The sequence below is a fragment of the Mustela nigripes genome, chromosome X (genome assembly GCF_022355385.1).
Source record: "Mustela nigripes isolate SB6536 chromosome X, MUSNIG.SB6536, whole genome shotgun sequence".
NCBI lineage: Eukaryota > Metazoa > Chordata > Mammalia > Carnivora > Mustelidae > Mustela > Mustela nigripes.
In genome coordinates, this window is record NC_081575.1 from 31960202 (window position 1) to 32032290 (window position 72089).

Consider the following 72089-nt stretch of genomic DNA (forward strand, 5'->3'; position numbering starts at 1 on the left):
TTACTCATCAATAAAAAGGAATGAACTTCTGATCCACACAACTTGAATGAATCTCAAAGACATTAGGCCGAGTGAAAGAAGATAGTCATAAAAAGTCATAAAAAGTCACAGAGAAACTATAGTGATGGAGTACGAATCAATGGTTGTTAAGGTTTAGGATTTAGATCATGGGGAGACAGCATGAAGGAGTTTTTTGGGGGATGATGGAACTTTTCTGTATTATGGTCAAGGTTACATTAATCTACACATGCATTATAGTTCATAGAACTAGTCACCAAAAAAAAAAAAAAAAAAAATTCAATAGGTTACACCATAGAGTTTTATAAGCTAATTTATTTCACTCAGAATTGTACCAGACCATCTTTTTCCATCACTAAATGTAAATCTCTATTATTTAAAAAATGATGGGTAAACTTTAAAAGACTCTCCAAAGAGGTCTTCCCAGCTTCTTTTTTTTTTTTTAAGATTTTATTTATTTATTTGACAGAGATCACAAGTAGGCAGAGAGATAGGCAGAGAAAGAGGGGGAAGCAGGCTCCCTGCCGAGCAGAGAGCCCAACGTGGGGCTCCATCCCAGGACCCCAAGATCACAACCTGAGCTGAAGGCAGAGGCCCAACCCACTGAGCCACCCAAGTGCCCCTCCAGCTTCTTAATTCAGGTAGCATTCTGTGTCACTTATAATCAACGACTTCAAACATTATTACACAAGCATGTCTGATCCTTTGACTAGATCATGAACCTTTTGTAAGAGCAGAGAACATGTCTTATATGATTCCTTTATGTTTCACCCTGTAGCACAATGCCATGAATATATTAGACAGTCTCTAAAGACATGATAGATTTATTGCTTATTTACTGTTTATCTCCCTAATGTGGGTATCAAGGCATGATTTTGTTACCTCATCTGTCCAAGGGAAGATTGAACCAAATCATTTGTAGGGTTTTTCTGGCTCTGATTCGCCATGATTCTATACTCAGTATACCTTCAAAACATTTATTTCTTCTGTAAAAGACTTTCTTTTGCTTCAACTATAAAAAGTTGGAAGCATTGCTCCTTAAGTCTTAACAAAAGACATTTTGTTAAATTGGTTAAAAATTAGCAACTGTCTGAGATGTCAAGCTGACTGTAATAATGAGCTGAGTTAAAAATAATTTAATGAATTCATGTATCCTTTTAACACATAGAATTTAGAATGGGCTAAAAATGACTTCCATGAAAATGGACCATGATAAAAAATCTCTACCACATAACTTAATATTTCTACCTCGTTTGATGAGATCCATACTCCATTCCAATGCCATTCAAAATACATAATTTTGATTTTCTAACTTAATCCAACCTCTCTGGTCTCAGAGTTTTGAGCCTGGCTTTACCCTCATCTTTTCAGATGCTAACCTATCATTTTATTTAAGTCTGCCCTCTTTGGTCATGCTATGTTGGTGTACTTGCACATTTTCACTCTTAATCTCACTCTCTACTTCTCTAACTCCTGGGCAACCATCAGAGCCAAAATGAGGGGTTCTGATCCTCATTTTGTAATAAGGGACCATTGTTACCAAATAAATCTATTCCAAGAGCCCCCTCCTGCTCTTTGAAGGCAGACATAGAATCATCTCTAGAACCAGCTGAATTCATTCTTCTCCACTTTGTTAGAACTAGAATTCGCCTTGTCTCTGTGGAAATGACAGTAATGGATTATATGTCAGGCCATTCATCCTTTTTGCTAAGAAATGGTAGCATCCTAGGATGCTTGTCTCAATATTTATAATAAACGTTAAATATTCTTTTTACATGCAAAACCTTATTCCACCCTTATACTAATTCCAAGAGTTATTTCCACTATAATGAATGTTATTAGTACTGTTTTACAGATGTAAAAACTGAGACTGAACAATAGATACTTACATTAACCTGTAAGTAATACACGCCGTACCCAAACCCTAATCTAACCTAACAGCAAAGCTCCTATTCTTTGTCACTAAATGGAATTACCAATTCCGAAGGAGGCCAGCACTGGAATGCATGCTGAGTGCTCCCTGGACAGATAGTTCTCAAACACTCAGTGAACACTTACAATAATTACCTTAATTACTCATACATCATTGTCATACATCAAACTAAAGACATGAACAAAGATCCCAATTGCAAGAGAGAATCTTTCCTTTGTATGGGAGCTGTTCTATATGACAAAGGTTTTTAGAGCACTGGAAAGCAACTGACAATTCTTGGAAACAAAGTGATTTGGGGTATACTTTTTTTTTCTTAAATGTGTATGAATATACACATACATATGTGTATATGTGTGTATTTGAAATGTGTGTGTGAGTGTATATACATCTAGTATATCAACACTTTAACACATATAGTGCATGGGTATGTAATTATATGCCCCAAATCACAGGTTACTAAATTATTTCACTAGATTATGGTCTAATCAAATAACATTTGATCTATTTTTTCATATATTATCCCATTTGACACTTCTATTAAGGGGAAAATAAACAGAGGCCCAATATTTCAGTAAGAAAATTGATTCCTTGCTAAAATATAGAATGTTCTTTGGAACTCTATCTGCTATGCAGCTGGCTTCTTGGGGATGTCGGGGAATAGGCACAGTAAATCTATGGTGTTCCACAAATCCCCTTTATGTATGTGTCTACATTACTGTCATCCCCCATATAAGCCCAGAGCTTCCATTATGCCCAGTTCTTCCTGTAAGGTGGTAAAATTCTTAACATCTCATAATGTAAATATTTCTAGGATGCATAACATATGGAAACAGACTAGGAAGAGAGTAAAACATTAATCTTGAATGGCAAGATTATAGACACAAGAGAGGGAAGATAATCTTATATAATCATCCCCACTCCTCCAACCCCACATGCCAACGACAACCAAACCAGTTCATTGTGACTTATCTGTATGGCCACCCCTGGTCTCTTAGTCTAGAACCCTGGGTATGAATATTGATAGCCTGAGAAAGAATTTTCCAAATTTGAGCATAACAATCTCCAGGGGAGACTTGTTAAAAATACATATACTTATACCATACTCCAAGAGAGTCCCATTTAGGTATCTGGGTGGGATCAGGAGTCTGTAACAAGCATTCTGGGTAAGTCTAATGTTAGGCCTTGGGAACACTGACCTTAAAAGACTCCAGGGAGTGACAATGGTTATAGTAAGGTTAGGGTTAGACTTAGACAAGAGATCTGAAGTAATAGTTCATTGCTGATAATGGTTGATACTATTTATGGTGAAGGTACATGCTCAAATTTTTGCCATTGCCATCTAGGATAAATGCAATCAGGTAGATAAAAGACTTACTTAGACTTTCTTCAGAGCAATTTTAAATCCTTTCCTGCCCAAGCTGAGAGTGAATCATGCTTCCAGTCTGAATTTAGCCCGTCTTTGTTGGATTGCTGTACTATATTGTCAAATATCTCCACTCATATTTTCTGGCGAGAAAGCAGTTCAATATTCCTTTGTCAATAAGAAGTTGGCATTCCTATTACCATAGCTCACTCACTATAATAGGAAATGTCCTATCATTTGTTTTTAATGGAGTTTAATATAATAAAGAATATTTAATGGTAAGCTGGACAATATTGTACTTTATAGTTATATCCTGATTTATCTGAAAGTAGTCTAAACTTTAGTTTCACAGGAAAATATTTTATTTTCTACACTAGATGCCATTGATGATGTCATCACGTAAAAGCTTGCTATTAAGTCAAAAACAGATTTTCTAAATAAAAGTAAGTTATAAACCATAGCTATCATAACCTTATGCTATTATGACACACTAAGACAGTCTTTACGCCATCCACATGTCGGGTTTTTTTTTAACCCCACCTGCAGAAATGGAAACACACATGCACACACACAAAGAACAAAGAAACTACTTATCTCCAGTAACCATAACTTCATTATATTTTTAAGAGGGACCCACTAAATAAAGTAGCTTTTGTGGTCTCTGGACAGTTTCGGACAATGTTGGGGACACAGTAGTTGCTCAACAAACAGTGATTTAATAAAGGACATACACAATTTTTATTGTTGTTTTTGTTTGGTATATTTTTGTTTGAGAAACTCAAGCAAAGCTCAGCAAAAGAGACCATTTTATTTTATCTTTTGCCACATGTATTGGACATAGATAAATCAAGTAAAATAACCACGAAAGCTTCCTTTTTCACATTGAACTTTATGTAACAAAAAGTTTCCTATGTAAACATAAATAAAAACCTTAAGGGAATGAGAAAAACACTTTTTTAAAAAAGATTTTATTTATTTATTTGACAGAGACAGAGATCACAAGTAGGCAGAGAGGCGGGCAGAGAGAAAGGAAGGGAAGCAGGCTCCCTGCTGGACAGAGAGCCCGATGCGGGGCTCAATCCCAGGACCCTAAGATCATGACCTGAGCTGAAGGCAGGGGCTTAATCTGCTGAGCCACTCGGGCGGCCCAGAGAAAAACTCTTTTTAAACATTTTTGTTTAAGATTTTATTCATCTATTTGTAAGACAGTGAGCACGAGCAGTAGGAGGGAGAAGCAGGCTCCCTGCTGAACAAGGAGACCGAGGAGGGACTCGATCCCAGGACGCTGGGATCATGACCTGAGCTGAAGGCGGGCACTTAACCAATTGAGCCACCTAAGAATCTTGGAGAAAAACATTTCCTTATACTCTTGAATACTTTAAAGAACTGATGCTAGAGTTCAGTAAACATTGATAGAACTTCTCTGGAGAAAATATTGTGCTAGATACTAGGGAAGGACAATGCATTAGTAAAGGTTCTCCAGAGAAACAATCAATAGGGTGTGGGGGTGAGCTGGGAGGTGAAGAGAGAGAGATCTATGTTTTAGGGAATTGGTTCATATGACTGTAGACCTGGCAGGTTCAGGATCTGCACAGCAAGCCAGAAGGCTAGAGACCCAGCTAAGCATTGATACCGCAGCTCAAGTCTGAAGGCTGTGTGCAGGCAGAATTTCCTCTCCCTAGGGAACCTTAGACTTTTTTTTTTTTTTCCTCTTAAGGCCTTCAACTAATGGATGAGGCCCCTCCACCTTAAGGAGGGTAATCTGCTTTACGAAGTCTACTGATTTTAATGTGAATCTCATCTAAAAAATACTATCACAGAGACATCTAGATTGGTGTGTAACCAAATATCTGGGTACCAGGGCCTAACCAAATTGACACATCAAATTAATTATCATTAAGAGTTATGGAAATACAAATATATATGTACTAATGGCCTATGAATTATTCATATTTTTGAGCTAGTAATTCTATACTTTAGTATCCATTCTAAGAAATAATCATAGAAGCGCACAAAACTTTCAAAACAAAATTCAACTAACAGCCTTATATTTTTGTATCAACAAATTAGGAACAGCCTAGCTGACTCCTAATTGTGCAGTAACCAAATACAACATATTACAGCTACACTACTGAAGAGTACACACAGATTTTTTTAGATGCGTGTTTTCACTGGAATTTAGGTTTAGGAAATCTGATAAGCAAAATTAGAATCCTAAACTCTATATACACATGATCCCAACTTTGCTTTAGACTGGTACAGAGAGAAAAGGCCTGGAAGGGGAAATACCAAAGCAAGGCCAACAGAGGTTATCTCCGGGTTGAGAGATTAAGAGTGATATTTTTGTGTTCTTTTTCCCCTCAAGTTTTTGTAAGAAAATAGTACCCTCCATCTCCCCTACCTCCAAAGACCCCATTAAAATGACAAACAATAAAAAAAAAAAATGTATACACACAGACCAGTTAACAGAATACTGGTGAATGAACCAGCATCATCAGCAAATAAGCACTACCATAAGTTCCTGGAAGCAGGAGGAGGAGTGGTAATTTAATAAAGCAGGGTTAAATAAGCCTGGGCTTGGAGAGGGGTTTTCAATTTTCGCTTTGCTTGGAATCACATGGCGAGCTTTCACAACTACTGAAGTCCACCCCCCTACCCCCAGAGAGTATACTTTAATTCGTCCAGGGTGAAGGCTGGACACGGGGAGTTTTTAGGGCTGCCTAGGTAATTCTGTAACTACCGGGGACGTTGAGAACCAGAGGCGTAGACAGAGCTGTGCTTAATCAAGGGTGGCTTCACACAGGCGAATAGCCATCTGTAACATCCGGGCATCTTGTTAAAATGCAGATTTGGCAGAGGGCGGTCTGGGGTGGGGCCCCTAAATTTGCATTTGAGCTCCCAGGTGAGGTCTGGTCCTGCTGGTTAGGCCACCTTGCTTCGGTTCTGGAGCCTGGTGGTTTTCAGGCTTGAGGGTGCATCAGAATTCCCCAGAAGGGGGCGCCTGGGTGGCTCAGTGGGCTAAAGCCTCTGCCTTAGGCTCAGGTCACGGTCCCGGGGTCCTGGGATCAATCCCCTGGCTCTCTGCTCAGCAGGGAGCCTGCTTCCCCATCCCTCTCTGCCTACTTGTGAACTCTGTCAAGTGGATAAATAAAATCTTAAAAAAAAAAAAAAAAAGAATTCCCCAGAGGGCCTATTAAAACACAGGTTGCTAGACTTCACTCCCCAACGTTTCTGATTCTGTAGGTATGGTGAGGGGGTGAGATAGGGCCCCTAACTTGATCCCAGAACTCTGGGATGATGACCTGAGCAGAAGGCAGACGCCTCACCAACTGAGCCACCCAGGAGCCCCTAGATGAAATACTTCTCTCCCGACTTGTCTCTCTCACCCAGAACTCCAGATAGCCAGGCTTCCTCTTTCCATATAAAATGCAGAGCCCCAAAGAAATCACATAGGCCCCCAGCAGTTTTCAGAAGTCTGGCATTTAGCGGTCTCCTGGTTTGGTTTGGTTCCCTTCTTGAAGTCGTGAATCAGTCCTCGTCCACCGACCCTAAAGCAGCCCCAGTTCTGCCCCCTGGGAGCACATCAGAGATCAGGCGGTGAGCTTTAAAAAACAACTCAGAAGACTCTTTAAAAAAGTGCTGGGTGGGGGCACCTGGGTGGCTCAGTGGGTTAAGCCTCTGCCTTCGGCTCAGGTCGTGATCTCAGGGTCCTGGAATCGAGCCCCGCATCGAGCTCTCTGCTCAGCAGGGAGCCTGCTTCCTCCTCTTTCTGCCTGCTTCTCTGCCTACTTGTGATCTCTGTCTGTCCAATGAATAAATAAAATATTAAAAAAAAAAGTGCTGGGTGGCTCACTGCGTTAAGGCTCTGTCTTCAGCTCAGGTCATGATCGTAGTGTCCTGGGATCCACCCCACGCTGGGCTCTCTGCTCAGCAGGGAGCCTCCTTCCTCCTTCCCCTTGGCTGCCTCCCTGCCTACCTGTGATCTGTCTCTCTGTCAAACAAATAAATAAAGATCTTTAAGAAAACAAACAAACAAAAAAGTGCCAGTGGAAAGGACTGAAACCATTTGAATACAGATCTGAGACTAAACACATGTAGGGATTATGGTGTTAGAACACAATATTGTAAACCTTGAAAAAGTAAAAACAATGAAAATGTCAAGTGTTAGGGTGTTAATTTCCTCTCTTTTCCTAGCAGATACTTAATACAGTTTAGAACTAAAATACAGTTTAGAACTAAAAGGTGAAGTTGAAAAGTACCATGACTTCCTCAACTTGCTCATTCATTTTCTAAATGACTTCAAAAAAGAAAAAAAAAAAAAACAAAAAACCCTGATTCAACTTTTAACCATCACTAAGAAACATTTTTTTTAAAGTAATCTCAACTCCCCATGTGGGGCCTGAACTCATGAGCCCGAGAATCAAGATCTGTACGCTCTACTCATTGAGTCAGCCAGGCCCCCCACTGTTTTAAATAATTTTTAATAATCTTTTGCATAACTATAGCGAGAGCTTTTGGAGATGAATACCTCCTGTGCTAAAGAAATGCATATCTGAGACCCAGCAATTACATTCATTTCATTTCAGTTTCTTTCTCTTATCTTATTCAAACTACACACTCTTGAGTTTAGGTGTCATAGTCTTCAGTGGCCAGGTCGTTCATGAATGGGGCTGAGATGCCTCTGATATATTAAGCATATGGTAGATAATAGGAAAGATTACAGCGCTGATAGCCTCCCAGGGGAGCAGGAGGAGGTTAGAGACAGCAACGGCTCTTTGCTGCGGGAGGCAGAGCCTGGGATGGAGGCGCAAGAGGCTTTGGCAACTTTGGGTCAAGTCTTACGCTTCCAACAGATGAGAAACTATACCCCTGCAGGGAATTGGAAGAAGGAGATGGAGACCCTCCATGAGGCCATCAACACACAACCCAGGCTCTATGGTAGGATACTACCCACCCACAGGGTGAGGGAAACCACCCAGGGTCGAAGAGCCAAGGCTGCCTCTGGGTAGTGTAGCCAGAATTCTGAGAGCTAGTCTCTGTAGCCAGAGATGGTCACAGACAGGCTAACTGTGGGAACCAGAGGAGCCAAAGCTGGCTGACATGGAGTATGCAAGCCACTGGAAGAAGCCAAGGACAACGGTCCATGTGCTCAGAGACTCCTCTAGAATCATATGCATTTAGACGACTTTGTCATCGTTCCCTGTGTTCACATTTGCGTTCCCCTGCCCCTGACATACATGTTTATTCTCACGTCGTAAGTACCTGATTGATGCTTACTACTGCTAAAAAAATATAACTAATGAAAACAGCCCTTGTCTTCCTGCCCAGCCTCGACTATGTTCTGATCAACTACAATTAGTGCCCTGGAATCCTTAAAAGGAATCAGTTTTGTGTCTTAACCTGGAGAGTAGATGCTTGCAAAAACTGAGAAACACTTACATTCTAGTGGTGTCTGCTTAACCCAACCTCACTCAGTTACAGGAACAGATATCTACACCTACAGGCTTATTCTGCTTCTCCCTCTTAGATTATGATCAGCAGCCTCCCCCTCCCCCGATAAATTCCCCTCTTCCCCACTTCAAACGTCTCAGAGCGCCTCACAAGTGAGTTTGTTTAGACTTCTATTTCCTTGGTGCAACTGCTACTAGAGGCTTTAAAATCTTTATTCTTTGCGATTTTTAAGTTTAAAACAATAATAAGTTATATGCAACACCATAATTATACCGCTAGATCACAGCATCCTTTTATATGTTGGCTGAAGCTTCGAGGTAAAGGAAATGTAAAAAGTCACAGGGCAGATGGTAGCTTCTTTCAAGCTGGTTAGGAAAACTAAACGAATTCCTAAGGCAATCTGTAGTCCCATGGTGTTTGTAGTCACTGCTTAGATCTGAGTTTGCAAGATTTGACTTTTAAGGGTGTTTTGTTTCTTCCTGACCTCATTGTTTGAGATTCTCAAAGGCCTGAAGGTGAAGGGTGACACCCCAAGTCATGTCCATATGGTCAAAACTGGGGTTCCCTCCAAGCATGGAAAATGAAATAAAACATGTATCCATGTAATATTTCTCCCTACAAGTCAGTTTTGTAAATCAAGCACTGTTTTAATCATACTACCTATTTTAAGAATCATAAAATTTAGAGATGGGCTAATAGAACTAGGCCTTGAGGCAAAATCCGTTTCCTTATTCAGCCTACAGTGTTTGTTCTGTTTCATCTAACCTCACTGTCTCAGTCGCCTTGGGTTGCTATAGTAAGATACCATAGACTGGGTGATGTAAAAAACAGAAACTTATTTCTCATAGTTCAGGAGGCTGGGAAGCCCAAGGTCAAGGGGTTGGCTGATTCTGTTCCTAGCCAGAGCTCTCCTCCTGGTTTGGAGAGAGCAGCCTTCTTGCGGTATCCTCATGCGGAATGGATGGGCACTCCACTCTCTTGTTATAAGGGCATATATTTCATCACAAGGATCCCTACTTCATGGCATCATCTAAACCTAATTATCTCCAGATCTCATCACATTGAGGGGTCGGGTTTCAAGATATGAGTTGGTAGAGAGTTGAGGGGGTGGGCATGGAATGGACACATTTGGTCCATAGCGCACTCGGTAGCAGGGTGCCACTGTTTTTCTTTTCTTTTCTTTTAAGATTTTTAAAAAATTTACTTGAGAGAGCTTACCAGGGAGCAGAAGCAGGAGGAGGGGCAGAGGGAGAGGGAAAAGCAGACTCCTAGCTGAACAGGGAGACTGACGTGGGGTTTGATCCCAGGAAACCAAGAGCACAACCGAGCTAAAGGCAGATACTCAACTGACTGAGTCTCCCAGACGCCCCTCCATGGCTTCCTTTTATAAAGAGAAACCCTGAACCCTTCACTGACATTGCTTCAGATAGTTAGAGACTGTGATCCTCAACAAACATGTATGGATGCCCAAGTCCCCCGCCCCAGCTCTTCAGGTTCCAATGCTGCTCTCACCCCAAGCCAAAGATCTCTCATTAAAAAATATACTCCCTCTGCAAGCCAGAGATGGGTTTCTTTCTGTCTCCCCCATCTTTTTTAAACAAATAAACACCAGTAGCAAAAGAAACATCACAAATGCAAATTTGCCCCATGATTGCACATTCCATTCATAGTTTTTGCTAGAAGACTCACTGGTTCTGTGCTTAAGGCCTAATTTTATTTAAAATTGTTATTTCTGGGGCTCCTGGGTGGTTCAGTGGGTTAAAGCCTCTGCCTTCAGCTCAGGTCATGATCCCAGGGTCCTGGGATCAAGCCCCACATTGAGCCCCGCATCGGGCTCTCTGCTCCGCAGGGAGCCTGCTTCCTCCTCTCTCTCTGCTGGCCTCTCTGCCTACTTGTGATCTCTGTCTGTCAAATAAATAAATAAATAATTCTAAAAAATTGTTATTTCCATCAAACACTTAAGGTTATTGATTTACTACTTGGAAAGGTCTCCCAGTTTCGATGTAATAGCCCTCTTTCTTGTTGTCTGAATAAGTCAAGGCAGTGTCTCCTTGCACTTAATTTTAAGATCTATAGGTAACACAGAAAGGACTCCTGGTATCAAAGTCCTCTTTGTAAATGTACATAGACAATTACATCAACCATATACTTTTTCAGTATGTCATACCACATTACACACGCACATTCATCATATGTGTAGTCTATGTGCAAGTATTCAATTAGTCAGCTGCCTATTAACTGTTAGCATTTACAATAAAGGAAATCACCATGTTTTGACCAAAGTAATAATATTCCCATTTGAGAAATCGCTCCTCTCAGGCCCGTGTGCTTAATTCTGTTGCACTACTGCATGTTACCTTTCTCTACAAATTTATCTAACTGATGTGTTTCATTTTCATCAGAAACTGTTGGCTACTTCTGCCCTCAATATATCAAAATACGTTTACCTATTACCTGATATTTGTCTCATGGTTCCATGTAGACTCCCAGAGTCTCTGAGAAATGACTCCCTCGTATTTTGACAAAAATGGCACATAACAGGGTCGCGGCGGAGGAGTAACAAGCGGAAGCGGGGGAAATTGCGGGCGGTTTGACAAAATAGGAAAAATCTCAGAGAACCGCTCAGCTTTGGTCATTTTTTTTCCCTCTTAGAAAACAACCTCTGGCCATTTCTGTGACTAGAGAAAGACATCTCTTGTCACTCATTTCCCCGCTTGTGATGGAGCACACCACGGGATAATTTTGAGGCTTTTGGAAAGAATGCAACAGAGGCGGTATGAAAGGGCAGGTGCCTGTCTTACCGCACACACGCTCTTCATCCCGTAGTTTCTAGAGAGCACGCAACTTCTTCTGCATCGCAGACTTCAGAGGCTGTATTCACTTGTCAAAACTGAGTCTCTCTCACCAGCATCCTCTATAAAACACAAGCTAAAGCACAGCAGATTTGTCCCATTTTTGCCAGCCGCATGTACTATCTCAGAAAGCCATCACTTAAGAGGTTTGTGTGCGCAGTGAGGCCAATGAGGAAGTTTTGAGCAGAGGTGAGGTGGTTTATTTACTTTTGTAAAGATTTTATTTATTTACTTGAAAGAGAGCATGCGCACAAGCAGTGGGGAGAGGCAGAGGAAGAGGGAGAAGCAGACTCCCTGAGCAGGTAGCTCCTGGCAGGACTCTATACCAGGACTCCAGATCCTGATTTGAGCCCAAGGCAAATGCCCAACTGACTGAGACACCCAGGCGCCCCAAGGGGAGGTACTTTGATGGACACTCCCCTACAGTGCCCTCCAAAGGCATCAGTGATCTCTAGCTCAACCAAGACAGTATTCATGTCTCAAAACCATCCGTACAGTAGAAAACTCAGCCTGAAGCAGTTTTGGTATCACGTCAACCATAACAGCCGAATCAGTGCCTGACTCCTCCCTTTCCCTGATGGCGGATAAGGTTAGCCTCATACATCTGGATCAGAACAACAGAGATAGAATAAATCGGTAGGTGAGTTTTTTTTTTTTAAAGAGTGTTTTATATATTAAAATTGTGGGGACCTAGGTATGCCTACCTTCGAACTAGACCAAAATGAGTTGGCAATACACTGACACAGTTCAAGATTCTGAAAGACAGAGAGACTGAGTTATCCATTCTAGACATATGCTAATCATCTTGGAACCATGCTCAGTGAGAGAGCATACCGAGCAGGTCTGGAAACAATCACAGTCTGCCTTACATCTGAGAACTCCCAGATGTTTGCCTGATGTGGGCTTCCCTGGCAGGTGTCACCATAACAAAGGGATTCCAGCCAGGGTGCTGTCATCACTGAAAAGGCATGTCATATACCTTTTCACAGTGGTGAAGAAATCAGCCGTTTGCTCCAGATTGGAAACAAGGACCATATGGCATTTATTTTTAAAGGATAGCACTAAGGTATCTTTCAAGGTTAGCGAATGATTCCCCCATCTCCTTTTTTTTTTTTTTTTTATAACAGACAGTTGCTAATTCTATCATCTGGGATGTTTGAAGGTAAAAGTTTTCTTTCTGGGTTTCATATTTTTTGAATTCCACTCCGTATAACAAAGCTCAGTGCTTACGGATCCTGCAAGTAGAATTGTTTGAGGCTTTGGTCAAGATATCAAAGATATGGAAAATGGTTTTTAAGACAAAAAAAATGAAAATGAGAAGGTTTCTTCTCTAACATTGGACTTTTCATTTTAAGTCCCCTGAATTGATAGCAAATCTTCTGGTGTTTACTTATTATATGGAGTAGTGCATATGAGCTCACGCATGCACCCGTGTACACGCACACACGCGCGCACTTACCCCCCACTTCCCCACACACATATCCCCAGTGGAGTACAAACTCAAACCCTGTGCCTGTAGAAAATTTTCAATATCCAACCCTAGGGACAAGATTAAGCTAAGGAATATATATCAGTCTAAGACAGTGTTTCTCAGTGAAGTCCTTGCACCACTTGCATTAGAATATCCAGGGGGTGCTTGTCCAAAGAGATGTAAGTTCTGATATCTGCATACTGATAACAACATTACTGATACTCTAGATCACTATGATCCAGAGCTTCCGGGGTAAGGCCTCTGGATACTAGATGATTAAAGGCCCACCTGTATTATGAGAACCACTGCCCGAGAACAACCTAAATGCTACTTCATTCAAGTGAAATTGGGACCCCAGTTTGGTCTTGAGATTCCCTTCTTATCTGCTCTATTTTACCAAAGGAATCCAAAACCTTTCTCATAAATGCACTCACTCAGGGTACCCCCAAGGATTCAAGCAGCTATAGTTCAGAAAAAAAAAAAAAAAGAAACAAAAAACATCTCCCAGACAGAGCAGTGTGCTGGTGGAATAGAACCCCGAGCTACTCTTGGGAAAATGTGAAAGTAACCACGGGGACTGAAGGGTTTGGAAGAGGTCTGCTCTCTAATTAAATGTCCCCTAAAGCATGACGTCCTCGTGCTTTTAATTGGGCTTAGCAATTTTTAGCTGGTAGAAAAAAACTTGAAGCTGAAACACTGAAGCTGAAAATCTCAGACATCTTATTTTTCTTTAAGTCTTTAGCTCTCATATTCAAGAGCCAGGAAAAAAAAATCTTCCTTATTATATTTATTTTTTAAAAGATTTTATTTACTTATTAGACAAAGAGAGAGATCACAAGTAGGCAGGCAGGCAGGCAGGCAGAGAGACAAAGTGGGAAACAGGCTCCCCGCTGAGCAGAGAACCTATCTCCCCAGGACCCTGAGATCATGACCTGAGCCAAAGACAGAGGATTAACCCACTGAGCCACCCAGGCACCCCTTCCTTACTTTATTTATTTATTTTTAAAGATTTTATCTACCCATTTGACAGAGATCACAAGTAGGCAGAGAGGCAGGCAGAGAGAGAGGAGGAAGCAGGCTCCCCATGGAGCAAAGAGCCCAATGCAGGGCTCAATCCCAGGACCCTGGGATCAAGACCTGAGCTGAAGGCAGAGGCTTTAACCCCCTGAGCCACCCCGGTGCCCCTCTTTATTTTTTAAAAATATTTCTTTCACATGTATTTCTTTTCAGCTTTACTTCTAAAGACCATAGTTTTGATGTCCATCACTTGAGGACTAGATTATTACCCTACTGCCTAACCGCCCCTCCTCTCATTGTCTTATTCTTCACCACCATTCTTAAACACTGCCAGCAGACAAATGTGCTAAAACCCAATCTGCACAAAGAGTTCCATTTTTTTTTAATTTTAAAAAATTTTATTTATTTTTTTGAGCGAGCGAGAGAGAGAGCACGCGCACCCACAGAAGAAGAGACAGAGGGAGAGAGAGAAGCAGACTTCCCCTCCCCACCCTGTGCAAGGAACCCCATGATCAGGACCTGAGCTGAAGGCAGATGTTTAACCAAATCAGCCCCTGGGATGCCCCTCGACATTGTCTTTTACAGGGCAGAAGTTTTTTTAAAGATGTAGAGTATCGATTTTTTCTTTCATGGATTGTCCTTTGCTGTTGTATCTAAAGACTCATCACCAAGACTCATCACCAGACGATCCAAGGTCGTCTGGGTTTGCTGCTATGTTTTATCTTAACTTTATTCTTCTGTATTTTTTTAAGATTTTATTTTCATTTGTGAGAGAGAGAGAGAGAGAGAGAGAGAGAGAAAACACAAGTCGGGGGGAGGGGTGAGGGAGAAGCAGGCTCCCAGCTGAGCAGGGAGCCTGATGTGGGGCTTGATCCCAGGACCCCGAGATCATGACCCGAGCCAAAGGCAGATGCCTAACCTACGGAGTCACCCCCCAGGTGCACCCCCAACTCAAAGATTTCTAATGATTCCCTATTTCCTAATAGAGCACACCTGCATCTCAGAGTCAAGAAGTAGGTCACAATTTTCCCCTTCTCCTTCCGCCACAGTAGAGTCTTCCCATCCCCTCCTTTCGCTCCAATCTCTCCATGTGAAAAAGCAAATAATCATACCAAGCAATACTTACCCTTTTTCCTTAATTAGATTCTAAACTCCCTGAGGGCTAAAAGCAAGTCTTTGCCATCCTCTCAAAACCAAACATATTATTTAAGGGTTGGGGAACTCAATCAAAGATCCATTAACACTGGATTAAGCCACCAACATCTATTCTCACCTCCTGACCTGAGGTGCCACAGGGCAGTTTCTGAATTTTCTATGTGCAGCGCAAGGGTAGAAGTTCAATGTGGTTAGTCACCTCACCAATAACTCTTCAACTGGAAGAAACTGGCCTCAGAAATTTGGGACATTTTCTTCACATATGCAGACGCCAAACAGCTCTGCAAGAAGGATTTATGTTGGGAGAACGGTACAAATTCTTTGTCTGACTGGTTCCTCTTAATAGCTCCAAATTCCAATATGTGAAAAAGATTCCAATCTTTACCACAGTGGAAAGTCTGTGATGTGAGAACTACTTGAAGAAATTCTCTGGCTCAGATCAATGACAAAGTAGACCATCCAAGGATTTTAGTGGCTGCGGATGCTACCGATTTAAGGCACTGTAATAAATCCTTCAGAGGCCGTAAGACCGGCCATGTCAAGCAATATTTTTGTATTAGTGTGAGCGAAACCAACTCAAATGCCACGTTCATGTGAGTAGCAGCATTGCACATATTATTTTAAGTTGATGCTGTATTTGAAAGGAAAAAATATTGTGTCAAATACAATTATATTTTTATGGTCAAGCCTGTCATTGCACCATCATTACTATCATCATCATCATCATATTGTAAATTGTCATCCAGAGACCTGAAAAAAGAAATAGACATCAAGTTGTGTCTGAATATGTATCATTAAAAATCAGACTTTGCCTATTAACACTTACGAGATTATCTCCAGCACATGTGCTTTTGTGCATACACACACACACACACACATACACAAACAGAATTTGGTGAGCACTTCATCTTTTTTTAAAGATTTTATAGCACTTAATCTTTTTAAAATTGAAATTAAAACTCAATTAAATTGGAATTTTTTTAATATAAAAATTGCAACTGGAGTATAAATGAGGATCGCCCCGCTAAAAATCATATATAACAAATTCAGGGAACAGATTGGGTTTTCAAATGCAATGTTTAGAAGGCTAAACCTTAAATAACATTATACATATTCTGAATTGACTGTCATACTTCCAAATTTATCTTCTGAATGTTTGTACCCAAGAAAATGATTTCTCCCATGAAGTTTTAAGCAGATTAAAATAGTATTGAAGACACAGGCAATCATTCTGAAAATATTTTCAAAACAGAATGTTTAAATTTCAAAAAGTATCCAAAAAGAATTAGAAAAAAATGTAGTATTTTAAAATAACAGTTTTTTTTTTTTTAAATCACTAATTCCTCAATTAAGCCATAATTTCCTTTAAAGCCGTTTGAGTAGCAGTGGTTAGATTTGGCAGCCAGAGCAAATGAGTATCCAGATGCTGCCATTTCCTGGATTGAATTTTACATGACAGTTCTGTTACTAAACGCATATTTAGTGTCTTGTTATCTTAACTTTAATTGGGATAAGCTCAAGGCGGGTGAGGGGAGAAGCATTTTTTAGACAGGAATTGTTTCCATTGGCTACTTCAGAAGCATGAGGAAGGTGGTTGCAATTAGGGAAACAGCATCTTTCTCGAAATGCTACGTGATGGAATAAAACATGAAAGATCAAGGACCAGAACGAACTGATGGTTGATGGTGGGAGATGGGTGGGGGATGGGCTAGATGGGCACTGAGGTTTAAGGAGGGCACTTGCGCTGGGTGTTGTACCGGAGTGAGGAGTCACTGAATTCTACTAGCGAACCTAAGATTGGACTGTATGTTAACTAACTAGAATTTAAATAGAAATTTGAAAAAAGGGACGCCTGGATGGCTCTGTCGGTTAAGCATCTGCCTTTGGCTCAGGTCATGATCTCAAGGTGGTGAGATGGAGCCCCACATCAGGCTCCTTGCTCAGACGGGAGCCTGCTTCTCCCTCTTCCTGAGCTCCCCCAGCTTGTGCTTTCTCTTTCTCTGACGAATAAATAAATAAAATCTTAAAAAATATTTTTGAAAAAAAGAAGAGTCCTTGGGGATCATTATTCCAACCCTTTTACCTTATACATGGAGAAACTAAATCCAGAGTGGTGAAATCAATCATCTAAAGTCAGCCTCCAGGGAAGAATTAAATGTCCTTTCCATTACCACCTGTTTTCTCTTAAAGTTAAATTTCAAATTTTAGGTTTGACTTGCAAGGTGAACTCAGATACTTGCTAGGCTAAACTTATAAAATCACAAAATGTTGGGGCACTTGGGTGGCCCAGTGGGTTAAGCCTCTGCCTTCAGCTCAGGTCATGATCTCAGGGTCCTGGGATTGAGCCCCACATCGGGCTCTCAGCTCAGCAGAGAGCCTGCTTTTCCCCCCCCCCCCCCCCCCCCGCCGCCACTGCCTACTTGTGATCTCTCTCTCTGTGTCAAATAAATAAATAAAATTTTTAAAAAATCACAAAATGTTAGTCTTAGGGACTATAGAGAGTCTTCTCCCAAGTATAAAATAGGGAGAACATTTTTAACTTGGTTTTGTTAAAACTATAAAGAAATTGGGAAGTCTCAGTTGGAGAGTCTAAATCTAAAATTCCCAAACCTGGCTGACTCAGTCAGTGGAGCTGGCAACTCTTAATCTCGGGATTGTGGGTTCGAGCCACATGTTGGTTATAGGGATCACTTAAAAATAAAATCTTTGGGGCACCTGGGTGCTCAGTGGGTTAAGCTTCTGCCCACATCGGGCTCTCTGCTCGGCGGGGAGCCTGCTTCCCCCTCTCTCTCTGCCTGCCTCTCTGCCTACCTGTGATCTCTGTCTGTTGAATAAATAAATAAAATGGTGCCTGGGTGGCTCAGTCGGTTAAGCGTCTGCTTTCAGGGCAGGTCATGATCCCAGGACCCTGGGATCGAACCCCACATCAGGCTCTCTGTGCAGCGAGGAGTCTACTTCTCCCTCTTTCCCTCTCCTCATGCTCTCTCTCTCTCCAACAAATAAATAAAATCTTTAAAAAGAGAAAATTCCATAAAAAGATAAAATCTTTAAAAAAAATGAAAATATTCCCAAACTTAGCTTTTTGAATTTCTTCCAGTTTTATACCAATTTCTGCAATGCACCTTTTCCCTATTACAACCACACCCCCAAATTATCAGTCCAGTTTATTTTCTATAACTATAACTTATAAAAACAATGAAAAGGATAGGTTTTGTTTTCCCAGAGGGTTCAGAGCAGATATGTTTTAAATAGTTTACAATGGTTTAATTTACAGTAATATAACTTATAAAAATTTATACACCAGATTTTAAGTGAACAATTATGAAGAAAGCACCCATGATGTCCTTGGTGCCTCTGCATTTGAGCATTGTCTCCCAGGCCTCTGCTAAGGCCACCTCTGCCTCTCCTGACTCCTTCATCCACTGACCTGCTGAAATAAAACTGTTGAAGAGTGAGAAGATATGGCTGCTTGCCCCACCGGGCACTGATAGTTTCAAAGCCTTTACACCTATGTCATGGGTAAATCCTGAAAGGGTGCATTGCTAAGAGTAAGCAAAACCATTCGGCAACCACTTGGTTGCCTGGCTGGCCAGGATAACAAGCCCAAGCCAAACAACAAGCAGGAAGCAGAATGAGTTTGCCTTTCACGTATGGGGCATACGGCAAAGATGGTTGGTTTCATCAGTTGGTGTGAGTGTGGTAACACTTACATCACATAAAATTAATCATTCTAAAACATACAGTTCAGTGGCACTTTATATATTCAAAATGTTGTGCTACCATAACCTCCATCTACCTCCAAAACAGTTCATCATTTCTATAGAAAATCCTACACCTGTTAAGCTGTCAGAACCCCTGGAAAATTTCAGTCTACTTTCTGTCTCTATGGAGCTACCGATCCTGGGCATTTTATGGAAGTGTAATCATACAATATGTGGCCTTTTGTATCTGGCTTCTTTTTTAGCCTAATATTTTTTGAGGTCTATTCATATTATAGCATGTAATCTTAGCATGTTATCTATTTTTATTACAGCATAGCATTTTTTTGTGGTTGAATAATATTCCGTTGTATGCCTATATGTATTTTGTTCATTGATCAGTAAAGGAAATCTGGGTTAGCTCCACTTTTTGGCTATGGTAAATAGTACTGCTATGAACATTCATGTACGAGTGTTTGTTTGAATACCTGATTTCAATTATTTGGGGTATTTGCCTAATAGTGGAATTGCTGAGTCACATGGTAATTCTATTATCAACTTTTTGAGGAATTGCTGATCAGTTTTATATAATAGCTGCCCATTTTACATTTCCACAGCAATGTATAAGTGTTCCAATTTCTCCACATCCTCACCAACCCTTGTTATACTCAAATTTTTGGTTGCTGTTTATTATAGCCAACCTAAAAGATATAAAGTGGTATCTCATAGGGGTTTGGATTTACATTTCTCTAAGGACTAATGATGTTGAGTGTATTTTCATGTGATTTTTGGTCATTTATAGATCTTCCTTGGAGAAATATCTGTTTAAGTATTCCACTCATTTTTAAATTGGTTTGGTTTGTCTTTTGTTGTTGTAAGAGGTCCTTATATTCTGAATAATAGGCCCTTACCAGGAATATGATTTGCAAATATTTTTCTCCCATTCTGTAGGTTGTCTTTTTACTTTTACGATACTGCTCTTTGATGTACAAATTTTTAGCTCAGAAGTCCAATTTATTTTTTGTTGTTATTGCATGTGTTTTGTTGTCGTAGCTAAGAATCCATTGTGGTATAGAAGGATATGGAGATATACCCCCTATTTGAAGAGTTTTATAGTTTTTGCTTTTGTATTTAGATCATTGATCCATATTGAGTTATTTTTTGTATATAGTGTGAAGTAGAGGTCAACACTCTTTGCGTGTGGATATCAAGGCACCCCCAAGAGTATGTGTTGAAAAGAATTTTTTTTCCATTGAATGGTTTTGGCACCTTTCTGAAAATCAATTGACAATAGATGTATGGGTTTATTTCTGGACTATTGATTCCATTCCATTGTATCTATGTGTTTATTGTTATGCCAGTACCACGCTTTTTTGATTACTGTAGCTTTTTGTCTAACTTTTGAAACCAGGAAATGGGAGTTCTTCAAATTTGCTTTTCTTTTTCAAGATTGTTTTGTCTATTCTGGGTTCCTTGCAATTCCTTATGAATTTTATGATCAGCCTCTCCATTTCTGCAAAAATTATTATTGGGATTTTGATATGGATTGTATTGAATTCATAGATCATCTTGGGCAGTGTTGCCATCATAACTATAGTAAATCTTTGAATAAATTAAAATAGAAGGAACAAATTTTTATTTGTTTAGATTCTTGAATTTCTTTCAGCAATATTTTATAGTAACCATAAGCAGGTTTTTTGGTGTGTGTGTGTGTGTGTGGTGGGAGGATTTTTAGTATCTGTCATAAGATCATTCATCTGCAAATAAAGATAATTCTAATTCTTCCTTTCCAATTTGGACGCCTTTCATTTCTTTTGAGTATCTAATTGCTCTAGCAAGCACTTCAGTACTATGTTGAATATCCTCTAGTACGTTGAATAGAAATGGTGAAAAGGGATATCATTTTTTTTTTTGTTCCTGAAATTAAAGTTAAAGCTTTCAGTTTTCACCATTGAATATGGTCTTAGCTATGGGTTTTTTTCATAAATATCCTATATCGCACTGAAAAGGTTCCCTTGTATTCCTAATTTGTTGAGTATTTCTATCATGAAAGACTGTTGGATTTTTCAAACACTTGTTCTGCATCAATTGAGATCATGTGATTGTTTCCTTCACTTTGTTAATGCAATGTATTACATTAGTTTATTTTTTTGTATGGAACCACCCTTAGATGCCTGGTATAAAATCTCATTATTTCATGCTGTATAATCCACGTAATATGCTGTTGAATTCAGTTTGTTGGTATTTTGTTAAAGATATGTACATCCATATTGACAGGAAATATTGGGCTATATTTTTCTCATGATGTTTTTATCTGGATTTGGTACAGGGTAACTCATAGATCTGATAAGGAGCTAAAATCCAAAATATATAACAAATTCATACAACTCAATATCACAATGAGATTATCACCTCATACATGTTAGGATGTCTATTATCAAAAAAACAAAAGTTTTTAAAAAATATTTTATTTATTCATTTGACAGAGAGAGAGTGATCACAAGTAGGCAGAGCAGCAGGCAGAGAGAGAGGAGGAAGCATGTTCCTACTGAGCAGACAGCCCGATGCGAGGCTCGATCCCGGGATCCTGAGATCATGACTGTTGGGCTGGCAGAAAGGGCTACTTAAGATGGCGAAAGTTCCCGCCACAAGACCTGAGAACAAAGGCCCAAGCAGGAATCTGAGACCCTGCCGCCCCGGGCTCCAGTGGACCAATGGGACCCCGACGAGCAGGCGAAATATCCAAATAAGGGAAACTTGCCAAAAGACCACTTAAAAGCCCCCTCCTCCCTGCCTTCGTTCAGCACGACTTTGCCACTCTGCTTTCCAGAGTCATGGAACCTCGCCCGAGGGTGCCCACCTCCTCCCCGCGCAACTTTCCTGGCTCCCCTTCTCCTGAGCCCTGAAACTTCACCGGAGAGCATTTTTAACAAATCTTGCCTTGCACCCACTTTGCCTGGTGTTGTGTTTATCTCGCCGGAAAAAACTTTACAATGACCTGAGCCGAAGGCAGAGCTTAACCCACTGAGCCACCCAGGCACCCCCAAAAAACAAAAGTATTGATGAGAGTATAGTTCCTCTAGTGAATTTCTTAAGTTACTGCACTTTTCAACTCTAGAATTTATATCTTCTTTCTTTATTTAATATTTTCTCTTTTTGTTAATATTACACCTTCATTAAGAAATCATTGCTTTACTTCCTTTAATTATTTAGACATGACTCATTTTAGTTCTTTGGATATATTCATAACAGATAATTTAAAGTCCTTGTATAGAAAGGCCGGCATCTGGGACAGTTTCTATTAACTGTTTTTTTTTGTTTGTTTTTCCTGTGTATGGAACCTACTTTCCTGTTTCTATGTGTGTACCATAACTTTTTTGTTGTTGTTGAACACTGTACCTTTCTGATAATGTGGTAACTCTTTAAACCAGAGCTCACTCACTTTTTGTGATTTGTTATTATTTTTTCTTTGTTGTTTTTGCTACTCTTTGTTTAAATGACTTTTGGGGGCTAATCTTGTAATGTGTGTATTCTTTGTTGTATGTGAGTTTGTGGTATGTGTTGTAAGTTCTGTTTATTTCTGATCAGCTAATGGTTGAGCTAAGAGTTCATTAAATGCTTGAATCAGGTAAGTCTCCTAGTCTTTGCCAAGGGACTCAGTATGAATTGGAACATACCTTTAATACTCAGCCAGCTAGTTTCCAAGTCTGCACATCCTGCTTTTGCAAAGCTTCAAGGTCAGCCAGGGATGAGAGACTGGCTTTCTCTCAGGTGTTTCTTGAGCATGCACACAACTCTGCATGTGCATTGGCTTTCCACATTGCTTTTCAAATTCCTCCGTAAACATCTTTTTACCCTGCATTATTTTTATAAGTTTTTTGGTCAGCTTTTTCTTGACCCCAACAGTTCTTGCTGACTTAAGCAATTGTGATGTTGAACAATTGCCACTGATTGTTTTTGACAAACCCCAGGGAACAGGGTTGTTATGCAAAGTGAGCACTGAGTCAGGTACTAATAATGGCAACACCCTAGGAGTGGGACTTTTCCAGGGAGCTATCAGACGGGTCAAACAGTGGCAAAACTCTAGAAATGAGAATGATCTGAGAATGGGACTTTTTGAGTTGCTCTATATGCCCAGTCTGCCTGCTCCAGTAGCTGCAAACCTGCTGATTTTCATAGTGGCCAATGTTTGTGAGTTTTCCGATTTTTGAGGCTATTGCAGAGCTGCAAAGAGGAAGATGGGGAGTAAGTTAAGCTACAAGAACATAAATCCTGTTTTTCTTACCAACAGTCAGCATTTTTTCTTAAAATAAATCATTGTCAGATTGTTGCAAGTCTGGTTAATTTCCAGAGTTGTAAAAAATTTAATTTTGACAATTTTGCCAGTGTTTTTGTTGTTTTTATGGAGGGGTACTATTTACAGAGGTCTTTCCTCTGCCATCCAGAAGTTCTACAATAGCTTATGTTTGTGGCAGTTATTATTCAGTGCTCTCGTGTGACATGACTCTTCTAAACTCTGGTAATATGCTTTATATTTTTGGGGTCCCTGTGTGGCTCAGTGGGTTAAAGCCTCTGCCTCTGGCTCAGGTCATGATCCCAGGGTCCTGGGATTGAGCCCAGCATGGGGCTCTCTGCTCAGCGGGGAGCCTGCTGCCCTTCCTCTCTCTCTGCCTGCCTCTCTGCCTACTTCTGATCTCTGTCTGTCAAATAAATAAATAAATAAATAAATAAATAAATAAATGTCTTTTAAAAAAGAAAAAGAAAAGGCTTGTAGTTTGTCCTCACACCTGATTAAAAAGAGAAGATATTAATGTAACTGAAGTATTAAATATAGAATATTAATATAGTTACTAATGGACAGCCCTGTGAAAGATCTTTCTCTTTCACACACACACATCTACTAAATACTATCCTCTGTATACCAAAACAGTACTACTGATAGAACACCAGTAAAGTTTGTTAATATAGTAATGGTGACAGACCTACACCGACTGATCCACAATTCCGTATCCAGGCCTTTTGTGATAAATAAAACATAGCTGTCAGGAGAAGGGATAAACTTAGTTGACCTAATGAGAAGAGAACCCAAAACTTTGGCCTCCATTGCATGGTGGTCCCAGTCCAACACTAACGTTGATGTTAGAGTGAACTCCGCTATTCCTGCAAAAATGAAGCATGGATAAAAGAGGAAAAAAACCCACAATCTTCATTTGGAGAAGGGTTTCAGCCTCCCCTAACAAACGTGACTAAATTCTTAGCTTTTTTTCACATGGTTATCTTCTGATAAAAGAGCTAACAAAGAGAGAAGAAAAACCACTTAACAAGTAATTGGCTATTGGAAAATTGAGAACTAACATTAAGAAGCTACATACATTTTGGAAGATCATTCATTTGACAGATACCACTTAAAGGAATAAACTGGCATATTATTCTAGTTTCTTATAGACAGGAGGGAAAATTGCCTTTGTAATTAGATATTTACAAGTAGAGTCCCCTTAACTAAATTGCTTTTCAATCTTGCAATTGTGGGGGGAAGGTGCATCTTCTTTGGCTTAATAATGAAACAGAAATAAAAATGGGTCAATAAACCTCATTTGCACTTAGCTCTAGTTGTAGCAGCAGTTTTATTCTTCTTAGCTCAGGATTGCAAAAGCAGTTAAGATATGCTCTATACAAAATGATCCCTTACCTATGCGTTTCTATTACATTTCAGAATAGCTTACATAATTGGAAATATAGAAATAGTGGCACATATGTGCCATGGGGAAATTTAGAGACACGTTAAGCAACAAACTATGACATGCTATAAAGTAGTGCATCTCAAACTTTTATATGCCTGTACATCACCTGGGGGAAACTGTCAAAACCCAAATTCTGATACAAGAGTTCTAGGGTAGGGCCCAAGATTCTGCATTTCTAACAAGCTCTCATGAGAGGCTGACGCTGATGTTCCTTGGACCATATTTTTTGTGTAATGAGAAAGCGAATAAACCTGGGCTCGTTTTGACTCTATTATAATACATCATGCTTATTATCTGTATTTTTTTATTATATTGTTACAAATCATCTCAAATCCTTTCTGGGACTAGGAAAGACATTAAAAAATGGGAAAATACTGAATTATCTAAAGTATAAATGAAAATACGTCTAGTGAATAAAGTGAGACATGCTCACACAATTCAAAGACTGAGGAAATAGGTCAAAATATCTGAAAGATAATACAGTCAGCTGATTTAAAACTAGCACGTGCTATCCAGGTTTGGATGGTGTTCTACAAAGAAGACTGGATTTGATATCAGGAATCCTGAGTTATAACATAGGCTGTACCTTAACTTAGCTAGCTCTATGTGTGAGACTTTAGATATTCCATTTGTACCCATTTCCGTGGGTCCCAAACAAAGAATTTAAAATAGTCGATTGCCAAAAGTTCTTTTGTAGTACTAACACTTTTTTTTTCCTGCTTCTCTTGTGAAACACTTGGCCAATGTAGATGATTTTTTCTTCTTCAAAATCTCTTTTAATTTTCCCCCCTTTTATTTTATTTTATTTTATTTTTTTATTTGACAGAGATCGCAAGTAGGCAGAGAGGCAGGCAGAGAGAGAAGGAAGCAGACTCCCTGCTGAGCAGAGAGCCTGATGTGGGGCTCCATCCCAGGACCCCGGGATCATGACCCGGTCCTGGGATCATGACCCGAGCCAAAGGCAGAGGCTTTCACCCACTGAGCCACCCAGACGCCCCTTTCCCCCCAATTTGGAAGAGGCCATAACTCCTTTAGGTTGAAGGCAAATTTAAGGTGGATAACTAAAGCCGGCCAGGTTTTCACTAGGCTGCAATCATGGCTGAACCCAATGTGCTTTACTTCCCCTGAAAGAGAATCAGCCCAGCTGGACTTTCCCTAGGGCCACAGTTTTAACTTGAAGGTTCCAAAGGGCGATAGCTGAGTTTAGAGAAAAAATCTACCTTCACCACTTCCCTGGCTTCTCAGTGTGGATTGTTAATTATAGTTGAAGTTTTCTGCCATGTATGCCCACAACAGGCCAACAGAAAGACCCACCAAACCCTTCCCAGACTTTCTCAGCAACCACCACTCTAAGGAGATCACTCGGTGGGTTTAATGAGAATGTATTTATAGAACTGACTCTTCAGAAACTTTAGTGAAAAACTATCATACAAGTGTAAAGTCATCCTTTCTTTCTAAGTATAACTGAGAAGCCGCAGAGCCTTCTGGTTATGAGCAGGAAATAGGGTTTGAATCTTCCTTCGTGCCACTGCACGACAATGGGACATTGACCCTTCCTTAGCTCAATTTCATGCTGTGTACAATGTGTTTGATTTGAGGATTAAATGAGGTAATGTATGGGGGCGCCTGGGTGGCTCAGTGAGTTAAAGACTCTGCTTTCGGCTCAGGTCATGATCTCAGGGTCCTGTGATGGAGCCCCGCATAGGGCTTCCTGCTCAGCGGGGAGCCTCCTTCCCCCCCTCTCTGCCAGCCTCTCTGCCTGCTTGTGATCTCTCTCTGTGTCAAATAAATAAATAAAATCTTTTAAAAAAAATAAATGAGGTAATGTATGTCCTTGCTATTCTAAGTGTCAACCACAGCCCCAACAGCCCAGGCATGCCTGAGAGGATGTTAGGACAGAATCTCGGGCCCCACCCCACATTTAGTGAGTTTGAATGTTCAGGTTAAAAAAGAGTCCCATATGCTAAACATTCTGCACAATGTCTGCTTCCTAGTTAAGTATTCATTAATCAGAAGTCATTGTTAATAGGATTTTCTTTTTCACTTTATCCTCATTACCATCCTGGGAGGTAAGCTTACGCTATTTCTAGCTCATCTGGCTCCCTGCTTTCATTCCCAGAGCTCACCACTGGCCTCCCCATCACCATAAGCCATCTGTCTTTCTTGGGCTCCACTGGCCCAACTCCCTTCCATTGCTCTGAGTTTTTATAGGTTTGAGGGTACACTTTAAGGAACACCACACTGCCCCCACATACAGAGATTCCTTCTAGATTTCCCACACTTACCATATATTGACTCTCTGCACTCAATCATGGTATGTTCTATTATATGTTTTAGTTATTTTTACATAATTATTAACATGGGCTCTGAAGTTACAATTTTGTCTTTACCACTTACTAGCTTTGTAAACTTGGGAAAGTCGCTTAACTTCTTTGAGCTTCTTATGGAAAATGCAAATGCAATAATGGGAGTCAAGTGTGTCATAGTGAGTGCACAGCATGTAGGTCTTAATATTATCATTACTGTGTTATTTTCATGATCACGTGGTTTCTGTCCCTTTATCTTTACAAAAACAAGACAAGTAGTATTGCATCTATTTTCAGATAAAGAAATGTGAAGTAACAAGTCACCTAAAACCATATAGTGAATTTGTACAAAACCAAGTTTGATCTTGATACTTTCCTAGTAAATCACACTACTTCACACTTTATGCAACATGGAACATTAGAAAAAAATCTGAGTGTGGGCATGGAGGTAGAATAGAAAAAATCAAACAGAAGTATAACCAATTGTCAGTCTGGAGAAATGGCCACCGGTTTCATTCATGTGTATCAAAATCAACTAAGCTACAGTCCAAATTACAAGCCTAAAATTCGATGCCAGAGCAGGATTCTAAATTATTTATCTCCACGAAATCAACTTCAGGAGTAGTCCAGAGGCTACTGACTTAGTCAATAAAGCTTCTTTTTTTCTTTGTCTTCCTTCTTTTTTTTTTTTTTTTGGGAGAGAGAATGAGTGGGGGGGGGGGGGGGCAAAGGGAGAGGGAGAAAGAGACTCTTTTTTTTTTTTTAATATTTTATTTATTTATTTGACAGACAGAGATCACAAGTAGGCAGAGAGGCAGGCAGAGGGGTGGAGGAAGCAGGCTCCCTGCTGAGCAGAGAGCCCAATGAGGGACTCGATCCCAGGACCCTGAGATCATGACCTGAGCCGAAAGCAGAGGCTTTAACCCACTGAGCCACCCAGGTGCCCCGAGAAAGAGACTCTTAATCAGGCTCCATGACCAGTGAGGAGCCTGACACAGAGCTTGATCTCATGACCCTGAAATCATGACCTGAGCAAAAACCAAGAGTTGGATATTTAACTGACTGAGCCACCCAGATGCCCTTCTTTGCTTTTTTCTTTTTTTTTTTTTAAAGATTTTATTTATTTATTTGACGGACAGACAGAGATCACAAGTAGGCAGAGAGGCAGATGGGGGGGCGGGGAGAAGCAGGCTCCCTGCTGAACAGAGAGCCTGATGCGGGCCTCGATCACCAGGACCCTGAGATCATGACCTGAGCCAAAGGCAGAGGCTTAACCCACTGAGCCACCCAGGTGCCCCCTTTCTTTGCTTTTTTAAGAGGACTCCACCCCTCCTACTGGGCCCTTTGAGTATGGTTAACCCTGAGAGGCAAGATGAGTTAATGAAGAAAGAATTATTGGCAAGTCCCAAGCAGCTAATTCCTCTGCTCAGAATGGCTTTTAAAAATCCACGTCATGTGGACTAAAAGGGAAGGGCGTCATGAACCAGGTGGAGCCAGGTTAAGTCCTGAATAGAGTAGTCATTTGGTTCCTGAGAGACTAAAGAGCCAAAGGGAACGAGAAGTGTTTGGAGAAGTGTCGGTAGTTGGATTGGTACCTGCTGATGGTCTCATTGCTAATGACAGAGCACACTGATAGTTTCTTTGGAGAACAATTTTGCAGTATGGATCAAGAGCCTTAAACTGTCTTTGACCCTATAATTCTACTTCAGGGAATCTATCCTACAGAGATGATATTAAATCTAGGGGTGGTGGGGGGAGTTTTATCCTTAAGAAAAGACCTATGACAAATCTGGCAATCTCGATAGCGTGATTGATGAATGTGAAGCTTGAAAATGTTTTTCCTCTTCAGGCTCCAGTGGTCATGCTGGAAAAGGGGCCTAATCTGGCAAGGACTTTACCACTTGTTATTTCTGTCACAGGAACATGAACTTCTGATTTTAACCTTTTACACGTGTCCTTCGCAGTAAGAAAGGCTGCCGTCATTGAGGGATTAATAACATTATGAAAAACGTGGCTGCCAATTTTCTTAAATATCAAGTACTGTTCAGCTGACTTACCTACTTCTTCATAAAGAAATCTTAAGCCAAAAAGTCTACCTAACTGCCATACCCTCTATAACTTCCTCCAAGGGAATAGAGTATGGGCAGCATGGCCAAGTGAAAATCAAGCAGCAATATTATTCCAAAGCTATTTTGTCCTTGAAGAAAATAGATTTCAATGTAACTTTCAAGGAACATAGCTATTTCATAAAGCTTGAGGACATCTGGAGTTCTTCTCCTGACAGATGTATCTACTTTTCACAGCAAGATTTAATGCAAATTCTCTGCTCATTTTGCTTTGAACCCACATCTGAGTACACAGCACCTTCTTGGCTATTACTGAAAGGCTTGGAATTTCAAAAGTTAGAATAGGATGGATAGGTTTGGAAAGGCCAGGAAAATGTTGTACACTATCATGTTAATGGCCAAAGCATATTAGAGACTATTTTGAATTGGTAGTTTCACAATAATCTCTTACCTTTGTTATCTGAGAATATCCTTGGGTTCTAGGATAAAATTGATTTTAGTTGATCATCTGTTTATGTAATTAGTGTAATTACGCTTTATTACATAATTAGTATAAGTGCATGTAATCAGCTATAACATATAATTACATAATTGAGTCATTGTAAAAAATCCTTGTGAAACTACATATAATGCTTTGTACATCTGCAGAAGAGGAATACTTTAGTTTTTTAATTTAGATTAGTTAAAACAAGTTTTCCTTTGCTTGCGGAGTGGTTGAACTTTGTTCAAATGTTAAGAGATGCCATGTAGCATTTCAAAGACATGAGCATACTTTCATTTCCCCATCTTCCAAACTTTACAATAAAAATCAGACTGTCCTCCAAATCTATTTTATCTGGCACACACTAGATCATTTAAAAATAGCTGTCTATACAAAGTCAGAGACCCTGAGGATGTTCAGGTGTGACACTAGATGACACTAAAAAAGAGGCAAATAATGATGCATTTCAAATACCTTTACATATAATTGTGTACATCTGCTTACTATAGAAAGTTATTATTACAACTCAGGATATCACATTGTAGTTCATTGGGTTTTTAAAATAATCTAATGGAAAAGAAATTTATTGTGTTCTTTGCCTATGAGAAAGGTTTGAGATGGGAAGGTTTTCAATGGTACCCTGGCCATCTTTTTGTTTTTGTTTTTTAGTTTTTTGGTTCTGGTTTATATAAACGTGAATTAAATTGGTATTTACATGTAATGACAATTTTTTAAAAATCTTTCCTGATCTAAAGAAGAAAACTGTGTGTGTGTGTGTATTTTTGTAAAGGAAATGGGTTTCTGATCACTAAAATTATTCAAGCCAATGTGCTTTTTGAGGACATCTTAAATGGAATCCTTGTATGGAAATACACATTTTACTAGGTGACCCCTGAAATCCCTTCCAAGTCTTGAATTCTACAATGTCTGTTTTTAGAAATCCAGGCAAATGAGAAAATCAGTTTAGTTACAATGAAGAGGACAGCATCACATTGCGATGAATATGTCTGCTGTCAGGAACAGATGACTCTTCTAAACCCACTGGGAAAGCCAATAAGGGGGAGCAAAATCTGTGACCCCTAATATGGGCCAGATTATTTTGAGTCAAAGACAAAGACTGACAGACTCAGGAAGAGTTGTAAAGTTGTTGGTTTGTTGTTTTAACCTGTTCCTTCTCTGCCTAAGAGAATTTTAGATAGGGGTCCCCTACCAGGAAGAGTTCTAACACCTGAGAGGACTTTTTAACATCAGAAACACTTGCCTGCAGGGCGTGGCCCACTTTTGTTTACCAAACATTTACTCTTTTTCATCTTCTTGGGAACCGCTTTCCATTTGAAGTCCCAGGCCCCTACTCCCTTCTCCTTAAGCTCAGCGTGGCATCTAAGCCTCAATGGCCTGACTGTCTGGCAGCCTCTCTCGTCTTTGTGGGGGTCCCATATGGACAAAATTAAATTTCTCTCCCGTTAATCCATCTTATGTCAATTGAATTATTAGCCCAGCCAAAGAACCTAGAAGGAAGAAGTGAAAAGTTTTCTTCCCTTACACCAACAGTAGGCAATCCTGAATAGGGCAAAGATCATCTTGGCTTATTAATTTTAAGTAAAAATAACTGTGATCCCATATTGCTCTCTTATTTGTCCCCGGTCTGTTATTAGGTGCTTTTACATGTGTTATATCATTGAAGCTCCCCAAAACCTTGTGAGAAGGGTATTATTTCTATTTCACTGTTGTGTAAATGCGAATAGCTAGAAGCAGTAAGAGCCAGGATTTTGGCCTCCATGTATTTGAGCTCATTTCCTGGGCTCATAGCCACTCTCTTGTACAGCTTCTCTCTCTAGACATTGGTCCCTTCCTCTGCCTTCTAACCCCAGGGTCCAGGGTACTCCTGCTACCCTCTCCTGTCAGGTAAAATGAAGCCAATGAACTCATTCACACAGTTCCATTTAAGCCACACCTTTGATTACATCTCTCTCTCTCAAATCAATAGTATCTTAAAAAAAAAAAAAAAAAGAATTCCAGTCCAGAGGACCCACTCTGTATTAATTAAATTAGATTTGTGGAGGTTTGGGTTTAGGCATCAGTATTGTTGGAAAACAACTGGCCTACAGAGTGAATTCCAAGCACCAAAGCCCTTTACAGTTTGGCTACTGCTTGTTCTCTACTCATGACAGTCATGGTGTCCTCTTTGCCTGAAGTGTCCTTCTGGCCTTCTCTATTTGGTTGTCTCATTCATCTTCAAGTGCCTTTTTACTTGTTTTAATTAGTTAATTTAGAGAGAGAGAGAGAGAGAATGGGAGTGGAGGAAAGAGGGAGAGGGGGAGAGAGAATCTCAGGCAGGCTCGACGACCAAGGGGGAGAGAGAATCTCACGCAGGCTCCATGACCAGCTTGGAGCCCAACTCAGGACTCAATCTCACTACCCTGAGATCACGACCTGAGCCCAAATCAGGAGTCAACCCTTAACTTACTGAGCCACCAAGGTGCCCCAAAGTGCCTCCTTTCCTTAGAAACTGTTTTTTCAAAGATTATTTGTTTTAGAGAGTGAGAAAAAGAGAAAGTTGGGGGCAGAAGGAAAAAGAATCTCAAGCAGACTCTAGAGTGAGCACAGAGCCCAATGTGGCGCTCAACCCCATGGCACTGAGATCACGACCTTAGCTGAAACCAAGAGTTGGACGTTCAACCGACTGAGCCACCCAAGTGCCGCCTACCTGTGTCTTTCTAAAAGTTACTTCTTTCTTAACACCGAATGTTGAATGAGTCAGTCTCTTGCTGTCTGTCTCTCTCTTCACAGTAATTCATACATCCAGTATGCTGTTCTGTCTCTTTCTCTAGACTCTCTGTTCCTTGAGATCACAGGTTAGGTAACACCCTATCCTATACTCATGCGACTAACATACTGTCTAACATAGGGCAAGCTTCTCATTTTCCCCCCATTTTTAAGGAATGACCTATGGCTATATTAATTCATAGCTTCTTCGAAAAAGGTATTTATGTTTTGTAGGTTTCTCTGCCCCAGAACAATTTTATTTAAAATGATGTGTGTGTGTGTGTGTGTGGAAGTGCTTGCGTTTAAAACAAAGAAATAGATCATTAATGGTGGGATTCCAGACACCAGCAGGGAACATTTTTATCCTCAGAGTCTTATCCTATGATACCATTAACATGCATAATTACTCTCCTTAGGTGTAAATGGAAGACCACAGGAGAAGACAGGCTCCTATGTCAGATTATGTATTCCTTCTCAGCTCCAACTGGCTCAGTGCCCAAGTCTCCCCAAGGGCATCCTCCTATGCTTGTGAAAAAGTCTGGGGGAACTTGCAAGCCAATTGCACCAGTGCAGTCTCATCTCTCTTTCTGAGGGGCCATTACCAGCTGATAGGAGACAGGAGGTCACCAAATAACAGTGTGAGGTGGTCGCTGTCATTTCCCCACTGATGTGCACAATCCCTTTGGCATGGATTACTGATCCTTGTATCTCCATTTCATATAAGGAAAGCAAGTAGTGTTGGAGTTATTAGCTTTTATGGTTCTCAGGAACTTCCCAACTATATTTTCCATGAGGCATTTGCTACAGTGATATCCTATTCTTGTGTAGTGGGCTTTCCACGAAAGCCAGTCTTTCTGGGGTGGTTGTGTTATATACATATTTTGACAGAAGCAAACTTGGAAAGGATCCACAAGAAGCCCAGAAAGATCCCTGACATTTCGGTGAAATGGATTTTGAGGACATCAACGATAAAGATAAATGAGAGGCAAGACAATGGAGGGACAGTGAAGTTAAGGTAGAATGGGAAACCAAATATGACAGTTGGTGTGTTTTGTGGCAAATTCTCTCACCACACACTCGCCAGCCTCTGTTATCATCCTTCAAACACTAATCAGGTTTGAATTGTAACAGAAAGCAGCACCTCCCTGTAATCTGTAGGAGCCAGAAGAAATCCAGGACATACTAAATCACTGTAGGAGCCCAAGGATCCTAGGAGGAAGGGGTAGTTCAAACACAGAATTTGCCTGAGGGGAGCATTGAGGTTCATGCTGGAATAGACCTGGCCTGACCTCAGAGGATCCTGGGCCAATGGAAAACTCAAATGTACCTGCTCTCTGGGGGAGGATGTAGAGCCATGGCCGTGTTTTAGAAAAACAAACAATCCTTAAGAATTACATACATTTTCAGGGCCTCAGAGGTGAAGTTGTGTCTCAGAGTGAAGGAAAAATATCTGAGCCAAGTACAGAAGGCTGTCAGGAGGATATAAGCATTCCTGGGAGCCAAAACATAGCAGCACAATGACTTCAAAAGAATAGTGAGTGATGATAATAAAATTCTCTCAGTTTTATCCTCTGTTACCTGCAAAAAAGTCTCTGCAATCTTGCCCCAACACCAGAGAATTGGCAGGGGGAGGGATTTCCTCAGGGCCAGTAGAAAAAGCCGAAACATTAGGACATGAGCATGGAAGTGGTGAGGCAATAAAGAGGGACAGAAAATACACCGTGGCTTTAAGGCTTCTGAGTAAAGCAGTGAGTACAAATGAGGGGGAAGATGGATGGTACGGTCTGGAGGCAGAACCGAGGTGCATGACGGGACTACAGGCCGGAAGTTATGAATCAAAGACAGTATAGTGGAAGTTTCATGTCAAACCTTACTACTTTGGTTCAAAATAAAAATTAGATATACCTTTGCTTACCCCTAAAGATAAAACAAATAAAGGCCATGGTTAAAAACTGAAGCAATGCAGAATGCTTACAGGAAAGAATTAACCCTGTTCCCTCTGAAACATGAAATCACCCCAAACTTAACTGCCTAGAGATGATCACTGTGAACATTTCAACAAACAGACCTTCCAACATCTCCACAGGCATGTATACAAAGCCATTCAACGGGACGCCTGGGTGGTTAAGCAGCTGCCTTCGGCTCAGGTCATGATCCCAGCGTCCTGGGATTGAGTCCCACATCGGGCTCCTTGCTCGGCAGGGAGCCTGCTTCTCCCTCTGCCTCTGCCTGCCATTCTGTCTGCCTGTGCTCACTCTCTCTCCCTCTCTCTCTCTGATGAATAAATAAAATCTTAAAAAAAAAAAAAAAAACCAAAGCCATTCAACAAAAAGGATTACCTTATACATGCTTTTTTAATAACCTGAAGTTTTCTTCAATAATATTATGGATATTTTTTCTTGATCAGTAAATACTGGTCATTTTATTTTTATTTTTTTAAAGATTTGTATTTATTTATTTGACAGAGAGAGCAAGCGGGCGGAAAGGCAGAGGGAGAGTGAGAATCACTCTCCACTGAGTAGGGAGCCCGACCAGAGACTCAGTCCTAGGATCCTGGGATTATGATCTGAGTTGAAGGTAGACGCTTAATTGACTGAGCCACTCAGGTGCCCCAATAGTGATCATATTAAATAGATATTATTTCACTGTGAGAATGTACCATAATTGATTTAACATTAAATATTAAAGATATTAAAGAATATTTAGGATGTTTCTTGTTCCTTACATTAGAGAAAACTTCACCCTCCCACCATTCCCTATTAGAAACAAGGATCCATGAAACATCTTTTTACGCTCATCTTTGTGTACCTAATTCCTTCCTAGGACAAGTTCAGAAATGGGACTTCTGGGCCAAAGTGTATATACCTTAAATTTCTTTGTTACACTGTCAAACCATTCCCTAGCCCCACCAGAAAGGTTATACTAATTTATTCTCCTACCTTTATTTATTTGGGTCTGATGGGTTATTATATTATTTTTCGTTGGCATTCATTTTCTTTCTAATGAACTGATCATAGCTCCCTGTGTTTATTAATCATTCATCTGCACTATACTGATCGTGACAGTATAAAAGAGGGGCAGGACCAGCTCATGGGCCAAAACCAGCCAGTGGGCCAAATCTGGCCTACCACCCTTTACGGCCCGCAAGCCGAAAAGATTTTTACGTTTTTTAATGGTTGGTCAAAGTATTCACAGAAGAATAACATTTTATGACATTCAAAAATGATATGAAATTCAAATTTTATGTCCATAAGTCAAGTTTGATTGGAACATAGTCTCATGCATTCTTACACATCATGGGTCTGGACGCCTTCTCATGATAACAGCAGAGTTGAATGGTTTCGACAGAGATGGGCCTAAAGAAAGGCCTTTAGAAAGGCCTAAAGTATTTACTAGCTTTAAAGTATTTACTAACTCTGGTCCTCACAGGAAAGGCTTTGTGAACCTGTGGTACAGAGTAGTGATTAAAAGCACAGATTTCAAAAAATAAAAATAAAAATAAATAAATAAATAAATAAAGCACAGATTTCAGATCCAGCGTATCCTGGATTCGTATGTCCTCACCACCACCTGCTATTTATTTGACATTAGACAATTTACTTAGTTCTCTCTCTGCGCCTCTGTTTTTATTCATCTGTATCATGGAGAACATAATAATACTCAGCCTAAAATGTTTTGAGGATGAGGTGAATTTAGCACTAAGAATAGTGCCTACTCTGTTATATAAATAGTAGTTATTACTTATAGTCTTTCAGTACAAACTTATTTTCTATATTCTTGGCCTATCTTTCCTTTGTTGTCTATTAAATCAAAGAAGCCTTTGCATAGTAGAGATTTTAGCTTTTATCTATGATGTATTGTGATTTTCTTCCCCCAGATTGCTTATGATGGTGCAACCTTGAAGTTGACTCCGATTTACCCTGAGAAAGCATATATTCAATTTCCTACATTAATTCTAGTTGTAATTACATAAAATATTAGTAAATATTATGTAATTACATGAAATATTAGTAAAAAAATTGGTAAATGAAATCATCTTATCCTACTAACTTTTCTCAGTTATCCTCCTAAAATATTCAGAAGGAGTTGAGAATTCACAACCTCTTGGTGAACTGTGATCTTCTGTTCCTAGTTTTATTTCTTATGGCCACAAATGACAAATTGAATCCCTCTACCTTATGCAAAATCTCCAGACATCAAGGAAATAGCTATCCCTCTCACCTTTGCCCTCTTCACCTTCTTCTACCTGTATGTCCGTTCGTGTCTTCATTTTTATATGCCAAACCCATCGAAGGCCTTCCAGTGACTTTCCCGTGACCTCGATTAACCAATTCCATTTGCCATTACAGTTTTTCCTCTTACAACAATCCGATCTGTCATTATGCCTTTTGTTTTGTGCCTTATTCTGCAATGTGAAAACATCAGGTTTAACACAGTCTTGCGATTAACTTCTAATACCTCATCATATGTAATTCTCTATTAGGGCTTGGGGATTTCACAGCTCCAAATTCTAGAAGCCTGTCTCTTTTATTGATCCAAACCCTTTATATTTTAAATTGCTGCCTCCTGGGAATTATCCACACATCAGCATAGCATACATTATGTAAAATGGGATCCAGAAGCTTTGCATAGAATATTAAATAAGCACTTGTGGGACCTTTGGCCTTCATATTCGGCACTGGGGTAAAAAGCATACTTATCAGTGCCTCTAATAATCTGGGGCACAGGCACACCTTCTCACAGTCATAATGATGCTTTGGATTTTGGTGCACACACAGCTCAAAATTTAGAGCTGGAATGACATGGCATCTTCGTTTCCCATATCATCATATATATAAATAAATATATATAAATAAAACATACTGGAGCTGTGTTTATTTCCTTCCAGAATCTTCAAGCAGGCTAGCATGCATCTCCCAGTGGCCAACAAATCTAAGCCCTGACAGAGTACATTTCAGGCATAAAAATGTTATTTATCTTGACCAATCATAAATAATATTTACCTAAATATATTACTAATTTCCCCCTATCACCCAAATGGCATATGGAGTCACATTTGATTTTCATAAAGCTAGAATTTCAGGTGGAGCCGGTCCAACAGTAAACAAGTTTCTGAAAAATAAAGTGACTTGGAGTAATCGTTGGTACCCCCCCCCCCGATTATGATAAAATAAATACTGAATGCCCAGGCAGAAATATATAATTAGATATGAGACATAAAGCAAGGTCACCTACACAGTAAGAAAATAGTCTAAACCCCAAGGAAAATGTTTTGCTTTCCTGGTTTGTAAAATTTGGACATGTTAGGCATTCAACCCTTCCTAAAGGCACATTATCATGAAGGCTCAACACAAAATAAAATAGGGGCTTTTCAAAATAAGAAATGCTGCCATATTGGGTACCTGGGTTGTTCATTCAGTTAAGCATCTGCCTTCGGCCCAGGTCATGATCCCAGGGTCCTGGGGTCGAGCCCCACATCAGGCTCCCTGCTCAGCGGGAAGTCTGCTTCGCCCTCTCCCCCTGCTTGTGCTCTCTCTCTCTCTCAAATAAATAAAATATTGAAAAAAAAACAATAAGAAATGCTGCCATTGAGTCAGTTTCATGGTTCTGTCTAAGATCAGTATGGTCCCCACACTCCATAGCCTTCTGTCTTTGGTGGTTTTCTGACATCTCTCTAAAACCAGACACCCATTTGGCATGCACTATCAGAAGTGCTTTTGCATATGTATATAAGGCTGTGCATATTTAATGGGTGCATGTCAAGGAGTCTGGGGATAGGTATACACCTGTGAAACTATCATCACCGTCAAGGCTCTAAACATACCCATCATTCCCAACATACCCAGGGGTTCTTCTTACGCCCTGTGTTATTTTTTTTCAGGATAGCTTTTGATATTTTTCCTGTTTTACCATCAGATTAAGATAGTCTTGTGCCTGGTTCTAAAGCCTATATTTTTAAAAAGGCTTACGTTAGAGAACACTTCATGTACTCATAGTAAAAATGCACAACCACTTCCCAGGGCAGGATCTTCCTATTACCAACACGACCAGAGAGATAATAGGGAGGATTTATGACCTTCTATTATGACCTCGATCTGGATGGTTAGTCCTGAGAGGAGCTCTTTCTATCTCCTGTAAACTGTAAGCGCGTTGTTAAAAATTTGCATCCCTCCCATTTGTCAAGAATCATTAGATCAGACAAATACTCCCAGATTAAGTAGATCCTACTTATAGACTGGGAGAAAAATGAGAAACACCTTAAAGGGATAGGAGAGTGCAGTTTACGGAGAGCAGCTCAGCTTAATGAACATAGGAAAGTCTTGATGAACTATAATGTGACCCAATCTTAGGGAACAATGGGGGAGGCTTTGCTAAACCCAGCAAGTTTGTATCTAGACTTGTGCTATCTGATGGGGGCCATACCATTTCTGATTCCAAACAAAGCTGTTCTCTTTACAGTTATGGGAATGGGGTTCCAGAGCAAGCAGGGATCTTCTAGAAGATAAAAAAGCATCTTGTCTTGTGCCTATGAGTTGAAAGTTGTAAAGTTTGACATGTATGTGTAGATACACCTAAAAAAAGGTCTATACACTGACTTAAGCCAATTCCCCACACATTCATCCTCCATCTCAATAAAAGTACAAAATTTGTATCCTCCTCCTGAAGCAGGTGAAATGAATAATGTAAGAGCTGGCAGGGGGGAAAAATCTTAAAAAATATCTTGTGCAATGACGATTTGTAGGGGGGAAATGTCAACTCTTTCCTCTCAACTCTTTATACCTGTAAACCTAATTAAAGCATTAGTTTTTTTTTATTTTTTAATAAACATATAATATATTTTTATCCCTCGGGGTACAGGTTTGTGAATCGCCAGGTTTACACACTTCACAGCACTCACCATAGCACATACCCTCCCCAATGTCCATAACCCCACCCCCCTTCTCTCAGCCCCCCGCCCCCCAGCAGCCCTCAGTTTGAAAAACATTAGCTTTTAAAATTCAAAAGATTTTAGGGGTGCCTGGGTGGCTCAGTGGGTTAAGGCTCTGCCTTTGGCTCAGGTCATGATCTCAGGGTCCTGGGATCGAGTCCCGCATCGGGCTCTCTGCTCAGCAGGGAGCCTGTTTCCTTCTCTCTCTCTGCCTGCCTCTCTGCCTACTTGTGATCTCTCTCTCTGTCAAATAAATAAATAAAATCTTAAAAAAATAAAATTCAACAGTTTTTAAATTCAGTTTTTAAATTTGGCTTATACAAAACAGTATACAGTTGACCCTTGAACAACAAGAGTTTGAACTTTGCAGATCCACTTATACACATTTTTTAAAAATACAGAATAGTAAACGTATTTTCTCATCCTTATGATTTTCTTAATAACATTTTCCTTTGTCTAGCTTACTTTATCATAAGAAGACAGTATATCATACGTATAACATACAGAATATGTGTTCCTCAACCATTCATGTTATCGGTAAGGGTTCTGGTTAACAGTAGGCTATTAGATAAATTTGGGAGGAGCCAAATATTACACCAGGATGTTTGACTGTGTGGGAGTCATCTCCCCTAGCCCCTGCATTGTTCAGGGAGTCAACTAGCATTTTGTTTTTTACCTGAGGAGAAGTGTCAAAAAATACTTGCAGTAAAAGCCCTTATAAATTCAGGGGCACCTGGCTGCCTCAGTAGGTTGGGTGTCTGCCTCAGGCTCCAGGTGTGACCTCAGGGTCCTGGGATCTAGTCCCACATTAGGTTCCTCACTCCGTGGGAGTCTGCTTCTCCCTCTCACTCTCCTTCTGTGCTCTCCCTCTCTCTCTCTCAAATAAATAAATAAAATCTTTTTTTAAAAAGGCCCTTATAGGGACGCCTGGGTGGCTCAGTTGGTTAAGCGGCTGCCTTTGGCTCAGGTCATGATTCCAGCGTCCTGGGATCGAGTCCCACATCGGGCTCCTTGCTCGGCAGGGAGCCTGCTTCTCCCTCGGACTCTAGCCTGCCACTCTGTCTGCCTGTGCTTGCGCTCTCTCTCTCTCTAACAAATAAATAAAAAATCTTTAAAAAAAAAAAAAGGCCCTTACAAATTAAAAAAGAACACCTCTGGTGATTACTTTCTGCCTTTTGCCAGTCCCTGTGTTCAGAGGAGAGTGGGTTAAAATTCTTACTCTTATTTTCTGGAAGAGATGGGCAATGTATCAACAGGAGAGGAAGGATGAGCATCTACATCCCTTTTTATTTCCCATCATGCTCATGGGGAAGAGAGCTCCGAGTGACTATTGGTTAAGTTCAAGACCACCCACACCTGATTACCCTTCAGAGTCACTTTGGAAGCTTGTATTATATGTGTTCCACAAACACACATTATGAGCCCCACCTCTACCTGCTGGATGAAACTACTGGGACCAGTTTAGTGAGTATATGGTTACCAGTTTCTTGAGCATTTTATGAAAAAAATCTCTGATATATATATTGAAGCATATATAGCATTCTATTACAAAGAGAAACAAGCTATGCATACTGTGTTGCACTTTGCTTTATCCACTTCCCATATTTTGAAAGTTTTGAAATTGTTCCAGATTATTACACAAAGAAACTGTGTGTGTGTGTGTGTGTGTGTGTGTATGTTTGTGTGTGTGTGTGTGTGTACATACATTACAGTTTCATGGATTTCCTCATTTGGATAAGTAACAATGTATTTTAACAGTCTCCTACTGCTGGAAATTGAGACTTTCTTTCCCACTTCTGTGATTACAAAATAATGCTAACATAATACAAATGCTACAGTGAATATTCTCATATTTATGATATTTGCATACATGCAAGTGTCTACATAGTATAAATTCCAGAAACAGAAATTTCTCCTCAAGAGATATGGGAATTTTTTAATTGTAACAAATATTGCCAAATACCTCTCTCCCCCCGACACACAAAAATGTGCCAACTCTCATTAGGGATATGCAGATTTTATAAAATCCCCAAAGTGATTCTAATTATCAGGCAGGATTGGAGACCAGTACAGAGTAGACTCTCAGCTAGTGTGATAAGTTTGGATTTGCAGACTGAATCCTTTGCCTGTTTTTCTACAAAGCCACTTCTATGAAGCTTCCCCTGTATCATCTAGCCTCATACCCCTTAAAATTTAAAGGTGCATATAAATCATCGGGAATATGGTAGATCTTGTTAAAAGGCAGAGAACTTGAGATTTAGTATTCTAACAAGCTCCTAGGTGAGGCTAAAGTTGTTGGTCCATGATCCACACTTTCAGTAGCCATGTCCTGAGGGACTCCCAGTCAGTAATGTGTAAATTAACACTCAGATTGTTTTGGTAAGTATAGTGGTACCAAACATTAGTCTCAGAGCCACCCAAAACTCTTTAAAGTAGAAAGGTCTCCCAGAAGCTTTGTTTAGGTGGGTTATCTTTCGATATTTACAATGTTTGGAATTCAAAATGGACTTTTAAATATCTATTTCATTTTAAATGATAATAATAAACCCATTATATGTGAACATAACTTATTTCATGAAAAATATTTCCAAAACAGAGAAAGTCAGCAAGAAGAGTGGCATTGTTTTATACTTTAAGAAATCTTTTTGATATCCAGTTTACTAGAACATGGCTAGATTCTTGTGTATGTTTCTGTGGGCACATCATACAGCTTCTGGAAAATTCCACAGTACACTTGTGAAAGATCAAGAGTGGAAAAGGAAAATATCTTAGTATGATAATGAAAATAGTATTGACCTTTCAGATCTAGTAGAGGATTCTTGGGAATCCTAATGGGTCCCTAGCGCACACTGTCAGAGCCACTAATTTAGTGTGCATTCCTGCTGTCACACCACAGACCACAAACTTAAGGATAGAGGCCTTTTCTTCTTCTTCTTTTATTTCCATAGAGCTATCTCAGATGAAGTGCTGAATCAAAGTTCTTGACCTGCTGATTATGAGGCTCTGATGGGGCCATATAGTCTCATTCTCTTTCCTTCACATGGGCAGTCGCGAACTGGAGCGTGGGGTTTATCAGTGGAGGGGGGAATGAGCCTTGTTTCACTCACCTCCTCTATAAAGGAGGGTTCACAGTCAAAGACATAAAGTTCACCTATGAAGAAAATAGATGCATCATGGTATTGTTACTGAGTACTTCTACATCAAGTCTTCTATTCGATACTAAAAATAAACCTTCTAATCGATACATTAGGTAGAATGGCTGTTTTTATCCTTATCTTACAGATAATGAAACTGGGACTCAAACCAATTTGCCCAAATTTTCACAGCTAGTAAGTGACTACTGTGTCAGGGTTGAGAAGATAGAATTCCATCTTGGATCATGAAGGAGTTGAAGGAAGAGTTTATGTATTTTACGGCATACTCTTTTTTGTGTCCTAGGATATGAATACCTTTCAGGATTGAGAATATTTACAATAAGGTGTCTTTATGGTGATCAAACGTTTCCAGTTCTTTGGGGGGCATTCAATCACCTGCTACAGCTGTTTATTGCCTGATGCTTGACAATGAACACCATCCTTCAAATTGCTTTCTGCTATAGTGCTATTGCGTAAGTAGGTTTTCCAGGAAGTCTGTCTTGGTGTCATCATAATTTTCACTAGCATAGTGAATAATGACAGCTATCTTCTGTGATCAGACTGATGTGGCAATCTCTCAATAAGCCGGCTATGGTACCTTCCAAAGGAAAAGGCCAGGGTGGCAATTCAGGAGCTCAGCATCCCCAAAGAGGGCAAAGAAGATTTCTGTTTGGTAAGAAGAGGTAAGGGTAGGAAGGTCTAGAGTTACTGAAGACTCTAGAAGCATGATGTAGGGTGCTGACTGTCTCAATTCCCACTTAAGTTCCAAAAGCCTATAAATTGGAACCAGGATTCTATTGCATGATTCCTAGGTAGAGTTTGGCCTGCTTTGGCCACGTTGAATATTTTAAAAGCTACAGTAAAATATGCCAAGAGGCAGGGAGCGGAGGGCAGAATAAGATGCTCTAAATATGCGTCAAAGCTCACTCCAAGGGTCTGTCAGTTGCAAAGTCAAAATGAATACAGTTAATTGGCAAATACTGGTTCTACACAATTCAGATTTCACTTGTTCTGTGAAGAATCCAATTAGAAGATCTAATGGTTCATCTTAGACAAAGTATATAGACTCAGGCTGCGTGAGTGAGTGAGCGAGAAAAATTTAAACCTCGCCACTTGGTATCATTGAGAAATCATCCTTATTAAAAATCAGTAAGCACTCTTTCCAGTTTCAAACATACTATTTTCATTAGTTTAACCATAGTTAGGGATATAACCATCAAAAGAAATACTTGGGATGAGATCAGCAGGATATTTTTATTATATAAATCTCATCCGTTAAACATGGAGAATCATAAATGATACTGTAGTTTAAGAACCGATAATGAACTGCTGTGAGTTCGCTTGTGTTTTCTTTTACTGAGGATAAATCTGCCTTATTTGAGAGTTCACTTCGCAGCAGAATTGGTTCATACAAGGTTTTTGAACAGAGACACAGAAATTGTCCCATTTTTTTTTTTTTTTGGTGATAGATATTCTCTGACTGATCTTTCTCTTAAGCTTCATATACTCAATGCTAGAAGTCTCCAATTACAAAATGGAATTTGTACTTTACCCATTATATTTTTTATTGGGGGGTGGGGGATTATGTAGTCTGTTGAGTGGCAAAACATAGATTCTTGGAAAATAATGTCTTCAGGTATGTGAAATAACTACCACTGGGGGATAATCTGCTTCATCATTTAGAATCCAGTGCATAAATAAAACTAAGAGCATTTTCTAGAGCTATTATGCAAAACAAAAAAAAACTCCATAATTTGTGACCCAACAATAGACAAGTAAATCAATGTAGGATTTAGGTAGCCTGCCTAAAGCAGAAATCAGGGAAGAGGGAATAGAGACGATTCAACTTAACTATCATTAACAAACACAAAGAACTGCAAGAACTATGTTTTTATTTGATAGAATCTAATGAGATTCAAAGAAAATTGCCAGTTTACCTACAACACAGAAAACCAGACTTCAGAATCAAACGTCTAATATTGTCTCCGCTCTTGATTCTCACTCTTCAAAAAAACTAGGCTATCCTGCCAACAGTGCTCACCAAATATTTCTGTCACCATCAATTTTCTTGAGGTCATGGTCTTTTAGTAAGTCAGTATTTACTGAGGGCTGAGCATGAGCGGATAGATTACTACTATACAGCTCGGTATAGGTGGCTATAAAAAAGGGAAGGTTGGAGTCTTTGTCCTGATGCCTTTTATAATCAATGAGAACGACAAATGAATAGAAACAATCATGCCAGAAATACACAAATGCATGTATGATTGCCCAGAGGGAGAAACTAGCCTGCTTCTAAACAAGATAGACTCTGGGTTAATTTCCAATCAGCACCTGCTGAAATGCAAAGAAAGGTTGATTTGGGGCTCAATAGTACAAAATGCTAATTGACGTCACAATCTAAGCCACTGAATAAAGGGCTTTTATCTGCCCCTGTGTAAGTCATGTTTGGTAGCAGTTTGCAAACAGGCCCCTTGTGAATGATCACATTCTCATTCCGGGTATGCCTCATTTTATTCCCCCTTCACTTTACTGCACTTTGCAGATACTGCATTTCTTTTTTTTTTTTTAAGGTTTTTATTTATTTATTTGACACACAGATCACAGGTAGATAGAGAGGCCGGCAGAGAGAGACAGAGAGAGAGAGAGAGAGGAGGAGGCGGGTTCCCCCGCTGAACAGAAAGCCCGATGCGGGGCTCTATCCCAGGATCTTGAGATCATGATCTGGGCCAAAGACAGAGGCTTTAACCCACTGAGCCACCCAGGTGCCCCGCAGATACTGCATTTCTCACACATCGAAGGTCCATGGCAGCCCCGCATGGGGCAAGTCTACTAGTGCCATTTTTCCAACAGCATTTGTTCACTTCATAGCTCTGTGTCACATTTTGGTAACTTCTCACCGTACTTCAAACTTTATCATTATTATATTTGTTATGGTCATCAGTGGCCAGTGAGGACAACTTGGTGAAAGCTCAGATTAACATTTTTTAGCAATAAAGCATTTTTTATTTATTTTTTTTAAATTATTATTATTATTATTTTTAATGATCTTTGTGGACTTTACTGCAAATTTGTGGAGACCAAAGCAGGAATTATATCGCACAGTATATAGAATCTTGCAGAAAAATTTCTATCAGAAATTTCTCTTCTTCCTAGTTCCTTTTCTTTTCCTTTTTTTTTCTTTTAAAGATTTTATTTATTTACTTGACAGAAAGAGACACAGTGAGAGCGAGAACACAAGCAGGGGGAGTCGGAGAGAGAGAAGCAGGCTTCCTGCTGAGCAGGGAGCTGGACATGGGGCTCTATCCCAGGACTCTGGGATCAGGACCTGAGTCCAAGGCAGATGTTTAACGACTGAGCCACCCAGGTGCCCCTCCCAGTTCCTTTTCTATAATACCACAAAGTATTTTTTAAATAAAAGATATACATTGTTTTTTAAACATAATGCTATGATACACTTAACAGGCTACAATATGGTATAAACATCACTTTGATAAGCACTGGGAAACCCAAAATTTATTTTTTGACTCACTTTAGGGCACTATTTGCTTTATTGCAGTAGTCTGGAGACAAACCTGTATGCCTGTATATAATTCAAGTACCTACTATGTAATAAGCAATAGTGTGCCCTTCCTCAGAGATGAGCAAACAAGGAAGTAGAGTGGAAGACATAAAATATTGGATAACCCTTATGGGACTCTAAATGATGTGAATATTATTTCTGTGTTTGAAAAGTTCTCAGAAAACCTACAGATCAATATCCCTCAGCACCATACAAAAAATTGGAGAGCATCGAACATGTCCAAGCTCTTTGCACATTGTTCCAGGATGTATGAAGATGAAAAATTCCCAATTCCTGGCTTTGAGGAACTCAATGATACGAAGAACTCTACTTAGAAGCCAAATGTCCTTAGTAGCATTAGCGAGGACCACCCAAGGTGCAATGGAGACCTTACAGGGAGAATCACAAGAGCACAACATCTCAAGCTCATGAGAGAAGCAGGATGGAAGACTGACTTGGAGATGAATTGGATTTTGGAGCAGAATTGGCAAACTATAGAGGCAGGCAAGCCAAGGGTGAATTCAGAGACTAACGATGAGTTTATTTTGGCTGCAAAGAAATGGGGATGGAAGAATCTAGTAAAGTACCTAGATAAACTGATGGAATTAGGACCATTACTGTGGTGTTGCACTTTTACCCCAGTGGCCCCTGCCTGAAATGTTCCCCTTTCTCCTGAACTCCCCACTCTACTCAAATTCCTCCTTTTCTTCAAAACACCAGCTTTATTTTTCAGTTCCTGAGGCTTCCTTTGACTACTCCAGCCCTTCTCTGATTAGTCATAGCATTTCATATGTATTATACAATTTAGTACTTAATGAACCACTGTCTTGCATTGTGCATAGTCACACCTATTACACTGGCCATGAACACGCCAAGTCCCTTCTGGCCAGCTTTTACCACATCCAAAGTAAAATAAGCTTAATTGTTAAGGGCCAGGCCTACTTCTTCTAATTTGCTTCCTCTTATTAGAGACAGGGTATTCCTGATTGCTTCATTTTCCCTGGAACCAAAGCAGTATGGTCAAAGGGGATATTGGCTTAGGGCTTAACACCACCTTCAAAACTGAGTTATCCACATAGTATCTGTGCTTTTCCAGAATTTTCTGGAAGATGCTGCCCCCCCCCTTTAAAAGATTCTATTTATTTATTTGAAATAGAAAGAGAGAGTGTGTGTGCAGAAGCCAGGGGAAGGGGCAGAGGGAGAGAGAGATGCAGGTTCCCTGCGGGGCAGGGAACCCAGTGTAGGGCTCCATCCAGGAACCCCGTAATCATGACCTGAACCAAAGGCAGATGTTTAACTGACTGAGCCACCCAGGCACCCCAAGATGCTGCTCTTAATGGACATCTCACCAGGTAGCCATACCAGATAACAAAAATAATGTCCTCACCATTACTGTGACTTTAATTTTAATAACAACCCCGGAGAGTCAGTGAGTGTTGGGCATGTGTCAAAAGCTATGCCAGGTGCTTCTGGAGTTTTTACTTCATCTAGTTGCTGCAACAACCCAGCGAAACAGGCGCCATTATTAACTTCATTCAGTGCTTTTTAATATGCACAAAGTTTGACGACAGATTAAATAAAATATGGCAGGCATCTGATTTGCATACACAAAAACTATATATATAGCACTATAGCTGTCCCTGTGAGAATGGCAACTTCTTCAAAGTACCACGAGAGCTAACATTGTTCTTCAAATATTCTCCTTGCGAAGACTAAGCTCAGAACGGGGCCGCCCTTCAGGGAAAGCTTGCGGATCCATCAACCCCCACTAATGCTTTTGTTTGTTTGTTTTTGCTGCACACATCATCACAACTTCTTAAGATAAAACTCTAAAACTACATATGTATCTAGAGCGTGACATGGCTTGTACTAAGAGCTATAAAATGATTTCTTTGTGTAAAATAGAAACATGTATTCCCCCATTAACCTCTTGGCTATGAAGACTAAAAGGTTGCTAGCTATTTGGGAGAGATGCATCATATAAACTAAAGTTGGTATAAAATGCTGAACATCATAGTGCCCTAAGAACAACCAAGGAGCCATGGGACATGTCCATTCAGAGCAAATGACGGTATCATAGTTGACCCTTGAGTAACATGGGTTTGAACTGCATAGGTCCAATTATACGCTGATTTTTTCAATAAACACAGTATAGTATTGTAGATGTATTTTCTCTTCCTTGTGCTTTTCTTAATAACATTTTCTTTTTTCCTAGCTCACTTCATTGTAAGAAGACAGTATATAATACCTATGACATACAGAATATGTGTTAATTGACTGTTGATGTTATCAATAAGGCTTCTAGTCAATGGGAGGCTATTAGTAAAGTTTTTGGCAAGTCAAAAGTTAAAGGCAGATTTTCAGCCGTGTGTGTGGTGGGGTTGACTCCCCTAATTCTTGCATTGTTCAAAGGTCAACTGCATTTTCCTGTGGCTGCTGTAAGAAATTCCCAGAGATTTGGTAGCTTATTAAAAACAAAGAGGGGCGCATGTAGGTTAAGCATCTGCCTTCAGATAAGGTCATGATCCCAGGGTCCTGGGAGCAAGCCCCATATTGGTGTACCTGCTCAGCGGGAAGTCTTTTTCCTCATGCGCTCTCTCTCCCTCTCTCAAACAAATAAATAAAAATATTTTTAAAAAGTATTTTAAAAACAAACAGAAATTAATTTCCTCATAGTTCCAAAGACCAGAAGTCCAAAGTCAATTGCACTGGGCTGAAATCAAGGCGAGGCAGTACCATATTCCCTCCTGAGGCTCTCAGGAAGAATCTTGCCTCCTCTAGCTTCTGGTGGCTGCTGGCATCCCTCAGTTTGTGGCCACATCACTCTACTCTCTGCCTCTGTGGTCACACTGTCTCCTTTTCTGTCACTTCCCTCTACTTCTCTCTTATAAGGACACATGTGACTTCATTTAGGGCTCACCCCCATAATCCAGGAAAATCTCTCCATCTCAAGATCCTTACTTTAATCACATTTGCAAAAACCCTATTTCTAGATCAAGTAACACAGGTTCTAGGTATTAGGGTCTCATATCTTTGGGGGTCATTTTTCAACCTTTCACAGTTAGAAAAAGAGTCAAATCGAGCAGCTTGTGGATTTAACCATGTTGATACTGATGACATGTTCCATTTGTTAGACATCTTACTGTAAGATTAGTGAGATGCCTGCCTTCAGTTACTCTCTCCCTCCAGCCAAGCATTCTCCACATCACACCCTATGTAATCTTTCTGAAATACTTATTTCCATGGCTCCCCCCTGCCTAAAGGAAAATAACATACAGGCCTGTATAATGGTGTGTGGGTACAAACTCCTCCTTCACCTGGCGCCAACAGTTTCCTCTCTGGCTCATCTTTCCTCATTGCCCCTACATCTCAATCATACTGAACTGATCTTTGCTACCTAAGAAAGTCATGCTCATTCAAGCCTGGCTCTCCCTCTGCCTTTTATTTATTTTTTAAAATGATTTTATTTATTTTTAATATTTTATTTATTTAAGAGAGAGCAAGAGACAGCACGAGTCGGGGGAGTGGTGGATGGAGAGGGAGAGGCAGACTCCCCACTGAACAGGGAGCCTGATTCGGGGCTCGATCCCAGGACCCTGCTATCATGACCTGAGCCAGGCAGACGCTTAATGACTGAGCCACCCAGGCCCCCTTCCTTCTGTGTAAAGCACTTCCTCAGGGCAGAGCCTGATGTCATTTCTTCTGTGTTTCTATAGTACATTGTACAGACATTATCTTATAATTTATTGTATTTTATCACTAACATCTGTTTAATATATATCATCTTATGCTATTTTATAAACTACTTCAAGGGCAAAGGTACTGTGGTAGGCTGGAAAAGGCCTCTTCCCCCCAAAGATGTCCACATCCTAATCTCCAGAACCTTTAAATATGTTGCCCGACCTGGCAAAAGGGACCTTGTAGATGTGCTTAAGGTGATGGGCCTTGAGATGGGGAGATGATCCTGGGTTAACCAAGCAAGAGCAATCTAATTACAAGCATCCTTACCAGAATGAGACAGGAGGGTCAGGTAAACAGAGAGAGATGTAAGGATAGAAGCAGAGGTCAGGTAGGGGACAAGATGCTATATGCTGCTAGCTTTGAAGATGAAGGAAGGGGCCATGAGCCAGGGAATATAGGTGGCCTCTAGAAGCTGGGAAAGGCAGGAAAACAGATTCTCCCCTAGAGCTTCCAGAAGGAACACACCCCTGCCAACACTTAGATTTTTTTTTTTTTTTAGAACTTCTGACCTTCAGAACTGCAAGATAATAAATCTATATTGTTTGAAGTTACTAAGTTTGTAGTAATTTATTACAGCAGCAATAGAAGATTTTGACAGAAAATCTGTCTCAATTTTATTCTGACTCCCAATCATTGTTCCTGGCACATAGTGGGTGGTCAGTTTGTTTGCTGAATCCATAAACAAAAATAGTAATTGTTACATTGGCGGGGGATTCTACAAAGATAGTCGGAATTGTAGATGCTGACACCACTGTATGGAAGAACATAATTTTACCCCCCTCCCCCTCCCAAAAAAAACCCTCTCTAGCTCTTTACTCAGTGGTCTTCTAATTAGAATTCCAGAAGATTGTGGAAAATATTTCTGAAAAAGACCTGGTTGAAGTGTCACTGTTGTTTCTACCTTCCTGCATCCTCGTTCTACTACTCAAATACTCAGACCACAAAAACAGAAAAGACACCAGCCTTTTTAGATCTTACCTTTATTACTAGAAGTAAAAAGAAAACAAAGTAACACATGCAGGAGCAAGAGTATAAGATACTCCTATATATCCCTTTATGGTAATTTAGGGTGAAGAAAAGAATAGAAAGCAACACAAGGACCATTTCAAAAGCATCATCAGGACTTTTTCCCAGCATAAAAATCTCACAAGTGACTAAGTTCCTCTGGCCACCTCTCCCACCCAAGCAGCAGGCTGCAGAATAAGCTTCAAAGATCACATTCAATGATCCTCAGACAGAAAGCAGCAATTTTCATCTGTAACCTGGTACCATTCAAGAAATAAAGGAGCTCTGGTTTAGAATCCACAGCCTTGACCTAAACCTTGCCTTTTAGTGTCCATCTACCTCCAATAAAACACCACAGCTACACAGACTCATCTCACCAATGAGGACCAAAACTATGGCCACAAATCGAATTACAAAGATTATAGCTCCATTTGTCGAAAACTACGTTCTTGGAGGTGGACATAGCATAGGAAGTGAGAGCTTCATTTGAGGCTATCAGCTAAGGGTGTTCTACTGTAAAACTCTTATTAAAGAATTATTAAACATCAAAATGCCAGAAATATGAAATATACACCTGAGAGTCTTAGAGAAGAGGTCAAGTAAGGGATAATTGGTTTACATTCAGATGTTGCTGGGGAGGAACACACTAAGGCAGGCTACTGGTCTTAAAAGACAAGGACGAAAGGAACCCATTCCCTGCTGGGGGATGCATATTGGGACGAGGTCACAGGTGACCCTTTCCCAACTCTTCCTCTCTCCCAGTTCTCTGAAAGGACGCATTACAGAGCCAGTGGAGGAGGTAGGCCTCATGCGACTGCACGGATCGCCATTACCCAAAATGTACCTCTTCATCTGTTTGCTGAGATCTAGAATCCTTTTACGCGGAAAGACTCTATAGGTCACAAATGGAGCTAAATGCCTTACAATCTGAATGCCTGATTGAGGCAGCAAAGGAGTTACTATGTGGAATTAGCCACTCTCATCACCAAGGGTTAATTAAGTACCATCGCTGAAACCTTGGTCTGATAAGGGAGAGGGGGAGAAGAGAGGAGGAAGTCCATCGGGCAGAGAAAAGGAGGCAAGACAAGGAGGCTACAGATGCTGCAAAATTATAAGCTCCTCTATGTATATCTTCAAGGTGGGAGGGAGGAACAACAAAAAATGTTTTGACATGGCTTATTGTGAAGATAAATGTACACGGTTCTGCTCTGCATGGCGAAGAGACTGTTAGGAGTATTTTAGCACTAGTGCAGGGGAAAGGAAACGATATCCCTAAGGATTGCTCTAGCCTTGGAGCAGAAAGTCAAACCTGAGAAATGTATCTAGTTCTGATGAAAGGAAAACCATCGTTTCAAATTTCCATTTGTTCCTTGGGTTGCTGAAGATAGAGGCCTGAGGTAAATAATTCTTGTATGAAAATGCTCATTATTGGGTCTTTTTGTTTATGCAAACATAGGTCTAGTCTGGGACAAAACTTGAGAGTTAAAATGGAAGAGGAATTTGAGGGTTTGGTGTGGCATCTATGAGGAAGAATGAGACAAAGATTGATTTTAGGAGAAAATCAGACCCAGGACAGAGGTTTCTTTTTTGTTCCCCCATTCACAACTGTCACACTTTACAAAGAGGATCTATTAAATGAAGGATCCCTTTTCTTTCATACATGGGTAGGTAGTCCGGGGGCCTGACACTCAGCATAGTCTCAAGGTTTCATTTCATCTAGCTAAATACACAAGCTTGAATTCCCCCCACTCTAATAGGGTTTGAAGTTCACTGTCTAATGAAAGTCAAGTAAACATGCTTTCTGAAGGCATTTGGGAAAGTCTCATTGCATCATCTTAAAAGTGAACAGACTTTGACCTAAAAACTGCATTTCGTAGCATATAATAACACAAGAATAGTAAAGTGTCTTCGTGGTGCTTGGAAAATAGAAAAAAATAAATTTTGAACAATATAAGATTGGATATGTTACACAGTAATATGTAAAATGTTAAAAATTTAAAAATATAAACTAGTAATATTTAACTACATGGAGACATTTTAAAAATAAATTAAGTGGAGAAAACAAGATGCAATACCATGTATATGGTATGATCAAAAATGAATATACAAATATATAAAGAGAAATAGTCAACAATAAGAAAACTACATACAGAAATTCTATCAATGGGATGCCTGGGTGGCTCAGTTGGTTAAGGGTTGGCCTTGGGCTCAGGTCATGGTCCTGGGGTCCTGGGATCAGGCCCTGTGTCAGGCTCCCTGCTCAGCAGGGAGTCTGCTTCTCCCTCTCCCTCTGCCTGGCACTCTCTCTGCTTTTGCTCTCTCTCTCTCTGAAAAATAAAATCTTAAAAAAATATTCTATGAGTCTTCACACCTTTGAGTGGTAAGATTATGGGGGATGTTTTAAAAATTTTCCACTACCTGCATTTTGATATCCTTAGATTTTATAAAATTATCTGTTCTCTTAAAATCTCTTTTAAAAAACAATTCTATGCCAGATAATTGTATTCTTTAGTCTTTGTAAGCTGAGTCTTCCTAATCATTAATTTTTTTCAGAAGTAGAATATCCAACAAGTAGTAACAGGATTTTTAGGTGACCTGAGGGCTCTACAGAGACCAGCTCAATAAATAAATAAACTGAATACAGCAAAAAGCATAAAATATGGAGTCAAGATATAGTTGGGCTCCACTGCGATGAAGGATTGTTCTGAGGAAGGGATCTAGGATAATACAGGCGCCCACCAAGCAAAACTCATGCGAGGCTTTACTTAGACAATTACATGAAATGCATATGAAAATATAAAATGTTATATTGATATTATCAGTATTTTTCTTCAATCATTAGTTAAGGAGAACTGAATAAAATTCAATAAAATATCTGATGTCTAGTTTTGGAAGGTTTACTTAAGCATTATATAAAATCAACTGCTCATGATTGAAAATGTTTGCCCCAGAGCAGTATTTGCCGGAGAAAAAGGGTTAAAATCTTTACTATAAAAAAGACTTAAAAATCAATAAAATTTTAACACTTCAGAAGAGAAAGGGGCAGTTTTGCACAAGTGGTTTGTAAAAGAAATACAAATGGGGAATGACAAATGAAAAGTGATTACAAAATCATCAGGAATCCAAAAAAGGAATATTAAAAAATGAAGATTTGCTTACTAAATTGATAACATTTTAAATAAAAAGGTAAAAAAAATTGGACATTATTAATAATGGCTGTTTTTTCTTTAGAATCTGTAGGTTTTACTCAAAGACCATTTCTTAATTTTGTAATGAGAAAATGTTTTCCTAAAAAAAATCACATCAACATACAATTTGAACATAATGCAGTCATGCCCATACAACCTGAATATAATACAGTAATGCATATTTTATGTTAAAAATCCTAAAAATTTTCATATATTATACAATTTTTTCACAAATCCAATCATGCTAAAAATGATGAAACATACTTGAAGAAATCCCAAGGAACTGTATATATTAAAATCAAATATAGTATAAAGCAAGCTATAATAATTATCACTTTATCTTTTCACAAATAAGGATTATAAAAATATGTATTTGTATTATTAGTTGTACAAATAATATCTTTACTGATTGCACTTTCACATATTAATTTTCCTAAGAATAAAGTTCACTTGTAATTATTCACCGAGCCTCTTCTTGCTGTTACAGACGCCTGTCCAAGCCATTAAAATATAAATCAACCTTTCAGGGTGTTGATCTGAGAATGTATCCAGCCATATGCACTGCAAAATGCTTCTTTCCAGCTGAAATTATTTGAAAAATATTATTCTGAGACGTATTGATCATATCATTAGAGGTTTTCCAGGTTACCTAAGAATTAGCTAGTTCTTAAACATGTTGAACTGTTTCACAATATACAAATGAAAGCCGACATATCCTACACAGCATTCTTTTATTTTTTTTTAAAGATTGTATTTATTTATTTGACAGAGAGAGAGATCACAAATAGGCAGAGAGACAGAGAGAGAGATGAGGAGAAGCAGGCTCCCCGCTGAGCAGAGAGCCCTATGCGGGACTCGATCCCAGGCCCCTGGGATCATGATCTGAGCCGAAGGTAGAGGCTTAACCAACTGAGCCACCCAGACGCCCCACAGCATTCTTTTTAAATCAAATTTAATTTAATGTATTTATTTGAGAGAGAACAAGCATGAGCAGGGGCAACGGCAGGCAGAGGGAGAGGGAGACGCAGACTCTCTGCTGAGCAGGAAGCCAGATGCGGGGCTGGAGCGAGCTCCATCCCAGGACCCCGGCATCATGGTCCGAATGGAAGGCAGACGCTTATATCCCACTGAGCCACCCAGGCGCCCCCCTACACAGCATTCCTAAAAGCCCCCTCAGAAGAAACTATCTCAAGACTGAGAGCTGGTACCCAGATCGGTTTCCTAATTTCTTTCCCATAGCGATAGTTATGATTTTCTAAAGATATCCAACTGGTGTCTATGATGGCTAGCTTGTTTCTCCAAACAGCGGACAGAGCAGTGGCAGGTGAGCTCTCTACACCCTGCCTCCTGCCAACGTACCTCTGCCCTCACGGAAGGCACAGCCCTCTCTGCCTGCCAGTCCTTGATCTCCCGGTTGAAACTGCCTACCAGGATCCCAATTAGTGCCAATACGGGCTGCGGGTGGACGTGCGCACACAGGCTCACAGCAACAGAGTGGCGGAAAGAGCCAATGATTTGCTTTTAGGAGTACAGTCTAGATATACCGTACTGAAGCACACTTTTTATTCAAACTCCGGTTTTTAGTCAGTTTAAAACACCTCCTTCTAAATTAAAATGATTTCTTATCACAATAACATGAGATCCTACAGCCAAGAACACCCTGATTGTACCGTCAACATTGTCATCTGGTTGTTGCCAGCCTACAGGTACAATGAGTGGAGCCAGGCTTCTAACTAGGCACATGCATAAACCTCATCTATTCATGTATGTAGAGATAGAGTGCAAGGCGCAAATCAGGGATGCAAGAAATATTTGAATTATCTTACTTCGATCTTACAAACTCTCTGAGATATATATCATTGCATTTATCTGACAGCTGAGAAATAGGAGGCACAGAGGGATTAAGTAATCTGCCTGTGATCACATATTCAGTATGTGGCTGAATTCAGATTTCAAATCAGGGCCTCCATCAGAAAGGATGAATACCCAACTTTTGTAGCAACGTGGACGGGACTGGAAGAGATTATGCTGAGTGAAATAAGTCAAGCAAAGAGAGTCAATTATCTTATGGTTTCACTTATTTGTGGAGCATAACAAATAGCATGGAGGACATGGGGTGTTAGAGAGGAGAAGGGAGTTGGGGGAAATTGGAAGGGGAGGTGAACCATGAGAGACTATGGACTCTGAAAAACAATCTGAGGGGTTTGAAGTGGCGGGGGGAGGTGGGAGGTTGGGGTACCAGGTGGTGGGTATTGGAGAGGGCACGGATTGCATGGAGCACTGGGTGTGGTGCAAAAGCAATGAATACTGTTATGCTGAAAATAAATTAATTAATTAAAAAAATCCTTCTAGGGGCACCTGGGTGGCTCAGTGGGTTAAGCCTCTGCCTTCGGCTCAGGTCATGATCTTAGGGTCCTGGGATCGAGCCCCGCGTCAGGCTCTCTGTTCAGTGGGGAGCCTGCTTCCTCCTCTCTCTGCCTGCCTCTCTGCCTATTTGTGCTCTTTCGCTTTCTCTGTCAAATAAATGAATAAAATCTTAAAAAAAAAAAAAGGAATCGAATAGATGAGTTTGGGAGAGCATACAGCAAATCGGAATGCTTACCTATTGCCAGTATTAATGTAAAATGGGACAGATGCTCTGAAAAACAGTCTGTCAGTTCCTCAAATTGTTAAACAAGCAGTTACCATTTGACCCAGTGATTTCACTACCCCCCAAAATGAAGTTTCACTCAAGAGAAATGAAAACAATGTCTGCACGACTTATACATGAAGTGGAATTGCTCCAAATGTTTATCCCCTTTCATATCCACCTAGGGATGCAAAAAAAAAAAGTCTATTCCCCAATGACTAGAGAACCAAAATATAGTATATCCATATAACAGAATACTAGTTTAGTCACCAAAAGGAATGAAGTACTGATTCATGCTACAAGATGGATTAAATCTAGAAAATATTATGGTAAGCGAAGGAAGCCAGACATAAAAAGGCAACATATAATAAGATTATATTTATAGGACATGTCCAGAAGAAGTAAATCTATGGAGACCAAAAGTAGATTAGAAGTTGTGCCTAGGGCTCGGGTTGTCCTAGTGGTGGGGGTGGGGAATGATGGGAATATTGGTGGATGAAGGCATAAGGGTACTGAGTTTCTTTTATGGGTGAGAAAAATGTTATAGAATTGACTATGGTGATGGTTGCACCTATCTGTGAATATGCCAGAATCATCCTTTTAAAATTGGTGAGTTATATGGTATGTGAATTTTATCTCAGTAAATCAGTTATTTTTTTTAATAAAAAGTGTTAAAATAACGTGTATCTATGAGAACACCATGCACATACTTTGTGCATGTGTATGTACACGCGTTTTTGTGTGTATGTGTTTTGCTATGAAACAAACTTTCATTTCAAAAGTTTGCTGGGGCGCCTGGATGGCTCCGTCAGTTAAGTGGCTGCCTTCAGCTCAGGTCATGATCCCTTCAGCTCAGGTCCTGGGATGGAGCCCCACACTGGGCTCCCTGCTCAGTGGGGAGTCTGTTTCTCCCTCTGTCCCTGCCGTTCCCTCTGCTTATGCTCTCTCTCTGTCAAATAAATAAAGTCTTAAAAAAAAGTTTGCTAAAGCCATTGTATTTTTGTACATTTAAAAAAAATCTGAGGACAATAAAAAGACAACTATTTATGTGACAAGCCACCCAAAATGCATAGGTCAAAAAATTGCCCTCGAAAAGATTGACTGAGGGAAGAAATGAAAACACCATCTGCTATGGATACGGACCAATCATCATGCAGGCACTTTCCACATGGTGTTTCTCTTGATAAATGCTTGATATTGTAAAAACAAACAATGGAAAGAGAGGTGAAACTATATTCCTCTAATACCTTTCAAGTACCACATAAGATAGTGTCTTATAGTAAAGCACAGAATTTGTGATCAAATCCTAGTTTTAAAACTCAGTTCTTCCCTTAGTTAGCTGCAGAGACACAGGAAAGTTACTTGAGCCCCAGGACTCCCACCTATAAAATTAGGTACTACTTTTTTTTTTAAGATTTTATTGATTTATTTTTCAGAGAGAGCACAAACAGAGGGAGCGGCAGGCAGAGGGAGAAACAGGCTCCATGCTGAGCAGAGAGCTGGATGCCGGACTCAATCCCAGGACCCCAGGATCATGACCTGAGCTGATGGTAGATGCTTAACTGACTGAGCCACCCAGGCTTCCCAGAATGCTAGTACTTTTGCTATTATCTTTACTATAAGAATTAAATGGGAGTGTGGTGGGGGATGATGGTGGTAGCTGGAATTTGATATCTCCTAATTTGATATCTCCTAATATCATTTTGCTTTTTTTTTGAAGATTTTATTTATTTATTTGATAGAGAAATCACAAGTAGACAGAGAGGCAGGCGTGGCGGAGGGGGGGGGCGGGAAGCAGGCTCCCTGCTGAGCAGAGAGCCTGATATGGGGCCCAATTCCAGAACCCAGAGATCATGACCTGAGCCGAAGGCCACTGAACCATCCAGGCGCCCTGATGGCTTTTTGTTTGTAATGACTACCTCACCTGAGTATACTTTTTGTGCCCCCAGGCTTCTTGGGATTATAAATTAAAATAGGAATCAAATAAAAGAAGTGATTGTGTGATGAGTATCCCCCCAAAATTCATTAGTTCTTGCACTTCCATGTCATCTGTATTGCTCCACAAACTTTCTTTTCCTTTCTAAGTTACCTATTACAGGGTAGAGCTGGAAATAATGGAATATTTGCAGATATTTATTTATCCTGGCCAGTAGATTGTACTTTGGGTTATAAATATGCACAAGAGATTCTCCATATATGTCATCAAGGGACTGCCAGTTAAATCAACAATGAGATACCACTACTCACCTATAAGAGTGGCCAAATCTAGAACACAGACAACATCAAATGCTGGTGAGGATTTGGAGCAACAGGAACTTTCATTCATTGCTGGTGAGAATGAAAAATGGTATTGCAACATTGGAAGACAGTTTAATGGTTTCTTACAAAACTTTTCATATGATCCAGCCATCAGGCTCCTTGGTATTTACCCAAAGGAATAAAAATATGTTCATGCAAACTTGTATGCAGATGTTTATTGAAATGTGTTCATAATTGCTGAAACTTGGAAGAAACCAGCATATCGCTTAGTAGGTAAATGGATAAACGAACTATGGTACGTCCAGACAATGAAATACTATTCAGCAGTAAAAAGAAAGGAGCTATTAAGTTATGAGAAGACATGGAGGGAGCTTAAATGCATATTATTAAGTAAAATAAGCCCATTTGAAAAGACTATATACTATAGCATTCTAATTATATGACATTTTAGAAAAGGCATAACTCTAGAGACAGTAAAAAGATTAGTGATTGTCAGGGAAAAAGGGGAAAGAGATGGATAGGCAGAGCACAGAGGATTTTTAGGGCAGTGAAAATACAGTTGACCCTTGAGCAACAGGGGTTTGAATTATTTGGGTGCATTTATACAGATTTTTCTGTAAATATAGTGCAGTTCTACAAATGTATTTTATCTCTGTTATGATTTTCTTTTTTTCTTATAATTTTCTTAATATGTTCTTTTCTTTATCTTACTTTATTGTAAGAACACAGTATATAATACATGTGACATACAAAATATGTGGTAATCAACTATTTATGTTATCAGCAGGCTTCCATTCAACAGAGGGTCATTGGTAGTAAAGTCTGGGAGGAGTCAAATGTTCTACAGATTTTCAACTCTGTGTGGTGTCAGTGCCCCTAATCTCTGCCTTGTTCAAGGGCCAGTTGCATTCTGTGTGATATTATAAATATGGAAATATGGTCTCTATATTTGTCCAAACCCACGGAATATGAAACACCAAGAGTGAATCTTAAGGTTAACTACAGACTCTGGGTGATTACGTGTCAATATAGGTTCATCCTTGGTATAGTACCATTCTGGTGAGTGATGTTGATAATGGAGGAGGCAGGGGGCATATGAGAAATCTCCATAACTTCCTCTCAATTTTGCTGTAAACCGAAAGCTGCTCTAAAAGAGAATACTAAGGTCTAAAAGAAAAACATGTAATATGGCATCACTGAAACATTACTACTGCAAATGCTGAATAAACCAAACATTTTTCAAAAGAAAGAATAGGCAAAATTAGTTGATTTTGCAATATAATGTTTATTGTTTCCTACTTCTAAATGAAAAAAAAATGAGAATTTGCTCAACTGCAAGTGGCTACAGTTCCCAGCCCTCCTAAGAATTATTATTATTATAATAAGATAACTGGTGTGGAAAGAAGTGAGGGTGGGCAAGAAGTGTATGTCAAGATGAAATAAATTACTAAAAATCATCCGAGAAATGAAGATAGTAGACCGATGTGTCATAGAAGTTTTCCTGAAAAAATGTAACACTTCATATTTAGTTATGAAAGTAAACATCTGCAAGAATCTTCTCAACAATCCACCAGAGCAGATGTCTGATCACAGGGTCAACCAAAGAGCAGTGACAGGGAGGTGCTGGAAGTGAGTATGACAGGTAAGGGGGAGGAGAGCCAAAAAAAAATTAAGGGATTTGTTCAAGGTTTCATAGCTACAGAATGGCAGAATTTGATTTCTAATCCTATGTCTTTTGTCATTCACTATTTTTTTTAGTTGCAAATTTGGGTTCTCCTATATATTGGAAGGACATATTCCTTTTCCTCAATCTATGTTATAACCTACATTGTCATCATTGGAATTACAAAATGTGCTACAGGGACTTTGTGGTCCCCCACTGTTGGCTTTCACACTTCCAAATATTCAAAACTACATCCATGAAATACAGGAAGCAAATACACGAAGTAAAAACTGAAAGAATGAGAGAAATAGACGTTTTCACAATAATAATTGGAGACTTTAATAACCCCATTTCCAATAATAGAACCAGACAGAAGATAGAGAAGAAAATAGAAGAATTAACACTATGAATTAACTAGACCTGAGAGACACCTATAGAACACTACATTTAACAAAAGGAGAATATACATTCTCCAGAATAGACCATTCTACTCTCTGCTTCTATGAGTTTGACTGTTTTAGATTCCACATGTGAGATCATACGATATTTGTCTTTCTCTGTCTGGCTTACTTCATTTAGGATGTCCTCTAGCTCTAACCATGTTGCACAAATGGCAGGACTTCTTTTTTTTAAGGCTGAATACACACACACCCACACAAATACACACACACACACACACACACACACACACCCCACATCTTTATCCATTCATCCATTGGTGGGCATTTATTTTGTTTCGGTATCTTGGCTATTGAGATAATGCTGCAATGAACATGGGATGGCAGATATCCCTTTGAGATAGCCGATTTCATTTTGCAGAAGTGGGACTGTTGGATCATATGGCAGTTCTATTCTCAATGTTTTGAGGTGTCTCCATACTGTTTTCCATATGGTTGTACCAATTTATATTCCCATCAACAGTATAGAAATATTCCCTTTTCTCCATATCCTCATCAGTACTTGATATCTTTTGTCTTTTTGATAATAGTCATCCTAACAGGTGTGAGATAAAATCTTTGTGGTTCTGATTAGCATTTCCCTAGTGATTAGCGATGCTGAGTACCTTTTCATATATCTGTTGGTCATTTGTGTATCTTTGGAAAAATGTATACCAAGGTTCTTTGTCCATTTTTAAATCAAGTTATTTATTTGCTTGCTATTGAGTAGTATGAATACTTTATACAGTTTGGATATGAATCCCTTATCAGATACATGGTTTACAAATGTTTTCTCCCATTATAGAGGTTGCCGTTCACTGTTGGTTGTTTCCTTTGCTGTGCAAAAGCTTTTTAATTTGATGCAGTCCCCATTGTTCATTTTTGCTTTTGTAGCCTGGGCTTCTGGTGTCCTATCCAAAGGAAAAAAAATCAATGCCCAGACAAATGCAAAGAAGTTTTTCCCCTATGTTTTCCTCAAATATTTTTCTAGTTTCAAGTTTTATGTTTAAGTCTTAAATTCCTTAAGAGTTGATTTTGTGTATGGTGTGAGATAGGATTGATAGGGTTCCAATTTCATTTTTTTTTGTATGTGGATACCCAGTTTTCCCAACACCATTTATTAAAGAGATTATCATTTCTCTATTGTGTGCTCTTTATATTCTTGTTGAAGATCAGTTTACTGTATATATATGTGGATTTATTTCTGAGTTTTCTTCTATTTCATTGGTCTGTATGTCTGTTTTTATGACAGTACCATACTGTTTTGATTATGTAGCTTTTAATATATTTTGAAATCAGTAAATGTTATGCCTTCAGCCTTGTTTTTCTTTCTAGAGATTGCTTTGGCTATCTGTGTGTGTGTGTGTGTATGTGTGTGTGTGTGGGGGGTTCCATATGATTTTTAGGGCTTTTTTTCTATTTCTGTAAACAATACCATTGGGATTTTGATAGGGATTGCATTGAATCTGTAGGTCACTTTGGGTAATATGGGCATTTTAACAATATTAATGTTACAGTGGTGTAGTCACTTTTGAAAATAGTTTGGCAGTTCCCTAAGTGGTTAGACCTAGAGTTACTATATTATCCAGTAATTCCATACATATGCATATACCCAAGAAAATTGAAAGCAAAGTCCCCCCAAATTGTAAAAAATGTTGATAGCAGCATTTTTATAATAGTTAAAAAAGCAAAAATAACCCAAATATTCATCAGTTAGTGAATATATTATGATACATCCGTACAATATCATATCTTCACCCATAAAAAGGAAAAAGTATTGATGTGTATTACAATATGGGTGAACCCTGAAAACATGTTAAGTGAAAGAAGCCCAACACAAAAAGATCACTTATTGTATGAATCTATCTATATGGAATTTCTAGGATAGACAAGTCCAAAAACTAGATTAATGATTCTAGAAGGCTGGTGGGGGAGCAGGGAATGGGAAATGGGTAGAGAGTCTCTGTTAATGGGTAAATGAGTCTCTTTTTGGAGTGATCCAATGTTCTGGAATTAGTGATCCAATGTTCTGGTAACAGTTGTACAACTCTGTGAATATACAGTAGAGTATTTAAAAAGAGTAGATTATAAAAATGATTTTGTAAAATCTTACATCAGTTGTCTAAAACCAAATTGTTACTGCTTTTTACGGTTTTTATGTTTTTAATAGATGAACACAGCAATGCGTACTTTAAAATGGGGACAAGAATCAGAGCCCTTGGCTGGCTCATGTGATACTTGATCTTGGGATTGTGAGAGTGAGCCCCACACTCAGCATAGAGTTTACTTTAAAAAATAATTTAATCATGTCAGTTTCCCCTTGGGGGAAAAAAATAGTATTTGGGCCTTTTCACCCTACCAATCCTTAAAAATAATGGCATATCTTTCCTTGATAGATTCTGTCATGGTATAGAATCCTGGGAACATCTACTAGTAAAGGCTACTGAAGGACAAACAGGTAATAGACACAAAAATATGGTAATTTGACATGAATTAGCATTTCTCAAATTTATTCCTGAGAAATATTATTTTAAAATAATCCTAACAGAAAGATTCCATGGTCAAAAAGGTTTGGAAAGCACTGTTTATTCTGTTCCTTGAAGATACAGGATGCATATTAAAGGTCTGGGAAATAATGCAGTAAATTTTTAAACCCAGATTTTGATAAATATATTTGATCAATAAACTCTATTCCAGACTTTTCTGAATATCTTCCATTACTTCATTTGCACAGACTATACTTTGAGAAACACTGAGCAATTAATATTTTACAAATAACACAAGTTCTTTGATACCATGCAGACATAACCCTTAGACTATTTTTAAATTACTGATGTCTTTCCACAAGGATGGCTATGATAAACCTAGCACAGAATACTTGCCCCTGTAACTGTGAAAGTAGGAAGTAGGAGGCTGATGTGAGCTAGGGTCCAGGGTATCTCCAAAAAGGAGGAAATGCTGGATTTCATTAGGTCTCTTTATTTAAGGACTTATTCCCCAAAGAATTTTCCAGGAGAAAGTAGAGCTTTCATTAGAAGCCCTATCAAGAATATGGCTGAAGGTAGTATATACTCCTCCCAGTCCAGAAATAATAATACCCCCCAAAATAGTACATTTGTAGGTATATCAAGAGTCCAGATTTGGAAATATTGAAGGAAATAGCAACTTGCAGAAAAAGGATATCTTTTTTTTTCTCCTTCTACCTTTTACCAGCCGTTAGGAGGAAAATGTCCAAAACTTGCATCTGGAGATCTCACGGATTGCACTGGGGGCAAAGGTTTCCATAGAGCCAGTAGGCCCTGGTGTATCTTACAAAACATATAACCAACTTCAGCTGAATTTGTTTGTTTTTTTTTTTTTCAAAGATTTTATTTATTTATTTGAAACACAGAGAGAGAGATCACAAATAGGCAGAGAAGCAGGAAGAGAGAGAGGGGGAAGCAAGCTCCTTGCCAAGCAGAGAGACCATGCAGGGCTTGCTCCCAGGACCCTGAGATCATGACCTGAGCTGAAGGCAGAGGCTTAACCCACTGAGCCACCCAGGCGCCCCTCAGCTGAATTTGTAAGAATAGATAACTAACACTGATTAGTAGGAAAAAAATATCAAACAGATGATCTCTGTACAGACTGACAAAGAATGGCCTGACTTTCAGAAAGCTGGTGACACTATTCTGATCTCATTTGTCCTTTATTTGACCAGCTACATCAGATTTCACTCTAGATCCAAGGGCTGTCTTGTTTGGTGTTTCAAAAGAGTATTCAACATATACCATTGTTTCTTCTTTTTTGGAATACTGTGAATGAGATAAACTTGACCTTGTCTAATTTTTTTCATTTATCTTTGTAAAACAGAAGAAAAATGTGATGTAAGGGAAGATCTTTAGCTTTAATAAACCATTCAGTAGAACAATAAAAACTATGTGTGCCAATATTTTATCTGCACGTATAGCCAAAAAAATCACATTTCCTTGCTTTATAACTTAGAATATCAGCTGTATTTATTACCAATATTTCTATACTTTAATTAATTTTAATTTTAATAAGTATGTTTCCATTCTGAGGACTATTCAAAACACTTTCAACTGTGGTTTCCCTTCTAGATCATTCTCATTTTTAAGAGTTTGGCCTTAACAAGAACACAATCCTAGTTAAAGGAACTTTAGGCCTCTGGGAGGTGAGAGAAGTGCATGCCAGTGAAGACAAGGTCTTTCTCTCTAGTGTTTGATTAATCATACCAGGTAAGCAACTGCCACTCTGCCTGTGTATAAAGCTGACCCTACAAATGACATGTAAGAATAACCTTTTAACGCTGAAAGAATGTTCTGATTGGAGAAAAACACCTAATTTTCTAAAGATTTTATTTATTTATTTGAGAGAGAGAGAGAGAGATAGTTTGAGAGAGAGAGAGAGAGAGAATGCACAGCTAGGGAGGAGAGGGAGAAGCAGACTCCCCACTGAGCAAGGAGCCCAAGGCAGGGCTCGATCCCAGGACCCTGCGTTCATGACCTGAGCCAAAAGCAGATGCTTAACCTACTGAGCTGCCCAGGTGCCCAGCAGCTATGTCTACTTAACAATATCTGCGTAGGGCCTAACCTCAAGACATTATAAAGATATAACTGATCCCACCATGGGCAATAAAACTATACAGTTTCCATAAGCATATACATTTGTTGTATCCTAAACATACAAAGTAAATTATAAATTTTATATCAATCTAACTTCATAAAGCATAGGTGGCCTGCAAAGCCAGGAAGTTAATATGAATAAGTGGGCCAGCTATAAAGAAACACAGGTTGTTGTCATATGGGAATGCGAATATGGGTGTGCCAGCTCTGAGAATTCAAAAGAAGATGGAAATTTGGATTTCTATTAGAATTTTTCGATTTCAAAATCACCTGGCAGCTCTAAGTCAAATGTGGCCCATCGTTGGCCAATTTGCATCCTCTCTTGTGAGCTACCAACCCTCCTCTGTAGGATATTAGTGGAAATGAAGCAATCTAAAGTGGTTAAGGCAGGGTCTCTGCCAGTTCTCATCTGGATTATCCTCTTCTGTTGACCTTACTTGGTATCTCTTTTTTGTTTGATCGTTTATTTTTTGTTTTATTGAAGTTATTAGTTTCAGGTGTATAACATAGGGATTTGACAATCAATGTGCATTATGAAATGATCCCAATAAGTGTGGTTTCCACATGTCACCATAAAAAGTTATTAGATTATTGACTATGTTCCCTATACTGTACTTTTATCCCCATGACTTGTTTTATAACTGGAAGTTTCTACCTCTCAATGCCCTTTACCTACTTTGCCCACCCGTCAGCCCCCGCCCCTCCCCTCCAACAACCACCAGTTTGTTCTCTGCATTTGTCAGTTTGTGTTTTCTGTTTGTTAGGGATTTTTGGGCAGGTATTTCTATGGCCATATTCTGTGCCATATGAGAACCTATGAGATCCCATAATACAGGCCACTTCTTATATCAGTCAATATATATTACTTAATATTAATAAGTAATACTAATCTTTGGATCTGCTGTTGTTCAACAAGTTCAGCCTTAAAAACTTCAAACCTTGTCTTGTACTATAAAGAAAATCAGGTATATATCTATTGCTCTATTTCCTTTCCTATTTACTACTGTTTAGTGTGGTCACTGCTGAAATGTAGGGAGTGCCATGACCTCAGAAAAACAGTAGTTTCTGCTAATGGCCTCTGCAAAATAGCTTTTGGAACTGTAGTGAGATGAATTTTGTCACTTTCCTGACTGAAGTTATAAGAAAAGAATGTCTTCTAGGTTAGGTTCTATTTGGAAGACTTTGCTTCCTGAAACGCTTATTGTTCTGGTTATTTCCTGTTTTTCGCTATCAATAGTTGAAACTAAAAGGAGTTAGTTGATGATATTCTTATGCACTCACTATATCACTCTACCACAGTTCTTACGATCCATCTCTTGCACTAGAGTATGAACGCTTAGGGAACTTTCATTCATTTCAATATGCATAATATCAAGCATCATGCCTGGCACATAGTAAATGCTCACTGAATATTTGTTGAATGGATGGATGAATACATCCATCTTGTACAGATATTTCCCACCAGTAAATTAAATCAGAACTATCTGGTATTAATAAAATCTGAAAACCATGCCAGGCAGTATCCTTGTATGGAACCTATAGATCACCAACCAGGACTGACAGACATTTTAGTTTTGAAGATCTCAAAGTGAAGCAAATATTCCCCAGAGCACTGGTAAGCTGAATCATGAGCTCTTAAAATGGCCATGTTCTAATGCCCAAAACCTGTGACTATAAATTGTTCCTTTATATGGCAAAAGGGACTTTGCCAATATGATTAAGGTTACAAACCTTCAGATAATCCAAGATTATCTGAGTATGACTGATCTAATCACATGAGTCCTCAAACGTAAAGAAGTTTTCCCAGCTGTGTTTAGATGTGATGTGATGATGGAAGGAGGTCAGAGAGATGCAACATTGCTGGCTTGAAGATGGAGGAAGAGGATCGTGAGCCAAGGAATGTAGATGGTCTGTAGAAGCCTTCTAGAACCTTCAGAAGGAATATAGCCATGGTGACATGTTGATTTTAGTTCAGTGAGACCCATGCTAGATTTTTAATCTACAGAACTATAACATAATAAGTTTGTGTTGTTTTTTTTTGTTTTTATAAGAGTAGTTTTTTTTAAAGATTTTATTTATTTATTTGACAGAGAGAAATCACAAGTAGATGGAGAGGCAGGCAGAGAGAGAGAGAGGGAAGCAGGCTCTCGCTGAGCAGAGAGCCCGATGCGGGACTCGATCCCAGGACTCTGAGATCATGACCTGAGCCGAAGGCAGCGGCTTAACCCACTGAGCCACCCAGGCGCCCAAGTTTGTGTTGTTTTAAGACACCGAGTTTGTGGTGATCTCTCTCTCTCTCTCTATTGTGGTGATTTTTTTTTTTTTAAACAGCAGCAATACGAAACAAATACAAGAACAAAATCAGTTGTCATATTAAAAAGTTTCTGGTAATACTCACATTGCTAGGTTTAATTTTTCCTTTATTGAACATTTGTTAACTGTTAGATAAAAATGATCATTAGGCCTTCACAGGTCAAAGTAGAATATGCTTTAATGGCAGCAACGTTCGATGGAATACTTTATAAGCATCCTGTTTCTCTTAAACAACATCCATTCCATAGAGTGCGGTGATGAACATGAAAAAATTGAGGGCTGTAACATGCTCCAGCTGGCTGGGAGAACATGCCTTTCAGATGGTCCTATTAACATTTGATATTCACAAACCCTTCTAACAAAGTCCCCTACAGGAGGGGCTATGGCAGGAATTGCTAAGAGGCGAGTCCATTTTCTTTTTTTTAAAGTATGTTATGTCAAATTCTAGGACTAAAAAAAGCACAGTTGACCAGATATTTTGCCCTGTTTACAGAAGGCTCTTTCTGAGCTTCCACAATGGGGTCTCTCCTGCTGTCCTAGGGAACGGAATTGGTCATGTGGCCCTCCAAACATCCTCACCCATAATGTCTCAAGCCACAACCTGTATATGAAAAAACATTGAGACTATGAATTGTTATACACATGTGAAAGACTGTATCACTGCCAAGGTCTCTTCAGTCTCTTCATGGTCCTCTTCAAGGCTCTGGCCACACCTAGCAGCTAATTACGGCAAAGCCAGCTCATAGTTCCAGGGCTATTTTAATCTCCCCGTGTTCCTAGACTTGCATCATCTCATTCTATTCTCCCAAGATACCTATGACATAGGAGGCTCAGATTTTATTAACTCCATGGACAGAAGAGAGCACTGATGTTGAAACTAGGTAACTGCAACTTGGCAAATACACTGAAAAACCACTTTAAATTGGCAAATTAAATGGTAAATGAATGACATCTCAATAAAACTGTTACATAAAAAATGATTATCACCTGTGAATTTTTTTTAAAAATTAAGTGATCCAGGGCACCTGGGTGGTTAAGTCAGTCAAGCATCAGCCTTCAGCTTGGGTCATGATCCCAGGATCCTGGGATGGAACCCCATGTCGGGCTCCCTGCTCAGCGGAGAGTCTGCTTCTCCCTTTCCCTCCATTGCTCTCCCTGCTTGTGCTCTCTTTTTCAAATAAATAAATACAACCTCTAAAAAAAAAAAAAAATTAAGTGATCAGCCCGGGGTCTCAGAGTTGGGTCAGAGCTGGATCGTACTGACAGTGATGGATTCTGGGAAGTGAATGACAGAAGGAGACCAGGGAATATTGCAAACCACGAAATGTCAGATCATGAGATGGAAGAATTCCAAGCTCTGCTCAAAACAGAGTTCTCCTCACGCCTCTTCTGCTGAGGCTTTTAAATTTCTTCATGCCTTCATCAACTCCTCAGGCACAGCGTTAAGCCTGAACCTAGAGGTGAGGGCTGTCAGCAGACACAGCTCTGCGAAGCAGGTCAGACCGAAGCAGGGCCAATGGAGCAGAATGGCCAGCGTGCTTTCCCAATGGACTGTGTGTCGTGACATTTGTTTTGTCTGTCTCAAACAGAAAGTCCAAAATGAAGGTGGATATTTCCACCTTATTTACTTTCATGTACAAATCAGATACGTGCACAACACAAAGAAGCTTTATCTGCCTAGACTGCTTTATAATACCCTCCATTCCAACTTTTAACTGAAAAAAAAAAAAAAAAAGCAGCCATCACTTTTGAAAGTTCCATGACAATAACTAGAGCTCAGAATAGCCATTGTTCATTTCTTTTTCCATAGAAAGAATATGGATCTGGTTATGACACAAACATTATTGAGAAGTTTCTAGACAGAATTGTGCATCTCTCTCCAACCCCATAAATGATGTATACAGATTTTACTTCCACATAATTCCCAGTGAGCACCTGATCTACAGGTTGACATTCCTTTGTGAATATTTAAGCTAATGTCTGTTCTGGCCGCCTGTGTAGAATCAAACACAACTTTTCCCACTCAACTTTAGTCAAGTCTTACGTATTTGCTTATGAACGGTGCCTGGGAAAAAAATGGGTCACCTATTTTAAAAAGATTATTTTGTATCTGTATAAATGATGGTCCCTAAAAGGCTTTTTGGGGATTTTATTGGCAAAGAATACATTTCAAAGAAGCTTTACATTTACCCAGGCTATAGAAAGCTGTCCCAGCTGGAAAATGAAAATACCATCTCACTAATTACATCCTTTCATTATTGGAATAAAGTTCTGTTTGATGTACTGGACTATTTCAGCAAATGATAAGTTCAAATGTCTTTCTCTGAGGATGAAGGGCATTTAGTACACTTCATTGTCCTTAGAGGTAAGTCAACTGAAAAAAAAAAAAAGTGTGGTGATGACCTGCTAACTATGTGAACACTTTGCAAGTATTTTGTGTTCCAGAATCTTAGCATTACTGCAACTTTTTATCACAGCTGATCTGCCCCCAACAATCTCATGTTTTGCTACCTGAACAACAGACCCTTAAGAATATGCGGTAAAGCCTTAGCTTCCCAAATAATAATAATTTCAATTTTGACCCCAAATTTTTACTGACTTTATATGCAACCGGATCTATGTGAGCTTTTGTTGTATCCCAATCCATTTTGGCCGCCTGTTAAATTGGTTACCTTTGCCCCGTATCTCTCACTCTTACTCACCTGACCCTTAGTTTCACCTCTGTAATCCTTTCTTGACAACTGAGGTCCCCGCATGTAAACTAACTACATTGTGCTAATGATTTGTTTGAACTCGTCCCTCACTTAATTGAGTGGGGAGAGTGAAGCCAGAATAGAGAAGAAAGCAGGAACATTCATAAAACACAAAGGATCAAAGGGGTCTTAGAAATCATAGGGCCCATTTTACATATATGGGAACTAAACATCGTTAAAAAAGAAAGGAAATTAATTACCAAAGTCACCATTAACAGTCCTGAGAAATGTGGGCATGAGAACTAAGACTTCTTAGTGTGTTTCTGTTTATGATTCTCCTAAATTTAATGGCTTCCTGTGATTTACCTTTGGGCATCTCTCCAGCTTAGTTTCCTAAACACTTCTCCTCACTCTTCTAGTTTGGTTTTTCCTCCCTCCCTATTTTCTTCTTTTATATTCCCATAACACTCTGTGCATACTTTTATTGTAGCATTTGTCATGCCGTACCGATAGAGTTGATTTTACATTTTCCCATTGGACAGTGTATTTCTCGAGAGCAATAACTGTGTCTAACTCATCGCTCAATCTTTATGTACACAGCTACACCCAGCACAGAATAGGTACACATCAACGTCCACGTCAAAGGGAATCAAGTTGCATTTTAAATTTCAGTCTCAACATTCAAACTAAAACTGTGTTAAGATACATTTTTCACCCACCGGGTTGAGAAAAATCTCCACATTTCACAGTATGCTTTTTGTTAGTGAGGCCATGGGGAAAGAAACATCTAAATCATTGCTGCTTCTAGAAGGCAAAATACTATCATCTCAGTGGAGGGAAATGGGGGAATATATAGGGAAATTATCATATGTATTTAGCTTTTGACCCAGCAATCTCCCTTGTAGGAATTGGTCTCATGATTCACTGGCAAAAATACAGAAAAATGTGTGCATAATACTATTTACTGCAGCACTATTTATAATAGCAAAAGACTGGAAAATCACCCAAATATTCCCATAGAGGACTTAATGAAAGAAAGACTATGGTACATCTACAAAATAGATACACTATACACTATATACCATGCAGTTTTAAACAGGGATGAAAAATATCTGTACATCCTTTCACCAAGTGATCATCAAGATATATTGTTAAATAAAAAGTAGTAAGGTGGAGAAAAGGCTGCATGTTATTATTTATCTAAAATGTATTTTATTGGGGCACCTGGGTGGCTCAGTGGGTTAAAGCCTCTGCCTTCGGCTCAGGTCATGATCCCAGGGTCCTGGGATCGAGTCCCGCATCGGGCTCTCTGCTCAGCAGGGAGCCTGCCCCCCCCACCTCTCTCTGCTTCCCTCTCTGTCTACTTGTGATCTCTGTCAAATAAATAAAATCTTTAAAAAAATAAAATGAATTTTATCAAAAGTGAAAGGATAAAGTATAAAATAACAAAATAATGGTTACGAATGGTGATAGACGCAAGGCTTCTTGCTTCATAGATTAAGTCAGTAGAGAATATACCTTGTTTTTAAATATATCTTATTTTGTAGCTTCAAACTCCAAAAGCATGTAAATATTTTATATGATTATAAAACGAGTT